We start from the raw sequence: 72089 nt of genomic DNA on the forward strand, positions 1-72089 counted from the left end.
ATCATCATCATTTCCATCGGGCTCTTCCTCTTCAAGTTCCACTATTGACTCGGCAGGTCCATCTGCAAGTTCTACTTCGTGTTCCTCCTCAAGTTCTTCCTTTGAGTCTCCTTCTGGGTCTTTCTATGGGTCGAGCCACCCTGCTATTCCCTGACTAGGGAGATAGGGGTTTCCTGGCTAATAATACTCGTCTGTAGTGTATTGCACGAAGGGGGTATAAGCACTAGAAACAAATAACATACCAATTACTCCTATAGTAATTTAATTTTGTTTAGGTTTGGTTATATAAGCTCTTTGGATAATTAAATGGTAGGTTTTTGATTCATTGTCCATCACGATTACTCCCAAACACATGTTGGTCGTATTTTGAATGAATGTAGTTGATCAGGCTACATTCACCCCCAATACAACTACATAACTGCCCGAGTTTAATAGCGATGTTCAAATCCTCCAAAGACTTATACTGTTCTTGTTGTGTTATTATTCTAAAATGCACACAAGTCTTTTAATTATTATGTTTGGAGTTATTTAGTCCCATTGTATTTATAGTTTCATATCCTGTATGATTAGATATGCTAGTTCACTATAAACAATGCTCTGATACCAATCTGTCACACCCACGAACCAGACAGCGGAAACGTCCGGGGCTTGTGTGTGACTTCATCTTGAAATATCATTACAGTGAATATAATTGAAACATAATATCATCATCATCACACATGTAATATAACAACATTCATTGTTTACATCAAGTATTATTGTATTTGAATATTACATGCCAAAATAGTAAGAGTATGATGAAACAAAATATAACACAATATCCATTAGTTTGTTTCGTTCATCCTGCTTCAATGGTTTCCTGAGAATACAAGTTATTTTGAAAAACGTCAACATATATAATGTCGGTGAGTTCATAAGCATGTTTGTGAAAATGATTTGTATAACTTTGAAAACCACCAGAAAATCCGATATTTTCTGCAAACTGTTTAGTATGTTTGTGTCAGATCTTGTATTAATGCATGTATGTTTTTGTTTATTTGACTAAAAGGGGTAAAGAGAATGTAGAGGGAATGTAATGAGCATGTAAAGAGAATGTTCCCAAACAACCCGATGTTGTCTGTAAAAGAAAAAGCTGCCATACCAACCCCCGAGGTTGAGTACCAGTACGAGAATGTTTCCGAGTAATCCAAGAGAAAAGAGAATGGTCTTCCGTAAACTTCATAACGTTAATTCCTCTAAGTGAGTCGTCATAACCATGATAAATAATGACAATTTCGTCTGTCTTGGCGTTGTTGGACGCCGGTTTTGATTTTTGATTATAAGGTTTTCATCACCCTTGACTGAGTTAATCTAACTATAGCGACCAGCTCGGGTGTGGGGTGTCATCCCCGTATAGATCTATACACAAATCCCCGCTCTCCCTCCCAGAGACTCTAGTTATAACTACAGGCTACAATCGTACACTTAATAGGTGCCAACCGACAAAACTCACTAGATCCTTAATCGAATTTACGTGAAGAAAGGTATAATCTCATTCCACGCCCAATGAACCATGTAAGTGAACCACTAAGGCATCGCTAAACATGTCAATCATTTAAAGGCCCAAATTGGAATGAAATTATATAACATGGGCCCGAAATATATATGAAATGACAACTAAGGCCCATTTCACATGTAAGGTATTTACAGGCCCAAATAGCACATAAATAGTATCCAAGGTCTGTCGCACATGTTAATGGGTCAATGAGGCCCAATAAACATATAAATAGAATACAGGACCTATCACACATAAAAATGGGCCACTAAGACTCATTAACTTAGAAAATGATCAAATGAATTCATTTGTTAGTTTATCGTTGGTTTTGGTTCAAGTATTCGCTAAAATCGCATAAAAGCCCACTTTTTTGTAAAAATGACGTTCTTGGCCCACTAAGCCAAATATTTAATTTTTGTTAGAATAACACTTTAGTCTCCATTTTGTTAAAAACTTGTGTTGATGACTATTTTGTGGTAAAAATAACATTTTAAACCCATTTTTATCAAAAATATCATTTTTGGCTTGATTTTTGTGGAAATACACATTTTTCTGGTTTTGGGCTTTTCCGACCTAGTTTTTGGAAAATTTGTAGAAAAATCATTGTAAGTCGAAATTTCGATCCGTAAATTCCAAAACTTTGGAAATGTTGTCTACTTTGTTCACAATTTTTATAATAATTTTTAATGGCTTCTAACAAGTGTGAAATTGCTCACCTTCACAGGCTGGTCCGAAATTATTTCAAACCTGATAGGCAGTTTTGTAAAATTCGCCAAAAATTGTAGGAAAATCGTATGAAAACGTGAGAGTAGTCATTTTAAAGGTATAAACCTGAACGTTTTTCTTGTAAAACAGTTTTGAAAAATATTATCATTAAGGGGGTTAAAATAGTCCGAGATTGGACCAAAACTTTTCTGTCAATGGCTGTTTTATTAGTTTAATTTATAGATCTTAGAACACAACATGAATTTTTGCTATTTAAAGTGTATAAATCCCAGATCTACTATTTTACATGTATTATATGTGATAACACATATTTTTCTCAAGGTTTTTATGAAGATCCAAGGGACAAACTTCATGTTCTTAGCATATTTTTAGTTTTATGAAGTAAACAACACAAAATCATCAAATGGTTCAAGAAAAACACACATAATCATGAATATACACATAAATCTACACATAAGACTTGTATTCTCCCCCAAAAACCAAGTAAAAATCTATTGGTTTGTTGGTCTTGGTTTGATGAAGAGTTTGAAGGAGATTTTCGGCCCTAGATGTTTCCTTGAGGAGGTCTTTGAAGTTTATGAAGTTCAAGAGCATAGATCATGAGATGACGTGGGTTAAGAAGAGATTTTGATGGGATTTTGAAGTTAAAACATAGATCCAAGTAAGTACTTACCAAAGATGATGATTTATATGAAGATCCTTTTGAGAGCACCCAAAATCTCGAAATTTTGGATAGGTGAAGGAAGAGTTTTTGAGATGATTTTTGAGAGGGTTTGAAAGTGGAGTGTGTGTGTGTGTGTTCCTTTTGGCCGAGAGAATAAGAGGGGGGAGAGGAAGATATAGAGGTTGATTAATGGTGGTGTGAGAGGTGCATGGATACATGCACTCTTGCATGGATATCCAACAAATAAAGATTAGGTGTCATGTGTTAGGCAAATCCTCCTTTTCCAAAAAAAAATTCTCTTGGGCCGAGAATGGGCCTAATGGAGTGAAGGAAATTGATGTTGGGCTCACTCTCTTGGCTTTATTCGAATTTCCTAATTCCAATAGTGTTTTTCGGCCCATTATGGTATAAATGAATGGTTTTATGGTCCATTAGGGCTAATTAATTTATTTATGGTCCAAAATGGCCCATTAGGGTTAGAATGAATCATTCTAGGCCCAAATAGCCGAAAATGCTATAGATTGATGAATTGGTGATTTATTGGTCCCTTAGGCCCAATAAGAGAATCCTAGTCCACAATGAACTTGAGCCGGGATTTCTAGGGTGTCCAACCCTTATTTGCACATATGAGATGTATTTGAATGAGCATAGAGTTCCAGTTATTATACTAGTTGCATGATTGTATGAGAGTAGAATCTCCTAGCAAAATGCTAGTTGTGACATGTAATACCAATATTATTGACAGATATCTAATCTTATGGAAATTAATATCCAAGTGCTTTCATATTTCTAGTACTAGATCTACATTCAATCATACTTTCAGTTGTGTTGTTGGACTATGGAGAGTTAGTCCATGAGTCACTCTCATCATTCTCTCCATTAAATTCTTATCAATATCTTCATATTCGTGATCTTGTAGCTACAAGATGCCTCCACGTCGATCAGCGACGCGCACTACTCCAATAACTCCAAATCAAACTCCACCTCCTCCTCCTCCTCAATACAACCCATCAGCTATCGAAGCTGCTGTGAATGCAACTATTACGGAAGCTCTAGCACAATTCACCACCACCGGTACTAGCAGGAGTGGGACTATTGTGCCTCCCACTATTGTTGAAGATTCAGTGCGCTCTAGAGAGTGCTCGTACAAGGACTTCACCAGCTGCAAACCTAGGGCCTGTAATGGAACGGGCGGAATCATTTCCCTTTCGCAATGGTTCGAGAAAACAGAGTTGATCTTTTAGATCTGCTCCTGTCCGAAAGGGAGCAAGGTAAAATTTGCCGCCTGCACCTTCGCGGACCGAGCCCTGACGTGGTGGAATAGCCATGTCAAGTCACTATCTCTTATAGTGTCAAATGTTATCAGCTGGGAAGCTCTAAAGAAGCTCATGATCGAAGAATACTGTCCGAGGGGCGAAGTTCAGAAGTTGGAGCAGGAGCTCTGGACCCTAACCATGAAGGGCTCCGACATAGTCTCCTACACTGCTAGATTCAGCGATCTGGTGGCACTATGTCCGAGAATGGTCCCTTCTGAAGCAAAGAAGGTGGAGAGGTATATCTGGGGGCTGGTGCCTCTATTCCAGGGGAATGTACTAACTTCAAACCCAGCTACCTTCGATAGTGCCAAGCGATTGGCACAACGGCTCATTGACCATAGGGTTCGTACCTCATCAACAACAACAACCCTAGCCATCTCAGAACCCTCCAAAACCGCTGATAATAAGCGGGAGTTCTGGGATGACAAGAAGAAGAACGTTGCACAGAAAGCTGGCAAAAAGTAGCAGGTCCTACTGGTTCATGCTGCGATAGCACCTGTCGCTGTTGCACCGGTAAAGCTGGTAAAGTTGTATGCTGGAAACTTGCCGAAGTGCAACAAATACAGCTTCCACCACAACGGACCCTGCCGGGAAATGTAGTGCTCTAACTACAACAGGAAGGGGTACTCTGCCCGTTTCTACAAGGCTCCGACGAGGCCAATCACCCAGGTCCCTAGCGCTGGTGTAGGCCAGGCTTGCTATGGTTGTGGCGAGGTGGGCCACTACAAAAGGAATTGCCCTAAGGCAGGGAATGCCGGTGGAGTGGGAAGGGTTTTGGCTATAGGCCACGAGGAAGCAGTTTCCGACCCTACAGTGGTCACTGGTACGTTTCTCCTCGATAACTCTTATGCATGCATTCTTTTTGATAGTGGAGCGGAGAGGAGTTTCGTGAACCAGAAATTTACTCACTTGCTTAAACAAAAATCACATGCACTTAAAGAACCATTCACTATAGAAATGGCTAACGGAAAGACAGAGAGCACTAGCTGCATATACATAGGATGTACACTAACTCTAGATAGCCATTTATTTCCAATCGACCTCATGCCAGTCTTGATTAAAAGTTTCAACGTCATAATCGACATGGATTGGTTGAGTTCTCATCATACCGACATCATGTGTTACGAAAAGGCTATTCGCCTTAATCCGCCGTCTAGAGAAAACCTAGTTATCTATAACAATAAACCCGACACGAACCTTCGCATCATTTCGAGTATTCAAGCCTAGAAGTACCTGCGAAAAGAATGTTGTGCATTCCTTTCTCATGTCGTCGATGTGAGCCAAGAGATGAAGGACATAAAGAACATCCCAGTGGTACACGATTTTCCTGATATTTTTCTAGAAGAACTCCCAGGATTACCTCTATAGCGTCAATTCGAGTTCAGAATCGACTTCGTTCCATGGGCTACCCTAGTAGCCAAATCACCCTATCGTCTAGCACCAGCTGAGATGCAGGAACTATCTGGTCAACTTAACGAATTGCTCAGCAAGGGCTTTATTAGACCAAGCTTCTCACTTTGGGGAGCACCGGTCTTGTTCGTCAAGAAGAAAGATGGATCGTTCCGTATGTACATCGACTATAGAGAGCTGAACAAACTTACCATCAAGAATCGTTACCCTCTACCTCGCATAGACGATTTATTTGACCAACTTCAAGGGGCGAAATACTTTTCAAAGATAGACCTGAGATCCGGGTATCACCAATTCCGAGTGCTAGGGGAGGATGTTCCGAAGACAGCCTTCCGAACTCGTTATGGACACTACGAGTTTGTAGTGATGCCATTCGGATTAACCAATGCACCCGTAGTATTCATGGATTTAATGAATAGGGTTTGCAGTCCTTACTTCGATCAGTTTGTCATTGCCTTTATCGATGACATACTTATCTACTCTCGTAGTATAGAGAAGCATAGTCAACATTTGCGTTAGGTCTTAGAAACACTGTGTTCAGAGAAGCTCTATGCGAAGTTCTCAAAATGCGAAGTTTGGATCCAAAGAGTCGAATTCTTGGGGCACGTGGTTAGTGAAGAGGGAATACACGTGGACCCTTCCAAAATCAAAGCCATTGAGAACTGGTCAGAACCAAAGACACCTATAGAAATTTGTCAATTTCTAGGCCTCGCTGGCTACTATCGCAGGTTCATTCAGAACTTCTCTCGGATTGCGAAACCGCTTACAACATTGACCCAGAAGGGCGTGGCCTTTGACTGGGAAGAGAAGCAAGAGAAAGCGTTCCAAACGCTGAAACGAGCCTTATGCACCGCACCGATACTATCCCTCCCAGAAGGGATAGAAGACTTCGTGGTTTATTGCGATGCATCCAACCAGGGGCTCGGCTGTGTTCTGATGAAACGAGGTAAGGTCATCGCCTATGCCTCAAGATCTTGAGTTAGGAGCAGTAGTGTTTGCTCTAAAGATCTGGAGACACTACTTGTACAGTATGAAAAGCACTATCTTCACAAACCACAAAAGCCTACAACACATATTCGACCAGAAGGAGCTCAACATAAGACAACGACGGTGGGTCGAGCTACTCAATGATTACGAATGTAAAATTCGTTATCATCCCGGCAAGGAAAACGTAGTAGTTGATGCCCTAAGTCAGAAAGAATACTCTGGTCGTAGAGTCAGATCATTGACTATGACTATCCATCCACACTTGTCCACACAAATTAAGGAGGCAAAACTTGAAGCCTTGAAACCTAAAAATGTGGAGGGTGAATCCCTGAGAGGGATGGATAAAAGCAGAGAAGTCAAGGGTGACGGAGCCTTTTATCTCATGGATCAGATCTGGACACCAAAACACGGTGGTCTCAGAGACTTGGTCATGACCGAAGCGCACAACACTCGGTATTCCGTCCACCGAGGTTCAAATAAGATGCATCTAGATCTTAAAAAGTTATACTGGTGGCCTAACATGAAAGAAGAGTTTGCTACATTTGTAAGTAAATGCCATACTTGCACCAAGGTTAAGGTCGAATACTAGAAACCAACCGGTTTACTTCAGCAGCCGGAATTACCGGAATGGAAGTGGGAGCGGATCACAATGGCTTTCATAACCAAGTTACCCAAGATAGCTAGTGGTCTTGATACTATATGGGTGATCGTAGACATGCTAACAATGTGACAACCCGAAATTTTCGGTTGCCTTGAAAGCTCAGCCATTTAACCCAAATAAATGCCAGACTTATTCTTGCTATCATTTAGCACAATTTAGAGTCTGTTCGAGCATTCTGAGCCTAGTACACTTAAGGAATAAGTGTTGGGGTTTATCTGCCAATGCAATAGTACGTCAAACAAGCCTGAACCACCTTAACCTGGAGTTCACGGCCAACACATGGGAGTTTACGGCCGTAAACTCCATGTGGTCCGTAAACTCCACCTTAAATGGTGAAAGGTTGGCCATTTGTTCATCCCATCCTCTTCCTTTGGCTGAAATCCTCTCAACTATCATCTCGTTCTTTGTCCCCGATCTTCAAAGCTCGTAAGCTTCTTGTCCCAACTAGTTGATATACTACTTAATCTAGTGATGTTACATGTTTTCATCCATGAAATTCATGTTTTCATAGATCTTCAAGTTTCCCCAAGAACACCAAGAACACATACTAGTGTTTTTGGCCAAAAACGACCATTCGAGCTCCCAGATCGTAAGTACTCTTATCCTAACTCAATGTGCACTTGGTTTAACATGTTTAGGGCTTAGAAATAACAAGAAATCAAGGATGAATGAGAGTTTACGGCCAAGGGATGTTCTTGGGCCGTAAACTCCCTTTGAGGGTGCAAAGTTGCCCTTTCTTCCTTCCTTATGCCCAGAACTCAACCTAGAACCAACCACCATTGAAGTAGGGACCTTAAACATCAAAGAAACCATGTCCTCATAGATTTTACAGCTGTAAACCCCTAAAGAAATGGTCCTTGGGCCGTAAACTCCATAAAATGATCATATGATGCCTCTAACACCCCCTATTGCTTGTAGAATTGACTAGAACCTTGCATGCTTAATCTAGGAACAACAAAACATGAAATGTATAGGCAAACATGAGTTTACGGCCATAAACTCATGTGTTTACAACCGTGAACTCCTCCAAAGGTCCATTTGGAACCCCAAATCACTTCCTATGCCCTAGATTCGAGTCTAGCTTAATCCCTTGAGTGGTATTAGACTTTTGAACACCCAATGGCACCACTTTCATGAGTTTATGGCCGTAAACTCATGGGGGCAGTGGTATTGAATCCGTAAACACCCCTAGGTACTACCATTTGAGGAGTAAACTCCAATGTGAGTCCATACTCTCCTTATATGCAACGCTTGGTACTCCTAGCACTTGTAGCAAAGTCTTTTCATGTGTTAGGATATCCTTACTTGCTTAATTAGTTATTAAATGACTAATTAGATACTTGAATGTATCATTACATGTTAAATAGGATTCACATGTGTGGTCAAGTCCTCACTTGACACTTAGCATCCTATACCGTCCATTCATCCGAATCACCCACATCAGGTGAGTTCATACCCTTGAATGAACCTTTTAAATGATTTTTAACTATTTTATGTGGGGGGGCGGGAGGGGGAATACAAGTTGAACTATGCAGTTATTAGATAAATCACATGTGATTAATAACGGTATCGCAAAATAGATTTTGCTTGTCAAACTGCTTTATCCAGCTGAAGGTTTTCAAATCTCGTTTTCAAATCTTGTTTTAAAGTATAAATTTCTCTTTTTAGATTATCAAAGATTTTCCATAGGTTTTCAAGGCTTGTTTTATAAAGTGACATCAAGTCATAAGCTCTTATTTATAAAGTTTTCCAAAGGTTTTTACCAAGGTTTCTTCCATGCTTTTATATCGTTAAATGCATGTTTGTATATGTATAGTTATATAAGTAATTCTTAAAGGAATTTGGAAGGTTGACCCGCCGACATTCATTTTCCTTGTTTGGATGTGATTTAAGGGTAACGGTTATCCGTCTGAAGGTCGTTTAACTATTAGTTATACATCATGTATACATATATAGTAATGAAGGTTTCCTTCATCCAGTTCATTTCCTTTGGGTAGCAAAGGCATCCTTCCATGATTCATATTCCTGAAAATATTAGTAACTATTATAGGAATAGTTAGGAGATTCTAGTTACTCTTTCTAGTATGAAGAATTCCACAAGAGTCAGTTCATTCGTGAGTCTATACTATATTACTTTAAATAGAATGTGACGTACTATCTCCCGATACGCCGCTTCCAAGCACCATCGCCGTGTAATCAGAGTCTCCTGGGGGGGAGAGCGGACATCATGTGTATAGATCTATACGGGACAGACACTCCCGCATCCTGACTACTAGCTACAGTCCGAGCCGGTACGGCCCATGGGTGACATATGTCATATAATACATTGTGTGACCTGGAGGGTCATCAAGGATTCGATCGTCAATCAGCATGGTTACATACGAGTTCGCATTCAACCCTTTTTATCCATTCCCTTGTTTTAGACTTTGCTAGATGTATTGTTCATTTGATACAATCTGGAGTCTGTATTCCTTTGTTTTAAACTTTGCTAGCTGTATTCATTCATTCGATACTGTCTGGAGTCTGTGCTTCCTTGTTTTAGACTGAGCCAGGTGTATTATCCATTCAATACCCTCCTGGAGTCTATGATTTACTTATTTTCGACTTTGCAAGGCGTCCCGCCTTGTCACACCCCAAAACCAAGAACGGCGGAAATGTTCTTGGGTGGAGGACGTCATGTACAGTATCACAACAATGAAAAGTAGTAAACAAGCAACAACATCATCCATTGCATTAATAATATAATTTTAATACAAGTGTGTTCTGACAAATTATGATAAACACTAAATTATAATCAAAATGAAAGATGAGTCTTGAATGAGCTCCATATTCTCTAAACCTTGCATCGGTACCTGTCTATCGTTGACCCGAGGATACAAGTTATTTTGAAAGCGAGTATCAGATTAAAGCTGGTGAGATCATAAGTATTTTAGGGTCTTAATTTGTATGTAAGTGTTTATACGAATGAAATGTAAGTATTTGTATGTAATTGAAATGTAAGTATTTGTATGACATGTAATGAAAGACTTGAAAATGTTTTGAAAAAAAGTTCGTGTAAGTATGAAAATGTTTGTAAAACAACTATAAACGTTTGAAAAACCCTAGAAATCCCTATGATTCCTACTAGTATAAAAGGCAGTCTTCTACCAAGACCTAACTGTTCTAAATGTAGTCTTCTACCAAGACTTAACTGTTCTAAATGTAGTCTTCTACCAAGACCCAACTGTGCTACTATTATTATTATTATAAGAATTTGTATCCTTTGGTACTAGGATACTCAAATAATTCACCTTATCGGTTATGTGAATCAGTCACAAGATAGAGGTAATAATAGAAATAACCTAAGTATTATCCTTTTGTACTAGGATAACTAACAGTGTCAACTGAAGACATCCGTAGATGTACATTTACCTTTGTTGCTAACAGTTGGGTGTAGGAATAGTTAGTCCCTTAAAGTATACTTGTAATGGTATCAACCGTTGACATCCGTGGATGTGCTTTTACCTCTGTAGCTAACAGAGATTCTAGGAATGGTTAATCCCGCAAAGTATCCTTTGGTACTAGGATATTAAAATCCCCCTATCTCGGCGATTATATGATTGTATCACAAAGTGAAGATAAGAATGAGGATTATATAATAGAATCTATACATCTGTAAACGTGTTCATGTAAGCTTATATATGTAAACATATTCATCTAAATGTACTCATGTAAGCGTATATATGTAAACGTATTCATGTAAGTGTACTCATGTAAATGTATCTATGTAAACGTATTCATGTAAGTGTACTCATGTAAATGTACTCATGTAAATGTACTCATGTAAATGTTGTTGGATAAGGTGTCTAAGTCCATAACTTATTTGGTATATACTTGACCCGACCCGGCATGGTCCATTTGGGTTGCATCTCATCCAAACTATTTATGGATAATTTTATGAGAGTTATACACATATGTTTATTAATATATTATAAGTTATAATATATTAATATGAAGTTATGTTATTTAATTAGTCTTAGTCTTAAATTAATTAAGAATTAATTTAGAGATTAAAAGGAAGACTAATTAGATTAGGGGCTATTGGTTTTATATAGTGTGGGCTAACACTCATTTGTTAATGGGCTAGGCTTGTATGGAAGTCCATGGATGATCCATGGAGCTTTTAACCAATGGATCCTTGGAAAAGGAAAGGTCATGGGTTATTAGGGTTTCACCCTAATCATGTACACTATATAAGCATGCTTATGGAGCATGAAATGGTGGCTAGTGGCAACTAGTGGCACTAGTGTGTGTGTTTGTGTGTGGCCGACTTTTTATGTGTGTATACACTCTCTCAAGTTTTCCAAGAGTTTTTGGTGATTTGTGATTCCATTTGAGGCATTCACACTATTGGTGCTTGGCCCTCAAACTCCTTAGGAATCAAACTCATCATCAAAAGGTATGTAATCTCATCTAATTCTTTTATGTTTAAAAGTACCCCATGCCATGTTAGATAGGTTATGAACCTTGGAAAATTATTATTTTGCATGTATTTAGACAAACATAGATCCAAGGTTTATTAGGGTTGCATGCACACTTAGGAAGTGTTAGATTGCTCAAAACCCAACAGTGGTATCAGAGCCTAGGCTTGCTTGTTTGATACTTGATGCAAAATAGTTGGAAAAGTCGAAAAACTTGCTGTCTGCCTGATGAACTCGCCGAGTCCATGGGGGGACTCGCCGAGTCCATGTATATCTTCAACCTACTCGCCGAGTAGGTTCATGCACTCGACGAGTAGGAGCCACAGAGTGCAGATTTTCGACTTTTGCTGCTGGAAATGGACTAGAAACATTACCCTAAACTGTTTTGATGTTTTAAAACTTATTTTAGTTGGTGTAATGGTTGTTCTAATCCATTTACAATAGCATATATCAAAATTCCATGATTTTATGTGTTCATATAATTCTTGAAATTTTGATGATCATGTTCATGTTCTTATGAATTTAGAAGATGATAGGAATTATTGGCTGAATTGTTTAGAATTAATTCTTGATCATTTATGTGTTTTAATGGAGTCCATAATTTGTCCTCAAGTTATGGATATCCAAAGGTCACTTTTCTTTAACACACACTTAAAACACATAAGTTACATGAAAATGAAGAGTCTTCATTTTTATGAACCTTTAATTCATAAGTTATGAAATGAAAAGTTTTGGATGGTTACAAAAGATGAAGAGTCTTGTCCTTAAGTTATGGAGGTTCAAGAGTCACTTCATTAATAAATATATAAATAAAGTGTAACCTTAATTAATTCCATAAGTTATAAAATAAAGAAAAGTAATTCTTTTATTAGTTTAAAGTCTTCCATAACTTGTCCTCAAGTTATGGAACTTGAAGAGTTTTTGGATTAAAACTACTTTAAACACATAAATCATGGAATTAATTAGTTTTGAATAGTTTCAAAACTTGCCCTCAAGTTTTGGAATTTGGAAAAGTTTCACACACTTTAATAAACTTTAATTCCAACACTTAGAATTTTAAAAGTTAAAATTCAACCCTTATACTATTTATAACATTAATGGTTAATTATATATATATATATATATATATATATATATATATATATATATATATATATGTATAAGAACAAGTCGTTTTACCGTTAGTAGGCCTCATTCACGAAGCCGGTCTATAAGGTGGGTATAAGGTTGTTGCCTATAAAATGGCAACTTAATGGGTGTCCACTCTCACCCACCACTTGCTTGATCGGTGGAGGGTCGTTAGCCGAACGGGTAGGACAATGACTTTAAATTCTCATTAAAAGTATAATGATTATTATAAAGTAACTAAATATTTTTTATTTAATTCCCAATCTTAGTTACTTTAGGAAAAATGTGAATTTGGTGCTAGCCCATGGAATTCACACTTTGTACCTTACCAAGTCGTTGGTGGAGCGTGTGTGGTTAACCGGCACACTAACTTGGACTAGTAAGGATCACGAAGGGTGACTTAATGTTTGTCATAGATCAATGGAGCGTGTGTGGTTAACCGGCACATTGATTAGGTGATAATATTAAGGGTACCAAGTGAATTGGTATGGTTATTCACACCTTGTTTTGTGATCCTCGGCATCCCAGTCACAAAATTTGAGAGGCCACACTCGAGATTGAAACATGCCATTGAAAAGTTCAATGAATCTCAAAAGATCTAGGAATTTCAAATCCAATTAAAACCTAATAAATTATTTTGTTTTTCATGGTGGAAATTGGTGAATCGTCATTCACCTACCTTCAAATATTTTATAGCTTGGATTACGGCATCCCTCTTCCAAATTATAAAATATTGTGTTGGGTCCTAGCCTTAATATTTCATATTGGGTGTTATATTAAGGATTTTGAATCAACTAACTTGATTTTCTCCCATTATAGATGTCTGGTTCAGACAACTATGATCTTCCCAAATCTCTTGAAGATGGTGTCCCTCAACATCATGCTTCACTTCCTCCACCTCCTCCAATTATTCTCCCTCACCCACAAGTTCTTGAAAAGTTTAAAGTCACTCAATCCCTATTGGCAAGCATAGTCTATGTGTGCTCACATCTTGGAGATAAAGTCACATATTGACAAGCCGGGAGAGTTGGGTGTCAAAGTCTCGTGAAAGTTGGATGTCCAATCACTTTCTTAGTAACATAGTGAGTCTCTTTGGGACTACTATAGGACAGACTATGACATGACGCTTAATGATGTTATCTTTTTGCTTGGTGTTGTGGAATCAGCAATGATTATTTGGAACACCAGTAAAGCAAATTTGATTAAAAGAACAACTTCCCAGGTCTTAAATGGACATTGACAATGGTAGCATTGGATATCTAGAAAAGCATTTCTCTTCCCAATGGAAAGGGATCGGCCATAGTCAACTCGGTTGACCAAATGGTAAAGAGAAAGGCTAAGTCTGAGATAGTCTCATGTGCCATTACCAAAGGGTCTATATGTTTTATTGCCAAAGGGAGGGACACTGATTGCGAAGCTGCCATATTTATCTGAAAGATCATAAGATTGATCAAGTCAAAAAGTTTGACTCTACTTCAGTTAAAGTCCACTTACTAACTCTATTAAGTTTCTATTTGGAGATTCTTATTACATAATGTGAGTGGGTCACATGCTGATGTTTTTAAGAATCAAAGAAAAGATAGGAAGCTTAAAGTAAGTATATGTTGATTCTGATTGCGAAGGTGGGTTTCGATCGCATGGTTCGGTAATCAGAATTTTGAGCTGTTGCTTAAGAGTTATAATATATTGCTTATGAATAGATAACAACACGGTTTTCATGTGGATTGTAAGGAAAGTTTTTTCCGCAAGTTTTAAAATAAAAGAAAAAAAAGGGTTTTAATTTTATTTATTTTAAAAATATCCTTACAATGGCATTTGTGGAAAATTGTTGCTTATATGTTTCCAGTAATAGCAATATTGGAAAGTGGATTTGATTCTTTCATTTGTGGTAGTGTCTGAATTTACCAAATGAAGAAAGTTTTTCATCACCCAAGTTTCAATTGGACAGAAAGTTGGAATCATACAAGTTGTATTGTATGATGAATGAGAATTTTCATCTTTGAAAATTAAGACTAATTCTTTGATCACATGTATATGTGAGTCAATTGAAGGACTAAGGAATTAGGTACACTGGGTGTGCGCTGGTCAAGGTCCACCATAAAGATTGATTTGTCATGATTTACTAAAGATTAGTAAATATGATTATACTTATAAGGTAAAGTATAATTCTGTAACATTGTGTCACACCCCCAAACCTGAACGGCGGAAACGTTCGGGGGCGGATGACTTCATGTGGTAACGTAACAAATGAATACATAGTAAAGAAAGCAATACAACCATCATATATATAATTGAAAGTTTACATTTTTCAAAAGTTACATGTTCAAATCCAATTACAATATGATGTCAAAATATGAGATTAAACTGGCGCCGCAGCATCCCTTCATCAAAAGCATAATGATACCTGAAATTACTGATTCCCTAGGACATACAAGTAATTTTGAAAGAGCAGATCAGCATTTAAGCTGGTGAGTTTCATAAGTATTTAAGTGACAATGTTTGTATAAAATGAAATGTTTTGTCTTTGTTTGTTTGTGTTTAGAAAATCCTATATTTTCTACTAGTATAAAAGTAGCCTTCACTCAAGACCAATGTTTGTTTCTAAAATGTATGTAGTGTAAAATAACCAATGTGTTTGAAAACCTTGTAATGCATTTTTAATACCCCATGTGAGTTTTATAACCATACTATTGACTCGGAATGCCTATACACAACATTCTTCAGGCGTTGGAATGTTATGATGTTTGTCACCCCAAACGGTGGACTGCAGCTAACAGTCAGGGTGCGGGTTGTCAAGCTCGTATAGATCTATACACAAACACCATGCTCCCCCTCCAAGGGATTCTGGTATATAATACAGGACTTGAAATGTGTACTCGAACGTACGTGAAGTTAGTGTCTCACATAAACCGGTGTATAAAAACAGATCTACTTGTTAAAATGTTTCGTTTGTTTTTGTATATGAAAGTGACTTCTTGAAATTCATGTTTCTAGTACATAAGAGTTAGGAATTTGTTCGTAAAACTATACCTATTATAGTTTTCTAAAAGTGTGTCTCGTTTGTTTAGAAATACCTAGAAAAGGAATCATTTGTTATGAAAGCATAGATTTTTGGTGTAGAGTCTAAGATAGGCAAGTATACATATAATCTAATAAAATGTTTAGTTTATACATGCATTACAACAATTTATATTTCAAAAGATGGAATATAACATATTTTATATATATGAAAGTTCCCTATATAGTTTATAAATCACATATGATTCTACTTAATGAAAGTGTATAAAAATCTTTATATATAACACCCGATAGTAGTCGTGTGTTTTACTTGTCTTCCCCCCCCCCCCCCCCCCCTTAGAAAGCATATAAAAGCATTTAGAATAATTAAAAAGGGTTAATTAAGGGGTATGAACTCACTTGAAAGTTTGAAGATAGCGAGAATAATTAAAAAGGGTTAATTAAAGGGTAGAGCATTAAAAATGAAGACTCTTAATTAATCCTTTTTAATTAATCCTTAATTAACCCTTTTTAATTAACACTTCAAGTGAGTTCATACCCCTTAATTAACCCTTTTGAATTATTCTAAATGCTTTTACATGCTTTCTAAGGGGGGGGGGGGGGGGGAAATACAAGTAAAACACACGACTACTATCGGGTGTTATATATAAAGATTTTTATACACTTTCATTAAGTAGAATCATATGTGATTTATAAACTATATAGGGAACTTTCATATATAGAAAATATGTTATATTCCATGTTTTGACATATAAATTGTTGTAATGCATGTATAAACTAAACATTTTATTAGATTATATGTATACTTGCCTATCTTAGACTCTACACCAAAAATCTATGCTTTCATAACAAATGATTCCTTTTCTAGGTATTTCTAAACGAACGAGACACACATTTAGAAAACTATAATAGGTATAGTTTTATGAACAAATTCCTAAGTCTTATGTACTAGAAACATGAATTTCAAGAAGTCACTTTCATATACAAAAACAAACGAAACATTTTAACAAGTAGATCTGTTTTTATACACCGGTTTATGTGAGACACTAACTTCACGTACGTTCGAGTACACATTTCAAGTCCTGTATTATATACCAGAATCCCTTGGAGGGGGAGCATGGTGTTTGTGTATAGATCTATACGGGCTTGACAACCTGCGCCCTGACTGTTAGCTGCAGTCTACCGTTTGGGGTGACAAACGTCATAACATTCCAACGCCTGAAGAACGTTGTGTATAGGCATTCCGAGTCAATAGTATGGTTATAAAACTCACATGGGGTATTAAAAATGCATTGATTTACAAGGTTTTCAAAACACATTGGTTATTTTACACTTACATACATTTTAGAAAACAAACATTGGTCTTGAGTAAAGGCTACTTTTATACTAGTAGAAAATATAGGATTTTCTAAACACAAACAAACAAAGACAAAACATTTCATTTCATACAAACATTGTCACTTAAATACTTATGAAACTCACCAGCTTAAATGCTGATCTACTCTTTCAAAATTACTTGTATGTCCCAGGGAATCAGTAATTTCAGGTATCATTATGCTTTTGATGAAGGGATGCTGCGGCGCCAGTTTAATCTCATATTTTGACATCATATTGTAATTGGATTTGAACATGTAACTTTTGACAAATGTAAACTTTCAATTATATATATGATGGTTGTATTGCTTTCTTTACTATGTATTCATTTGTTACGTTACCACATGAAGTCATCCGCCCCCGAACGTTTCCGCCGTTCAGGTTTGGGGGTGTGACAGATTGGTATCAGAGCAATGTTTATAGTGAACTAATTATATCGAACCACATAAGATATACAAACTATAAATGCTTAAGGGACAAATACTCTCTGACAAAACAATTCTTCTTTTTACGCTTATGCAGCGTTGCGTTTAACTTAAATTGATAGTTCATTTAAGTACAATTACATGCATACCACAAATTATTTTCGTGATATCCAACTATACAAGATACAAGACAATGCTCAACTCCAAACTGAGGCATTCCAAGCGCAAATGATTGCATCGCTCGCTGAACTGAGGGAACAACAAGCTGCTTTTGATAGGCGTCTAATGGAGTCGAAGCAATCAGATGCAAAGTCAAGCTCCAAGCGCAACCTGCGTCGCAAGTAGTGCTTGTCAAAGACTCAAATTTTGTTATAGCTTAGGACATCGGCTAAAAGTCTTTAAATTTCTTGAACTTTGTAATCGGAGACCCTTATAGGGGTCAAATTTTCATGATCGTTGTAACAACTTTTATATTAATATAAGTGACACTATTATTACTACGTTGAGTATTTCGTTCAAACCTTGAAAAGTCTTTGAGAAAACAAATACTGGTTTCATACTTTCAGCCTTACAAATAACTTTCATTCTTCTATTTTAAGACTCATACTATCATCTGTTGTTGAACTATAGCGATTTAGTTCATGAGACACATACATTTTCTATTCTATGGAATTCTTATCTTTACCTTTTCAACCTATAGTTGAAGGATGCCTCCGTGTAGGAATCCAAGGCGAAGCAACGGTGGGGAAGCACCTGTACCACCACCACCTCCACCACCTCAATTTGATGTTGTTATGTTCCAAGCAGCAGTCACCGCAGCGGTGGCAGCTGCCATGTCACAGATCAATAACTCGAGTACTATTGGTTCGGGATCTGGCACACACCCATCCAACCATGGCGAGAGTCATGGACCACCTCGAGAATGCACCTATAAGGACTTCACTAATGCCAAGCCCCGGATGTTTTATGGAATTGGTGGTGTGATGGCCCTGAGGCAGGGGATTGTAAGGACGGAGGCAGTCTTTGAAATCTGCTCCTGTCCCGAGCACAGCAAAGTCAAATTTGCAACTTTCACCCTTATTGATAAAGCTTTAACTTGGTGGAATGGCCACGTTAAAGTACTTACCCTAATAGTGGCAAACCCCATAAGCTGGGAGAGCCTAAAAGCCATGATGATGAGAGAATACTGCCCACGGGGAGAGATTCAAAAGCTCGAACACGAACTATGGACTCTCAGAATGGTTGGTACCGACATCGCTACTTATACCAACAGATTCTGCGAGCTGGCAATCCTTTGTCCAGATATGATTGCTCCCGAGAGCAAGAAAATAGAAAGGTACATCTGGGGACTGACACCCCAAATACGATCAAGCGTGTTAGCTTCCAAACCTGACACCTTTGAAAGTGCTAAGGAACTGGCACAATCTCTGATTGACTACGAAGGTCATCAGAACTCAACCACTTCTGCAACAGAACCACAGAAAGGGAACAACAAGAACAACAACAACAACAACAACAACAACAACAACAACAACAGGAAGAGAGTATGGAATAAAGGGAAGGGTGGGTCTTCCCAAGAATCCGCAAAGAAACAACTGGTTTCAGTGAATGCTGCCACTGTACCTACTACAGCTCCTACAAATACCTACCCAACAAAGCCTTATGTAGGTAACCTTCCAAAGTGCACCAAATGCACTTACCACCACCATGGACCTTGTCGGGAAATGCAATGCGTCAACTGCAACAGAAAGGGACACACAGCCCGTTTCTGCAAGGACCCCGCAAAGCCGATCACTCAACTTCCCAGTGCAGGTGTAGGGCAGACTTGCTACGGTTGTGGCGAGGTGGGCCACTACAAGAGGAACTGCCCTAAGGCAGTAGGCACTGACGGTGTGGGACGAGTTTTGGCTATAGGCCACGACGAAGCTGTAGCTGACCCAACCATAGTTGCCGGTACGTTCCTTCTCGATAATTCATATGCATGCATATTATTCGATAGTGGAGTGGAGAGAAGCTTCGTGAGTCAAAACTTTATTCATTTACTTAAACCTAAACCTAGCAAGTTAGAAAAATCATTCACTATAGAGATGGCCAATGGAAAAACCGAAAACACTAACTGCATATACATGGGCTGTACGTTAACTTTAGACGGCCATTCTTTTCCAATCAATCTCATGCCGGTCCAAATTAAAAGTTTCGACGTCATAGTCGGCATGGATTGGTTGAGTCTTCTTCGCGCCGACATCATGTGCTTTGAGAAAACAGTCCGTCTTAATCTCCCTAACAACGAAACATTAATTATCTACGGAGACAAATCAAGTACAAACCTTCGCATCATTTCGTGCATCCAAGCTCGAAAGTGCTTGCGGAAGGATTGTCGAGCATTCCTAGCGCACATCGTTGATACAAGTCAAAAACTGAAGGACATCAAGAACATCTCGGTAGTACGCGACTTTCCCGATATCTTTCCAGAAGAGCTACCAGGATTACCACCACAACGCCAAGTCGAATTCAAAATCGACTTAGTTCCAGGGGCTACTCCAGTAGCGAAGTCGCCTTATCATCTCGCACCAGCAAAGATGTAGGAACTTTCCAGTCAACTTAATGAACTCCTTCAAAAGGGATTCATAAGACCAAGTTTCTCACCTTGGGGAGCACCGGTCTTGTTTGTAAAGAAGAAGGACGGATCGTTCCGTATGTGCATCGACTACAGAGAGCTGAACAAACTTACTGTCAAGAACCGTTATCCTCTACCCCGTATTAGGCCACTAGTACAGTTTCTTTAGATCCAGATACATTTTATCTGAACCTGGGTGAACGGAATATCTTGAGTTGTGAGCTTCGGTCATGACTACGTTTCTGAAACCACCATGTTTCAGGGTCCAGATTCGGTCCATGAGATAGTAGGCTCCGCCACCCTTGACTTCTAGATTCTTTTCCATTCCTCGCAGGGATTCACCCGCCACATTTTCAGGTTGCAAAGCTTCCATTTGTGCCTCCTTAATTTGTGTGGATAAGTGGGAATGGATAGTCATAGTTAGAGATTTGACTCTCCGACCAGTGTATTCCTTTCGACTGAGGGCGTCAGTTACCACGTTGGCCTTGCCAGGATGATAACGAATTTCACATTCATAGTCATTTAGTAACTCAACCCATCGTCGTTGTCGCATGTTGAGTTCCTTCTGATCGAAAATGTGTTGAAGGCTCTTGTGATCGGTGAAAATAGTACTCTTTGTTTCGTATAAGTAGTGCCTCCAGATCTTCAGAGCAAATACCACTGCTCCTAACTCGAGATTGTGTGTCGTATAGTTCACTTCGTGTGTCTTAAGCTGTCGGGAGGCATAAGCAATAACCTTCCTTCTCTGCATAAGAACACAACCAAGTCCATGATTTGACGCATCGCAATACACTACGAAGTCTTCTATCCCTTCGGGGAGGGATAGTATCGGTGCGGCGCACAAGGCCTGTTTTAGTGTCTGGAATGCCTTCTCTTGTTTCGCTTCCCAGTCAAAGGCCACACCTTTCTGGGTTAATGTAGTAAGAGGTTTCGCAATGCTAGAGAAATTCTTTATGAATCTGCGATAGTAGCCAGCGAGACCTAGAAATTGACGAATTTCTGTAGGTGTCTTTGGTGCCGACCAGTTCTCAATGGCCTTAATTTTGGAGGGGTCCATGTGTATACCTTTCTCGCTAACAACGTGGCCTAAAAATTCGACTCTTCGAATCCAAAATTCGCATTTAGAGAACTTCGCATAGAGTTTCTCCGTTCGCAGTGTTTCTAGGACTTTTCGTAGGTGCTGACTATGCTCTTTCTCACTTCGGGAGTAGACAAGTATATCATCGATAAAGACGATCACGAACTGATCCAAGAAAGGATGGCATACCCTATTCATTAGGTCCATAAATACTGCTGGTGCATTGGTTAATCCGAACGGCATCACTACAAATTCGTAGTGTCCATAACGAGTTCGGAAAGCTGTCTTTGGAATATCCCCCTCTAGAACTCGTAATTGGTGATATCCGGATCGTAGATCTATCCTTGAGAAGTAGTTCGCTCCTTGAAGTTGATCGAATAGGTCGTCAATACGGGGTAGAGGATAACGGTTCTGGACAGTAAGTTTGTTCAGCTCTCTGTAGTCGATGCACATACGGAACGATCCGTCCTTCTTCTTTACAAACAGGACCGGTGCTCCCCAAGGTGAGAAACTTGGTCTTATAAATCCTTTTTGAAGGAGTTCATTAAATTGACTGGAAAGTTCCTGCATCTATGCTGGTGCGAGACGATAAGGCGACTTCGCTACTGGGTAGCCCCTGGAACTAAGTCGATTCTGAATTCGACTTGGCGTTGCAGTGGTAATCCTGGTAGTTCTTCCGGAAAGATATCGGGAAAGTCGCGTACTACTGAGATGTTCTTGATGTCCTTCAGTTCTTGACTTGTAGCAACGATGTGCGCTAGGAATGCTCGACAATCCTTCCGCAAGCACTTTCGAGCTTGGATGCACGAAATGATGCGAAGGTTTGTACTTGATTTGTCGCCGTAGATAACTAATGTTTCGTTGTTAGGGAGATTAAGACGAACTGCTTTCTCAAAGCACATGATGTCGGCGCGAAGAAGACTCAACCAATCCATGCCGACTATGACGTCAAAACTTTTAATTTGGACCGGCATGAGATTGATTGGAAAAGAATGGCCGTCTAAAGTTAACGTACAGCCCATGTATATGCAGTTAGTGTTTTCGGTTTTTCCATTGGCCATCTCTACAGTAAATGATTTTTCTAACTTGCTAGGTTTAGGTTTAAGTAAATGAATAAAGCTTTGACTCACGAAGCTTCTCTCCGCTCCACTATTGAATAATATGCATGCATATGAATTATCGAGAAGGAACGTACCAGCAACTATAGTTGGGTCAGCTACAGCTTCGTCGTGGCCTATTGCCAAAACTCGTCCCACACTGTCGGTGCCTGCTGCCTTAGGACAGTTCCTCTTGTAGTGGCCCACCTCGCCACAACCGTAGCAAGTCTGCCCTACACCCGTACTGGGAACTTGAGTGATCGGCTTTGCGAGGTCTTTGCAGAAACGGGCTATGTGTCCTTTTCTGTTGCAGTTGGCGCACTGCATTTCCCAACAAGGTCCATGGTGGTGGTAAGTGCGTTTGGTGCACTTTGGACGGTTACCTACATAAGGCTTTGTTGGGTAGGTATTTGTAGGAGCTGTAGTAGGTACAGTGGCAGCATTCACTGAAACCAGTTGTTTCTTTGCGGGCTCTTGGGAAGACCCACCCTTCCCTTTATTCCATACTCTCTTCCTGTTGTTGTTGTTGGTATTATTGTTGTTGTTGTTGTTGTTGCTGTTGTTGTTGTTGTTGTTCCCTTTCTGTGGTTCTGGTGCAGAAATGGTTGAGTTCTGATGACCTCCGTAGTCAATCAGAGATTGTGCCAGTTCCTTAGCACTTTCAAAGGTGTCAGGTTTGGAAGCTAACACGCTTGATCGTATTTGGGGCGTCAGTCCCTAGATGTACCTTTCTATTTTCTTACTCTCGGGAGCAATCATATCTGGACGAAGGATTGCCAGCTCGCAGAATCTGTTGGTATAAGTAACGATGTCGGTACCAACCATTCCGAGAGTCCATAGTTCGTGTGCAAGCTTTTGAATCTCTCCCCGTGGACAGTATTCTCTCATCATCATGGCTTTTAGGCTCTCCCAGCTTATGGAGTTTGCCACTATCAGGGTAAGTACTTTAACGTGGCCATTCCACCAAGTTAAAGCTTTATCAATAAGGGTGAAAGTTGCAAATTTGACTTTGCTGTGCTCGGGACAGGAGCATATTTCAAAGACTGCCTCCGTCCTTTCAATCCACTGCCTCAGGGCCATCACACCACCAGTTCCATAAAACATCCGGGGCTTGGCATTAGTGAAGTCCTTATAGGTGCATTCTCGAGGTGGTCCATTGATGGGTTTTGAGCATTCTAACACTTCCTAAGTGTACATGCAACCTTAATAACCTTGGATCTATGTTTGTCTAATTATCATGCAAAGTTGAATTTCCAAGGTTATATTCCTATCTAGCATACATGGGGAACAATTTTAACTTGAATGAAAGATAGAATAACTTACCTTGATGTTGCTTATGTTCCTTGAAACCTTGTGAGCCTAGCACCCCAAGTGTGATGCCTCAAATGCTTCACACAACACCAAATGCTCTTGGAAAGACCTTTGAGATAATACACACTTCTTCAAATCGGCCAAGCCCTCTAGTTTCTTATGTCTAACCGATTTTGGTGGAGAATGGGACTCTTATATAGTGTTGACACATCTAGGGTTACACCATGTAAACCCTAATGTGTCATGACTCTTCATTTCCATGACCCATGGGTTTGTAACTCCCATGGAGCATCCATGGAGCATCCTATGGGTAGAACCCAACTTGATAATCCATGGAGCCTCTTAGCGTACAAGATATGAATGATTTACATAATCAACCCATATATTTAATTAGTTATCCTTTGATCACTTAATTAATTCCAAATTAATTCTTTGATCAAACTAATCAAATAATATTATTAATATATTAGAACTTATAATATATTAATAATCTCCAAGTGTTATTTCTCTCATTTAGTCTATCCAATTGCATGGTGCCATGCAACCCAAATGGACCATGCCGGGTCGGGTCAAGTACACACCCGAAATAGTTATGGACTTAGACGCCTTATCCAACATCCATGACTCTCGCCATGGTTGGATGGGTGTGTGCTAGATCCCGAGCCATTAGTACTTGAGTTATTGATCTGTGACGTGGCAGCTGCCACCGCTGCGGTGACTACTGCTTGGAACATAACAGCATCAAATTGAGTTGGTGGAGGTGATGGTGGTACAGGTGCTTCCCCACCGTTGTTTCGCCTTGGATTCCTACGCGGAGGCATCCTTTAATTATAGGTTGAAAAGGTAAAGATAAGAATTCCATAGAATAGAAAATGTATATGTCTCATGAACTAAATCGCTATAGTTCAACAACAGATGATAGTATGAGTCTTGAAAGTTATTTGTAAGACTGAAAGTATGAAACAAATATCTGTTTTCTCAAAGACTTTTCAAGGTTTGAACGAACTACTCAACGTAGTAATAATAGTGTCACTTATATTAATATAAAAGTTGTTACAACGATCATGAAAATTTGACCCCTATAAGGGTCTCTGATTACAAAGTACGAGAAATTTAAAGACTTTTAGCCGAGGTCCTAAGCTATAACAAAATTTGAGTCTTTGACAAGCACTACATGCGACGCAGGTTGCGCTTGGAGCTTGACTCTGCATCTGATTACTTCGACTCCATTAGATGCCTATCAAAAGCGGCTTGTTGTGCCCTCAGTTCAGCGAGGGCTGCAATCATTTGCGCTTGAAATGCCTCGGTTTGGAGTTGAGCATTGTCTTGTATCTTGTCAAGCCTACGGATGTCAGAAGTGTGAACCTGTACTTCCACGTTGACATCCCCGAGTCGGCTAGCTTGAACTCCGGACTGATAGGACTGGTTGGCTAGCTTACCCACCATTACTGGGAGTGCCCGATCAGCCGAACCTCCACCACGGACATCATAGAAGTCCCGACACATGCCGTAGGGAGGGCGTATGCCTTGTTGTTGGCTCCAATGATGGAGGTGACTTCCCCAGATGGGAGTCGGCCCTTGAAAGTTCCTTACGAAGACGGGAGGTTGAATGGGTGGTGGATCGATCACTTCCGGCTCTGAGTCGGTACCGGAGTCATCACCCACTTCTATGGGTTCCTCGTCCTCTTTGGGATCATCTTCGATCCATCCTCCGTTGCCTTGGTTGGGAAAGTAGGGGTCGCCAGGGTGGTGAAATCCAGTCATTTGACTGTATGAGAAATAGGGTTATAAGAATTGAATAAAGTTGAAACATGCAAAACATGTAAGTTAAACTAGTTTAGATAGCAAATACTCCTATAGTATTTAAATTCTTGTGTTTGATTCTAGTAACGGTTTGGTAAGTTTTGACTTGTTTCTTACTACGATCATTCCTCGATATACGTTGGTCCAATCTCGGGCAAATATAGTTGATCACGCTATATTTGTCCAAAATCTGATTACATATATCGAGTCTCAATCGTAGTGTCAACTTGTCTAAATACTTGTATAGTTGGATATCACGAAAATAATTTGTGGTATGCATGTAATTGTACTTAAATGAACTATCAATTTAAGTTAAACGCAACGCTGCTTAAGCGTAAAAAGAAGAATTGTTTTGTCAGAGAGTATTAGTCCCTTAAGCATTTATAGTTTGTATATCTTATGTGGTTCGATATACTTAGTTCACTATAAACATTGCTCTGATACCAATCTGTCACACCCCCAAACCTGAATGCGGAAACGTTCGGGGGCGGATGACTTCATGTGGTAACGTAACAAATGAATACATAGTAAAGAAAGCAATATGATGTCAAAATATGAGATTAAACTGGCGCCGCAGCATCCCTTCATCAAAAGCATAATGATACCTGAAATTACTGATTCCCTGGGACATACAAGTAATTTTGAAAGAGTAGATTAGCATTTAAGCTGGTGAGTTTCATAAGTATTTAAGTGACAATGTTTGTATAAAATGAAATGTTTTGTCTTTGTTTGTTTGTGTTTAGAAAATCCTATATTTTCTACTAGTATAAAAGTAGCCTTCACTCAAGACCAATGTTTGTTTCTAAAATGTATGTAAGTGTAAAATAACCAATGTGTTTGAAAACCTTGTAAATCAATGCATTTTTAATACCCCATGTGAGTTTTATAACCATACTATTGACTCGGAATGCCTATATACAACGTTCTTCAGGCGTTGGAATGTTATGACATTTGTCATCCCAAACGGTGGACTGTAGCTAACAGTCAGGGCGCGGGTTGTCAAGCCCGTATAGATCTATACACAAACACCATGCTCCCCCTCCAAGGGATTCTGGTATATAATACAGGACTTGAAATGTGTACTCGAACGTACGTGAAGTTAGTGTCTCACATAAACCGGTGTATAAAAACAGATCTACTTGTTAAAATGTTTCGTTTGTTTTTGTATATGAAAGTGACTTCTTGAAATTCATGTTTCTAGTACATAAGAGTTAGGAATATGTTCGTAAAACTATACCTATTATAGTTTTCTAAAAGTGTGTCTCGTTTGTTTAGAAATACCTAAAAAAGGAATCATTTGTTATGAAAGCATAGATTTTTGGTGTAGAGTCTAAGATAGGCAAGTATACATATAATCTAATAAAATGTTTAGTTTATACATGCATTACAACAATTTATATTTCAAAAGATGGAATATAACATATTTTATATATATGAAAGTTCCCTATATAGTTTATAAATCACATATGATTCTACTTAATGAAAGTGTATAAAAATCTTTATATATAACACCCGATAGTAGTCGTGTGTTTTACTTGTATTTCCCCCCCTTAGAAAGCATATAAAAGCATTTAGAATAATTAAAAAGGGTTAATTAAGGGGTATGAACTCACTTGAAAGTTTGAAGATAGCGAGATGGAAAACCGGGCAAAGTTTCGTCTTGGGAAACGGATTTTTCTCGGGATTCTCGGGAATCTCGGGAGTAAAATCGACCCTCGGGACTTGAGCAAAAAGACCAGAGCTTCGGGGTAGTGCGGGCACGGAAAACGAGGCAAGATCGTGAGAGAAAGGAGAGAAATGGGGTGATTTTTCCGGAACCCTCGCATTTCTATTTATAGGGGGTCTGAGAAGCCTCGGTACGTGGGGCGTACGCTAGTACGCAGCGCATACTCGTACGTCATGCATGACCGAGTCCTCGACTGCCTCGGCTTCGGATGGGACGGATCGGATGGGACGGCGGGTCGGATAGCTTCGCATAGGGGCGACGTGGACGGACCGAGACCAAGGCCCTCGGGTACGCAGGGCGTACGGGGTTACGCGGCGCGTACCTCAGAGGAGGACGCTGACTCCTCCTTCGGATATTACCGGATTTTGAATTAAATTAATATAAAATTTATTTAATAAACTTCAAAAAATCATATCTTCTTCATACGAACTCCGTTTTCGATGGTCTTTATATCCACGCGTAGGTGAGACTACTCTCTACAACTTTCGTTTAGACTCCGTTGGAAAATTCCGAAATTATTTTTATTATTTATTTATTAAAATGACGTGATTAAGGAATTTCTTTAAAAAATCATAACTTCTTTATCTGACGTCGGTTTTTGCCAGACTTTTTACCGCTGAAATACCATTGTCGAGACCTTCGATTCTCGTTTAGGTCATTTCGGTCAAAAGTCGCTCGATCTCCGATTCGAGTTTTTAGCTGTCTGTTGCTAAGCTGAACTTGGAAAAATCATAACTTCAATATACGAAGTCGGATTTGGGCGTTCTTTTTACGTACGATCGTGGTTTAATGACATTTAAACATAGAAGGAATTTAAATAGAAACTTTTTGGACATTTTATTATCAAAGTTAATTTTATTAACTCAAAAGTGGTTACAATACTTGACCTTTTAGGTCATTACAAAGAGTTGAAATATCGGGTTGTCACACATTGGAAAGGTTACAATGTATGACAAAACAAATGAGAAGAATCAAATTAGGCAAAAAGATAAAAGTTTCTCAAATCTAAAAGGATGGGAGAGTACTTTAGTATCGAATTTCATGATCATCTTAATGATTATGAAACCATATAAGAAATTCATACTCTGAGGACGTCTTAGTGCATTGTTATGGCTAAGAAGAGAGATCATGAATTGTTGGATTGGTTAAAATCAAGAAGATGAGTCATATTCGTTCCAAAACAATTCTTAGAGTCATACTCCAAGATTGTAACTTTGAGTGACATAAAGGAAGATTTATTAACACTATTCAAATGTAAGAGTAAAATGTTTTCTACTCTTGTACATTTGAGATTGGTAAGTTGTGATGTCTTGGATGAGACAAAGACCAACTAAGACCAATTGTGTGAAGTGTTAGTCTTGATAAGAATCCGCATTGTCCCTTGAATATTTGTTTTGTCAAGGAATGGTTCTTGACTGGGGAAACTTATATGTCAAGGGGGCAGTGGGAGCCTTAAAGATCCTGAAAGAGTTTCAAGATTTAATCAAGAGTAAAACCTGTAATTTATCACTAGCACACGACTTAAGGTTTGCAACCTATCATATTGACATAATTCTTATTTCTGTACCTACTTCAAATAAGTTGAATTTGCATGTGAGTTATCAGAGTTCAACTTGGAAGCATTGGTGGGCCTTGTGCTACCAAGGTGACAAGAAACTAAGATTGAACAAGTTTAATCCATGTAAGGCTGAAATTGTCACTAACCTTATGTTGTGATTATAGTTTTGACAAATTCACATGGATAGGAAGTCATACACTATAAAATCTAAGTGTCATAAGGTTTCTCTCCGATTCATGAAAATGATGGTGAGGAAACGCTTTCACTAAGTAGATTTTACGTAGATATCAACTGTGTTATTTGCATTTTCAAAAGTCGTTAGTGGAGCGCGTGTGGTTAACCGGCACACTAACATGGACTTGTGAGCAATGGCAAATGTCTAAAACAATTAAGACTATGATTACGGTATCCCTTTTCATAGTTCTGAAAATTGTTTAGACACACATGTGAGCTATCTAAGAAAGGGTGTATGAATCTAAATTTCAGAAGTCCAGCAGATTTTTGGAAATATGTCAGAGCTAGTGGGAGCATAAGTGTTATGCTGATAATCATCATGTTAGTGGGAGCATGATTGTTACGTTTAGTGTTGTTGGATATAGTGTCTAAGTCCATAACTATATTTGGTATGTACTTGACCCGACCCGGCATGGTCCATTTGGGTTGCACTTCACCCGAACAATTTATGGATAATATTTGAGAATAGTACAAGTTATGATTTATTAATATATTATAAGTTCTAATATATTAATATAATATCATATTATTTAATTAGTAGTGATCTATAATTAATCTAGGATTAATTTAGTGATCAAAGATATTACTAATTAAATATGGGCTTCTATATTTATATAGTGTGGGCTTATGCTTATTTGGAATGGGCTAGGCTTGGATGGAGAAGTCCATGGATACTCCATGGAGCTTTAACCCATGGATCTCATGGAAATGAAGAGACATGGGTATTAGGGTTTACATGGATGTAACCCTAATCCACCACACTATATAAAGGAGGCTTTTGCTCTTGAAATCACACTAATTGACACATGTTGAGGTGAGGGCCGATTTCAAGAGAAGTGTGACTATTCTCTCAAAGTTCCAAGTTTGTGGTGATTTGTGACTTACATTTGAGGCATCCACATTATTGGTGCTAGGCTCTAAAACTCCAAGGAATCAACTACAACTACAAGGTAAGTGTTTCTACTAGCTTTATTTGATTCAAGTTCCCCATGCCATGCTAGTTAGGATATAAGCCTTGGAAAAATAATTATTTGCATGTATCTTAGACAAACATAGATCCAAGGTTTATTAGGGTTGCATGTACACTTAGGAAGTGTTAGAATGCTCAAAACCCATCAGTGGTATCAGAGCCTAGGCTTGTTTGTTTGATACATGTTGCAAAATGCTTGAAAAAGTCGAAATCTTGCTGTCTGACTGATGGACTCGTCGAGTCCATGGGGGGACTCGCCGAGTCAACTTGTATCTTCAACCTACTCGCCGAGTAGGTTCATGCACTCGACGAGTAGGGTCGACAGAGTGCGGTTTTTCGACTTTAGTTGCTGGAAATGGATTAGAAACATTACCCTAAACTGTTTTGGTACTTGAAAACTTGTTTTAGAAGGTGTAATGTCTTTTCTAACTCATTTACAACAACTAGTTATCAAAATTACAAAGATTAAAGTGTGATTTTGATATATGAAAGTGTTCATGTTCATGATCTTGTTCTTATGATGTTTAGATGATCATAGGAATTATTTGTAACCTATGTGGTAGATTAATTCTTGATCATAATGTTATTTAACGCAGTCCATAACTTGTCCTCAAGTTATGGAAAACCAAAAGTCTCTTGGATTGAAAACCATTAAAAGAACACAAGAGTTAGAAAAGTGAAGAGTCTTCATTTTATTACTTTATTAAACTCATAAGTTACAAGATATGAAAAGTTTTGAAAGTTTACAAAACTTGCCCTCAAGTTTTGGAACAAGTAAAGTCAAGTTAAAACTTTAGTTCCAACCCTTAGAATTTTAAAAGTTAAAATTCAACCCTTATACTTATATTATTATGATTTAATAATTATATATATATATATATATATATATATATATATATATATATATATATATATATATGTATGTATGTATAAGAACAAAGTCGTCTTACTGCTAGTACGCCTCATTCACGAAGCCGGTCTATAAGGTGGGTATAAGGTTGTTGCCTATAAAATGGTGACTTAATGGGTGTCCACTCTCACCCACCGCTTGCTTGACTGGTGGAGGGTCGTTAGCCGAACGGGTAAGACAAAGACTTATAAATTCTCATTCAAAGTATGATGAATATTATAAAGTAACTAAATGTTTTATTAAATTCCCAATCTAAGTTACTTTAGGAAAAATGTGAATAAGGTGCTAATCCATGAAATTACACTTTACACTTTGTTTAAGTCGTTGGTGGAGCGTGTGTGGTTAACCGGCACACTAACTTCGACTTAACAAGGTAGGTAAAGGGTGACTTAAAGGTTTATTATAGTATCGATGGCGTGTGTGGTTTACCGACACATCGATTGAGTGATAAACTTTAAAGGGTACCAAGTGATTTGCATGGTTACTTCACACCTCGTTTTGTGATCCTCGGCATCCCAGTCACAAAACTTGGAGGGCACACTCGAGATTGAAACATGCCTTTGAAAAGTTCATTGAATCTCAAAGAATCTAGGAATTTCTAAGAACCAATCAAAAACCTAATACTTAAATATTTCGGTTTTCGTGGTGGAAATTGGTGAATCGTCATTCACCTACCTTTCAAATATGGTATAGCTTAGATTACGGCATACCTCTTCTAAGTTATATTATATTGTGATTGGATCCTAGCCTTAATATTACATTTGGGTGTTTTATTAAGGACTCTCTTATATCTAAACTAATCTTGTCCTCTTCTTTTTAGATGTCTTCAAACAATGCTGCTTCTGGCTCTAATCCTAATGGCTCCTTTACCCTTATGAACTTGTGTGGGAAAGTCACCTTTGATGGATCCAACTTCAATGGGTGGATCAGAAACATCAGGATGATTACCCGCTACGAGGATAAAGAATATGTCCTTGACAAGGAGCTTAAGGAGATTGATGAGACCACTGCAACTCCTCAGGAGATCGCTGAATTTCGGGCACATGAAAGGGATGCTACGAAAGTGGCTTGCATCATGATGGCCACGATGACAGCGGAACTCCAAAAGTCTTATGAGGATTTCTACCCTCATGAAATGCACAAAGATTTGATGGAAAGATACCATCAAAGTGCAAGACAAGAGAGGTATGAAATCATCTGCTCCATGATAACAACCATGATGAAGGACGGGGAATCCGTCACGAGCCACATGCAGAAAATGCAAAGGTATGTGGATCATTTGCTGAAGCTTAATGTGAACTTCCCTGAGGATCTTGCAATATATATCATTTTGCACTCCTTACCATCGTGCTATGATCAATTCCGCATGACATATCACATGAATAAGGAAGAGGTCACACTCAGCAAACTTCAGGGACTTCTCAAGACCGCAGAATCAGGTCTTAAGGGGAAGTCGGTTGCTATCACTCCTACTCCAAACTCAACTCTGGTTTTGGCAATTGGGAAAAGTCGATGGAGGAAGAGAAAGAGGTCCTCGAAGGGTACCAAGGCTCGGACCCTTGATGGCTCTTCTTCAAGTGGAACCAAGAAAGGTTTCGTCACTCCTTCTTCTGACCCAAAAGAGGCTGAATGCTTCTATTGCCATGAAAAGTCTCATTGGAAGCGGAACTGCCCACAGTACCAGCAGGATGTGAAGGATGGGAAAGTCAAACCCAACCATGCAGGTACTTCCACTATCATTTCTAATAACTCACCCCATTCTAAATCTTGGGTCCTTGATACCGGTTGTGGTATTCATATTTGTTGTGACTTGCAGGGACTAAGAAGAAGTGAGAATGTGGAGCAAGGAAGAATAAACTTGATCATGGGGAATAGGAAAGCTTTACCTGTTACCAAGATTGGAGTTTATACTTTATCGCTAAGTAGTGGGTTTAATTTAGATTTGAATAAATGTTGTTATTCGCCAGGAATGGAAAGAAATATTATTTCCTTTCATGGTTTGTACAAACAAGGGTTTACCTTTTCATTTAATAATGAAGTTGGTTCTATAGATGTTTTCTATAATAATGTTTTTTTATTTTAAAGCATTACCTTGTGATGGTGTGTATGAAGCTGTATCTGTTGTAGATAACTTAGGAAATAATGTTTTGTGTATTGATTCTACTAATAATAATAACTTGGATAAAGCATCATTATGGCATTGTCGTCTTGGACATATAAGCAAGAAACGCATAGGCCAACTCCAAAAGGATGGAGTCTTGGATTCGTTTGACCTAAAGTCAAATGATAGTTGCGAATCATGCTTACTTGGAAAAATGACAAAGTCACCCTACACAGGCTCGTGTGAGAGGGGTGAAGGTTTGTTGGACCTTATACACACGGATGTGTGTGGACCATTCAAACATGCCACAAGGGATGCTAATCGTTATTATTTGACTTTTACTGATGATTACAGTAGATATGGATATGTCTACTTAATCAAGCATAAGTCAGAGACTTTCGAGAGGTTTGAGGAATTTAAACAGGAAGTCGAGAATCAATTGGGAAGGAACATTAAGATGCTTCAATCCGATTGAGGAGGTGAGTATCTTAGTTCAGAGTTCCTCGACTATCTTAGGGAATGTGGGCTTGTCTCACAATTGACACCTCCCAGGACACCACAGTTGAATGGTGTGGCTGAGAGGCGTAATCGAACCTTGTTGGATAAGGTTCGTTCAATGATGAGTCGAGCTACGCTACCAATCTCATTCTGGGGGTATGCCTTAGAGACTGCCGCCCATATTCTTAATCTTGTCCCTACAAAGAAAGTTGCCAAAACTCCTCACAAGATGTGGACTGGCAAAGTACCTAAGCTAGACCACATCAAGATTTGGGGTTGTGAGGCTTTTGTGAGACGCGAGACTCATGATAAGCTCGAACCTCGAAGCGAGAGGTGTATTTTCATCGGCTACCCACAGCAATCCTTTGGTTACCTCTTCTACAGACCTAGTGACAATGTGGTCTTTGTAGCAAGGAGAGGAGTCTTTCGAGAGAGAGAATTTAGAAGCCAAGGAGACAGTGGGAGGCAAATTGATCTTGAAGAAATTCAAGAATCAAGCGGTGAAGGAACTTCAAACACTAGCCCTCAACTTGAGGAGGAAACTCCTGTTGAGCCAGTTGATGAGCCTGTACCTCTGAGGCGTTCCACGAGAGTTAGGAATGCACCTGAGCATTACTATGGTTTCCATATTACTGCGGAAGGTGAGACACTTATTAGTGATGAGACACTAGTAGGTCTGGATGAACCTAACAGCTACATGGAAGCCATGGCAGGCCCTGAGGCTGCTAAATGGAAAGAGGCCATGGATAGCGAGATACAATCCATGTATGACAATCAAGTTTGGAACTTGGTTGAGAATGTACCAGGTCGTAAGACTGTAGGGTGCAAATGGGTCTTCAAGAAGAAGACCGACATGGATGGTAAAGTACACACTTATAAGGCTAGACTAGTTGCAAAGGGCTTCTCTCAAATTCCTGGAGTGGACTATGATGAGACCTTTTCTCCAGTAGCCAAGATTAAGTCTATTCGGGTTCTGTTAGCCATAGCTGCATTTCATGACTATGAAATATGGCAAATGGATGTCAAAACCGCTTTCCTTAATGGAAAGTTGGCTGAAGATGTTTACATGAGTCAGCCAGAGGGTTTTGTCAGCAACGAGTACCCTAATAGAGTGTGTAAGCTCGAGAAATCCATTTATGGATTGAAACAGGCACCTCGCAGGTGGAATCTTTGCTTTGATGAGAAAGTCAAGGAATTTGGCTTTTCGAGGAGTGAAGATGAATCTTGCGTCTATATCAAGGCTAGTGGGAGCATAGTCAGTTTTTTGGTACTGTATGTGGATGACATACTACTCATAGGAAATGACATCCCAACCCTGCAGGAAGTAAAGTCCTGGCTTAGGAAGTGTTTTGCTATGAAGGACCTTGGTGAAGCTGCCTATATCCTAGGGATAAAGATTTTGAGAAACAGGAGTAAAAGGCTAATTGGACTTAGCCAAAGTACCTACTTGGACAAAGTGTTGAAAAGATTCAACATGCATAACTCCAAGAAATGTGCGTTACCCATTCAGTGTAACGCCAGATTGAGTAAGACACAAAGCCCTAGTAGTGAGGCTGAGATGGCAGAAATGAGTCGATTTCCTTATGCTTCAGCTGTAGGATCGATCATGTATGCCATGACGTGTACTCGACCTGATGTAGCTTTTGCTTTGAGCATGGTTAGCAGGTATCAGGCGAACCCTGGCAAGGAACACTGGACTGCGGTAAAGAATATCCTCAAGTACCTGCGAAGGACTAAGGACTGGGTCCTTACTTTCGGTGGGAGTGATGACTTGAGAGTTGTAGGGTATAGTGATGCTAGCTTCCAGACTGATAGGGATAATTTCCGCTCTCAGTTAGGCTGGGTCTTTACCCTAAACGGAGGAACAATTTCTTGGAAGAGTTCCAAGCAGGAGACAGTGGCTGATTCCACTTGTGAATCAGAGTATATAGCAGCAAGCGAGGCAGCAAAGGAGGCGATATGGCTAAAGAACTTCATCGGAGACCTTGGAGTTGTACCAGCTATAAAAGAGCCAATGGAGATTTTCTGTGACAGCAATAGTGCGGTTGCCTTAGCCAAGGAACCAAGGGATCATGGGAGATCCAGACACATCGACAGAAAATACCATTTTATCAGACATCGAATTGAAGAAGGACTCATCATGGCAAAGAGGGTATCATCGGATGAGAACCCGGCAGATCCCCTCACAAAGGGACTGAGTAGGGTTAAGCATCTCCAGCATGCTCGGAGCATAGGGCTGAAGGATGATATAAGTTTTAGTAGTTAGATAACCCAGAAATTTGTAAAGTGTAATTGACATTTGATGATGAATAAAAGGTGTTTTATTTATGAGTAAAGTGTTGTTATCTCTTGTCGATCTTTTACTATATTTCTTTTGCATATTTTGACTTCCAGAATAATTATGTTTGGTATATCATATTATTCAAACCTCCACAGTCGGTCATATGTCGGAAGTAGGTATGAATCAAGACTGTCATGATTGGTTGCAGAGGTCTAAGGTGTTGGACATGGCTACAACAATCACGAGTGCTCATAAGTTCTGAGCATTGGACTCAACCCACGCTCACTGGAATCACTTCATGAAATTTTATCTCGAGTGATCGTGAGACGGTAATATCATATAAGTCTTCAAACCTAGAGATATGATTTGTTACTTACGAGTTGGTTATGCATTGATTGTACGTAAACGCATTGGTAACTCGATGTTATAAAACGTGCTTTTGTGTGTAATTCAATGAGTGGTAGAACAAACATATGAGTCGAAGTTTATCTGTTCCTTCTTGGATTAGAAGCTGATATCTGGGCCCCTCGATGATTTTGTTTTGACCTATGTACCGGGCCCGGTCAAAACTAAATTGATGTGTTCAGTTGAGTTCTATGTCAAACAAATCGGAAATCGGGAAACAAATGCTGGACAATAAGCAAGACAAGGTTCCATGTATTTGTCCGGCTGATATCTAGAACAGAGGATTATATGATCACTTATCTAAATGGCGCGTTCTAGTTCAACAAGAGTTTAAAGAGCTACGATTGCTGATCGGTTCCTGAAGTTATACTTGCAAATATAGTTACTAGACTTATTCAAGTGGGAGACTGTTGGATATAGTGTCTAAGTCCATAACTATATTTGGTATGTACTTGACCCGATCCGGCATGGTCCATTTGGGTTGCACTTCACCCGAACAATTTATGGATAATATTTGAGAATAGTACAAGTTATGATTTATTAATATATTATAAGTTCTAATATATTAATATAAGATCATATTATTTAATTAGTAGTGATCTATAATTAATCTAGGATTAATTTTGTGATCAAAGATATTACTAATTAAATATGGGCTTCTATATTTATATAGTGTGGGCTTATGCTTATTTGGAATGGGCTAGGCTTGGATGGAGAAGTCCATGGATACTCCATGGAGCTTTAACCCATGGATCTCATGGAAATGAAGAGACATGGGTATTAGGGTTTACATGGATGTAACCCTAATCCACCACACTATATAAAGGAGGCTTTGGCTCTTGAAATCACACTAGTTGACACATGTTGAGGTGAGGGCCGATTTCAAGAGAAGTGTGACTATTCTCTCAAAGTTCCAAGTTTGTGGTGATTTGTGACTTACATTTGAGGCATCCACATTATTGGTGCTAGGCTCTAAAACTCCAAGGAATCAACTACAACTACAAGGTAAGTGTTTCTACTAGCTTTATTTGATTCAAGTTCCCCATGCCATGCTAGTTAGGATATAAGCCTTGGAAAAATAATTATTTGCATGTATCTTAGACAAACATAGATCCAAGGTTTATTAGGGTTGCATGTACACTTAGGAAGTGTTAGAATGCTCAAAACCCATCAAGTGTTGCAAGTTAGCAATGTTAATTATAGAAAACAAAGTTTCAATTCGTGAAGTTGCAGGGGTTGAAAAGTTGTTTTGCTATAACTAAGGGAGAGGAGATTATACTTCAATTCAATTCTAAAAGCTTAGATTGAGATTTTAATCATCTTTAGTCAAGGATATATGTATGAATTTTACGTTGGAATGGTTCAACTTGAAGAAATTCTATATATATTGCGTTTTCAAAATTTGATTATGATTACGGCATCCCTCTTCATAGTTAAATTTTGAAAACATGGCAAATAAAAAATAAAAAATATTGTAGCAAAAGACTTGTCTAGTATCATGTCTTTATGTCAAACATCATGAATCGTGTCCCATATGCTTCGGATATAGGATCGATTGCATGTTCTATAATATTCGTCTTTTCTAAATTTTCCAAATGCTTAAGGCATTGAGAAGGGAAAAGTCTAGAACTGGATATGACTAAAGTGATTAAGCAATTGTCGAGGACAATCTGAGGTTCGCCAAAGATTGGTTGCTCAGGGAAAGTTGGAAGTATGATGTAAGTTGTCGGAAAGTTCCATATTGACATATTCCGAAAAGAAGTAACTCTTGTTCGGAAGTGATAGTCAAAATGGGACTATGGAAATGTCTCCATAGGTGGAAGTTATTCAATCTATGTAAGATTAGAAAACCTTAATGCAAGAAGGATGTTCAAAGCAATGTACTTTGAATATGAGACTTCCGTTCCATAGAAGTTGACCTTCTTTGGAATACTCTGTAATGACTGGTGACAAGGTTTTTGTGACTTTGTGCATAATCATTACAAGAGGAACATTGCATAAAAGTTTAAAATATAATAGTTTTTTTGGTAAATGATAGGAATCGGGGATTCTCACATTTACAATAAGGATTTGGGATTGTGAAATGAGTATCAATGGAATCATGTTCAATTGATCTACATCACAATGTAAGGATCATAGACAAACATAGTGTGCATACTTGGAATATGGCATAACTATTGTTTAGAAAACAAAGTGTACATGCTAGGAGCATGGGACGGCTGTTGTTTTTATTCAAGTCTTAAGTTGATTGTTTGAAACATTATACAATGAATAATGTCTAATCAATATGGTGATAAATAAAAGGTGGTTCTATTTATATTCAAAAGGGTTCTGAGACCATATTGGATTCGATTATTATTGTGTTTCACTTTGCATGTTTTGACTTCCAAAATAGCTAGGTTATTCTTTCCGAATGACTAAGTTATTTAAACACTCCACAGTCGTTCATATGTTGGAAGTAGGTATGAATCAAGACTGTCATGAATCGAGTTTGTAGATGGCTAAATGGGTTTAGTCATAGCAATGGTTGCTACAACATTCATGAGTGCTCATAAGTTATGAGTATTGGATTAAACCCACACTCACTTGTATCACTTCATGGAATTTATCTCGAGTGATCTTGAGACGGTAATATCATATAAATCTTCAAACCTAGAGATATGAGTTGTTACCTATGAGTTGGTTGTGCATTGATTGCACGTAAACGCATCAGTAACTTGATGTTATAAAACGTGCCTTTGTGTACAATTCAACAAGTAGTAGAACAAGCATATGAGTCGAAGTTTATCTGTTCCTTCTAGAAATAGAAGCGATATTTGGGCCCCTCGATGATTTTGTTGTGACCTATGTACCGGCCGGTCAGAACTAAATTGATGTGTTCGATTAAGTTCTTTGTCAAACAAATCGGAAATCGGGAAACAAACTGCTAGACAATAAGTACGACGTTGTTCCATGTATTTGTCCGGCTGATATCATGAGAACAGAGGATTATTTGATCACTTATCTAAAATGGCACTTCATAGTTCAACAGAGTTTTCGAGAGCTACGATTGCTGGTTGGTTCCTGAAGTAACATACGCAAATATAGTTATTAGACTTATCCAAGTGGGAGTCTGTTGGATAAGGTGTCTAAGTCCATAACTTATTTGGTATATACTTGACCCGACCCGTCATGGTCCATTTGGGTTGCATCTCATCCAAACTATTTATGGATAATTTTATGAGAGCTATACACATATGTTTATTAATATATTATAAGTTATAATATATTAATATGAAGTTATGTTATTTAATTAGTCTTAGTCTTAAATTAATTAGGAATTAATTTAGAGATTAAAAGGAAGACTAATTAGATTTGGGGCTATTGGTTTTATATAGTGTGGGCTAACACTCATTTGTTAATGGGCTAGGCTTGTATGGAAGTCCATGGATGATCCATGGAGCTTTTAACCCATGGATCCTTGGAAAAGGAAAGGTCATGGGTTATTAGGGTTTCACCCTAATCATGTACACTATATAAGCATGCTTATGGAGCATGAAATGGTGGCTAGTGGCAACTAGTGGCACTAGTGTGTGTGTTTGTGTGTGGCCGACTTTTTATGTGTGTATACACTCTCTCATGTTTTCCAAGAGTTTGTGGTGATTTGTGATTCCATTTGAGGCATTCACACTATTGGTGCTTGGCCCTCAAACTCCTTAGGAATCAAACTCATCATCAAAAGGTATGTAATCTCATCTAATTCTTTTATGTTTAAAAGTACCCCATGCCATGTTAGATAGGTTATGAACCTTGGAAAATTATTATTTTGCGTGTACTTAGACAAACATAGATCCAAGGTTTATTAGGGTTGCATGCACACTTAGGAAGTGTTAGATTGCTCAAAACCCAACAAATGTATCTATGTAAATGTACTCATGTAAATGTATCTATGTAAACGTATTCATGTAAGTGTACTCATGTAAATGTACTCATGTAGATGTATCTATGTAAACGTATAGTAATGTTCTGTAATGTTCTGCGTGTGCTAGCTGTAACGTGTGTTCTCTCTTTATCTAGCATGTATAGACTCATGAATGAACTGACTCATTGTATGATATCACGTTCTAATAATAGTTCTAGTATCTTCCTAAACTACCCCTATGGTAGCTTACTAGTAATGTAACTGGTACGTATGAACATGGAAGTATACCCTGGCTACCCAAGGGTATCGAATGAACTGGAAGAACTTTTATGACTATGTATGTACACATGATATATAACTAATATTTATACAACCTTCGGACGGATACCCGATGTCCCACCAGACCACATCTCAAGCGCGAAAAGGAAATAGAGCGGGCAGTCCTTCCTAAGCCTTTTAAACATTGATTATATAACTATACATATGTAGGCATGCAATTGATAATATAAAAGCATAAAATAAGTTTTGTAAAACCTTTGAACATAATTATTATCTAAGAAAAAATTGACTTGACGTCAATCTATAAAACGGGTTGAAAGCATGGGTTTGATAAAACAGTTTAAGTATAAAGAAATGTTTGGTGGTAACACAATTGTAAATGAGTTTGAAATGAAACATACAGTGTAAAATAAGGAGTTTTAAACATATAAAACGTTTATGAAAATCATTTGAAGAAATCCGTATGGTAAAACGGCTAATGAGTAGTAAATCATTTGAATGCTGCTTATTAATCACATTTGATTGATATAATAACTAGCATGATTCTACTTGTATCCCGCCCATAAAACATTTAAAAACAGTTAAAACATTGATTAGGGGTATGAACTCACCTGTAGTGAGTGGTACGGATGAACTGAAGATGTAGGATTGCTAGGTGTCAAGTGAAGTCCTGAACACACTCTATGATCCTAGTTAACATATAATATCACATATATGTATCAAATTAGTCTGTAAACAACTAAACAAAGCCAAGACACCCTAGGACATGCTAAACACTTATACAAGTGTTATAAGTCTCATGGGTTGCATCTAAGTGTTGTAGGGCAAAGCTATTGGGTTTTAGGGTTCAAGGGAACCCCTAACATGAGTTTACTCCCTAAAGACCAACACCCCTTGAGTTTACGGTCGTAAACTCTTGAGTTTACGGCCGTAAGCTCCTAACCTTTTGACCATTTGTTGTTTTGAGGTCTTTTAAGCTATTACAAGCATTCCTACTTCATGTTTAAACCTTAGGAAGTGTTGTGTGGCATCAAAACACTCCTAAATGGAGTTTACGGTTTAAGGGCCATTTCTCCATGAGTTTACTACCGTAAACTCTTATGGACTAAGGTATTTTGGTGTTTTCAAGTCCTAAACACTTCAAGGTAATAGCCTAGGTTAGATTCTAGGCATAAGGAATAAATATGGGACATTTATACAACTTTTAAGGTGTTTACGGTTTTAGGAGATCCCCAAACTGTAAACACATATAAATGTGAGGTTTTTGTGCTTTTTGTGTGATAAACTCATCAAGGATGGATCTAGACAAGTCCCTAAGGCATTATGAAGCATCTAGACACCCTAAAGCACATTTTGGCACTAAACTTGGTGTTTACGGTTTTGGGAGCCTCCCAAAACTGTGAACACCTTGTTCTTAGTGTTCTTGGGACTTTTCGTTGATATAAATATGTATATCAAGCTTTAAGTGACTCTAGGATAGAATTACTTACTTTGTGGAAGCTTGAAATGAACTTAAAGTCCAAGAACACTAGTGTGTGTTCTTGGTGTTCTTGGTGTTTTGGAAATCTAGTCAAAACACATAAATGGATGGATGAAAAGATGTACAATCACTAGATTAAGTGTTATATTAACTTGAAAGGGCTAGAAACACTTACTAGATTGAAGATATTGAGCAAAAACTTGGATGATACTTGAGAGAGAGTTTTTGGAGTTTACTCTTTTGGGTAAAAATGAAAAGTGATATACTTTGGGGAGTAAACTCATGCTTAAGGCATGAGTTTACAGTTTTTAGGGTAGTTTACGGCCCACACATAAAAGTTTGGCTGTGAACTTCTAAGCTACGTGGTATTCGCGGTTTAGAAATTTCAAGACCCGAGACGACCCATCCGTTCACCCGTTCGTTTAAAGATTAATTCTTAAAATAATCAAACGACCTTTAATTTCCTAAAAACAAGTAAAAGTGAACTTGACTTATAATATGAAGTGATTATCTTTTAGGGTTTGACCGAATGAAAATTTCGGGTTGTCACACGCCTGAAGTCTATGATTTATTTACCTTTAAGCTTTGCAAGGCGTCCCACCCTGAGTCTAGGTTTTATGTACTTTTAGCCAACAGTGTTTCTGCTGAGGATAGATATGATTTTCCCTTATTATTTTTACTTGAGGCTTTTCTCACAACTCCTTTAAAGTAAAAACTATATTTTGATACTGATAGTACTTTTGGGGAAATTACTCCTTAAACATAAAACAATTGGGTCTTGGTAGAAGACTGCTTTTATTTAGAAAATATAGGATTTTTTTGGAAAGAATTCTAATACACTGTAGACTCTAAACCACCATCTTTCATCAGGTTATTTTGAATAAAAATATATATTTATACTAATGTCATTAAATACTGATGAATTCACCAGCATTATAAATACTCGCTTTCAAAATAACTTGTATTCCCAGGTCATCGATAGACAGGTACATCCCTGGAACTTTTGCGAAGTCAGCCTAGTACCAAGCTGCATCTAAGTCATTCTCTGTATTTACTTAGATGTTACTATGAAATATAATCTATGTAAAATTGTTACTATTAGTGCAATGGTTGTTGTACTTTGATTACTATACTGCATATGTTGTGATACTTGACATGACGTCCTCCACCCTAGAACGTATTCTGTCGTTCTCGGTTTTGGGGTGTGACAGATTGGTATCAGAGCATAGTTTATACTGAGCTCAATATATCTAATCATAAAAGATATACAACCTATAAATACATTTGGGATAAAACGCTCTGACCAAGAATTATACTTTAAAATATAACCATATTTTACAAAAGTATAAGAACATCCAGAATCTAAATACCCGAACAAAATATCACAAGAAGAACAAGAATAAAAGTCTTTGGATGTTGACCATTACCGCCAAACCTGGACAGTTATGTAATCGTAAGCTAGAATAAATGTAACCTGATCAACTACATTTATTCGAGATATGACTAACGTGTGCTTGGAAGTGATGGTGGTGTTGCAACGAATCTAAAACTTACCTAATAGGAATGCTAGAGCCAAACATAAAGTTTAAAATACTATGGGAGTATTTTTAGGATACTAAAAGACTCACATTAATCCCAGAATCATATTCAGAAGTTAAGATTCAAATAAGTAATTAAAAATACCATAGGGGTATTTTAGGAACCATAAATAACCTTATGTGAAGAACTAAAAAGATCCTTATTGATATACCTATGGTTACAAAGTGTGTACTCCCAAGGTTATATATAGTGAGGATCTCATAGGCTAAGAATGTGTGGTTTCGCTCTACTTCCTTTTCCTTGTTTAGATGTGGATATAGAGTAGTATCACATATTCGAAGGCCTATCAGATCTAAGTTATATATGATTTGTATACACTATGGAATTGTAGCAGGACTCGATATGGATCACCCAGTGAAATGTTTTAATAATCTCTTAGGATTATTTAGACATTTCCATTCTCGCACGAAGCCCTTTAGAGAACCTTGTCCACTTCGGTGATCGAAAGAAGAGTTGATTCAAACCTAGAAGAGGTTCATTGAGAAGATTTCCAGTTCGGAAATAAATGAACTAGGACGAGACTATTGAAACCACCAAGTGCCTATACCTTTTAGGGACATCGGTGGGAAATTCGCTTGAACTTCCTAGATTTCCAGTCATCCATCATGAAGCGATGACACTCAGAGTCAGAATCGGAAGTAAGACGGAGTAGAAATCCAATATGTCTACACGAGAAGAGAACCCTAGGTAACTACCCGAAGAAAACCAACGCCGGTCCTAGTCAAGGATAAGAGGTAGACAGAGGGAGCCAATACATGGAACCCGAGAAGTGTCTTTTCCTCGTTATCGTCATGCTAATACACCAATAAAATAATACAATTTAGTGAGAGTTAGTGATTACACTACTCACACTATGTGCTAGGCAAATTACCTTTCCCCGTCGCAAGTAATACGATTAGATCGGATCCCAAAACCTCGATTGAGAGTGTTTAGCCATAAGTCTTCATGAGCCTTTTCTTTTGTGATCTTCATTCCGAACCGTCCTCAAAATCTTTCCAAGGCCGGAGAGCGAATCTCTCCAGTATAAAGATAACTTAGTAGGAACAACTCCCATCTTATGGCTTTCCGATACTCTTACTCCTACCCAATTTCCCAGACTGCATCATAGGGATGTAGGTCGACACTCAGATAACCAATATTCGAGGCACGGGAAAAAATATTGCCTATTATAGTAAGGATAGATACGTCTACAGTTAACCATTGTCTCTCATCAGTTGGTGTTCCTTTTCGTGTAGGAGAAACCATGCCTCCAAAGAAACGTAAGCAACCCGTTGTCAAGACACCGACTCTCCTATTTGAAGAAGCTACGTTTCAAGCTGCAGTCTTAGTAGCCGTAGCAGTTGTCATGGCTCAACTGAATGCTAACAACGCTAAAGTTAGCAGGAGCCCTATCGGGAATCCCGATCAAAGCAATAGACAACAACAACCAACACCTGCGTACCTAGCCACCCAAGAACCTCAATTAAATCCACTAAAGAGAAAGATCAAGATCGAGGAGGGAAGTACCTCGAGTCAAAGGCCTGTTGAAGGGAAACAAGTTGAAGTGCGCAATACCTCCGTCAACACTTCCGCCTCGACTCCAAGAAGACCATACCTAGGAAACCTTCCCCGTTGCAGCAAGTGTAGCTACCATCATCATGGTATCTGTCGAGAACTCTTTTGCATTAGGTGCAACAGGAAGGGGCATACCTCTCGTACCTGCAGAGCTCCGGTTGAGTTCATTACATCAACCACCAATGTGGGGACCAGTCCAGTATGCCACCTATGTGGTGAAATTGGGCACTTCAAGAGGGACTGCCCAACTGAAAGAAATGACAAAGGCGCAGGAGAAGGTTGATCCTAATGCCTAGGGGAAAGCATCAATGAACCCAGTCGAATTTTGGCACGTCTCTCAATACCAAGTAATTAACCAAAAACAATAAATGATTAATTCTAAATCTAATTATAATTACTCTCTCTCGTTAAGGCGAAAGTCACAGCACTATTGTAAAATTTAAAAAAAAATCCATCAGGTAAAGCTATAGTGGCTCGATATATGCGTTAAGGTCATGTATAATTAAGATAGATAGACCTCAAGTGAGTAATGCTTCCTTATTTCCTGTTCCTCGTTGGGTTGTGGATTTAGGGAGGAGTCGCTCAGCCAACAGTCCTTTTAACCTCAATTATCCATGACTAGTGTATACCAAGTATCCGCGATAGTGATACCATGGACGAAACCGAGATGCTAAGAACTTGTGTGCCCTGTTCAGCACATGGTTCTATCGATCTTCATCCCATATCATGTCGATGCCTGTTAAATTCAACACTACCGTCAATCATGGTTCGACTTTGTGCGACCATGTGAAAATTCCTAGTGCTGTGTAAAGAGAACTTTCACCATAGCCTATGCGTCAAATAAAGATTCTTCCGAACCTAATAAGAAAACCTAATGCGAACCGTCAATCGTCTCTCTTATCCAAACCTTCCGGTGTACCCAGGAGAAGGGCACCACACGTTGTTGACCAAGCCCCCCCCCCCCCCCCCCCCCCCCCGTAGACAAATAGAACCCAAAGCGAAAGGCACTGTAGGTATCTCAGAAGACAATAACCGCCCGGAGCCTACTCGGTAGATCCCTCCGAAAGATCCTTAGCACCTCTCAACCAGATTCGTGAATCAAGAGAAAAAAAACTCGTGGGATTAACTTGTTACTACTGAGTATATGCATTAGAGCGGTATATAATTTAGATCAATAAGATTTAAGATGTGTATTTCCTCCCTACCCCCTGTTCCCTGTTTGGTTGTGGGTCTAGGGTGGGGCCACACGTCTGAACTCTCCGTAAGTCTTAATAATATATGACTTGTATACACCGAGTATTAGTGATTAAACCGAGTATGAGGATTACCACGAACCTTATAATAAGACCCTTCATTGTACCCCATAGAAAAGGAGCTTGAGTCAAGAGAACCACTGCGGGTTGAGCAACTAAAATGACCACAAATGGGAAATTTGTTGTCATCTCGGTCAGGCCAACATAGTAGCTAACACCCTCGGTTAGGAAAGTAAATCAAGTCATAAGAGTCAAGGACATTGACTACGACCATCCATTCGCGCTTAATCCCACGAATTAAGCATCTCAGCAGAGATCCCGGAAACCTGGAAGCTATGATAGGTTAAACTCTGAGAAGAGTGGATGAGGAAATTAGAAGTTCCGAGTGACGGAACGCTATACTCTCTAGATGTAATCTAGATCGAGGAAACTCTGAAACACCAGAAGAGTAGTTGTAGAAGATATTCGCACTGCTCAGGCACTTCGTTCATCCTGTTACAGACGAGTAGTGCCTAGGACACACCACCTCCTCATGCGAGAGAAGTCACCAGCACCCTTTAGACGATTGACCACATTCATCGAAGTGAATACTAGATTGCCAAGAACCACATGATAACCATCGCGACCAAGAGTAGTTGAGAAAAGTAAGCGATAAGTTGTGTCAAACTATATAACCCAGGTCGTAAGAGATTTTAGACTCGACACCGGTCTAGGGGTAGACGATGGGGTATACGAGAGCATGCGCTTCCTACGAGCTGGAGAGAGAACCGACACCTTATTGGTGCATGTCTTAGAGATTTTTTGGGCTACTAGGTGTTCCATAGAATACTGTCTTTAAAGGGATAGTAGAACCACCTCCTGAAATAGCCCAGCACTTCAGAGAATCTCTAAGGGCTAAGTTAGCCCTGAACAGAGACTACTATCCATGAAACAGTGAAGTGGGTAAGAGCATGGTTCCTTCCGTTTAGAGATCATGTTGTGAAAGCATCTATTAGATTATTATGAAAATTTAAATTTTCTAAGCATCGTTTGATAAAAACCCCCTATCTCACCGACCTCGAGAGTTTCCGTTAGAGACACCTCAAAGGTTAGAAGTGCAGGTCCATTTTTGCACTAGGTTGAGATAGATGCCCTACAACCAATAGATGTCAGTAGTAGCCAATACATCCGATGATCCAGAAAACCTCCGAGAGCCATGGATATACGAATCCGAAAATGACCTGAGTCTTCTAAAGAGCCAACCCAGAGAACTACACCTTAGTAAGAGAGAACTTTTGAAACTACAAAATGGTGATCACGCCAGTGATGATCTCACCATAGAAGTATTTTATGTTCTAAGTAATGAAAAGCTATATCTTTCCGAGAGCTTAGGACCATCCGAAATTCTTTATAAGAATTGGTCCAACCCTCGTCAGACCTCGACTACTTTAGGAATTCCATAAATTCCGCCGTAGTCTATTCACGTCTCCAGCATGGACAAGGTGCTTCTCCAACGTGACACTCGAAATTCCACTCGTTGAGATAGAAAGCATTAAGAACCCCAACTTCGTAGAAGAACCCGTAGGGATCATGAACCGAGAGATTAAGCGAGCGAAACGAATCCGCATCCCATTAGTGAAGGTTCGCTGGAACGCCAAGCGAAGACCAGAGTTCACTCGGGAGCGCGAGGACCAATCGATTAGGAAGTACCCTCATCTCTGTGACAACCCGAAATTTCCATTCTGTGCGAACATTATCAAGTCAATAGAAGCTAGATCAGTTACAGTGAATTTCAGAGTTTTCCGAATAAGTTTGAGTATTTCAGGGTTTACACTTAAGGAGATATCAGGAGAGTGGATGCACATGGGTTTGTGCAACTCGAGTATTTCAAAACCTTATGATATTAGAGTTCATTTCTAGAAAAACAATATTTTCGGCCAAAAATCCCAGGACTATATTGTAACAACCCAAAATTTGATATCACTTCTTGTACCTCAACTTGTAATCCAATTCGATCAACCAAACGTCATTTTCAAATTCGTTTCCGATTTTGCCATTTTATTAAGTCATTAGTTATATCAATCTAAAATGACTTAATGGGTGTCTTATTACATTTAGAAATCATTTTAACATCCCACTTTAGTAATCGGAATAATTATAGAATCGACTGTATCGAGTCACGACAAATTGGTCGGGTATGACCAAAAGCCTCACTTAACGTCGGTATCAGGTAAAATTCCGTTGTGTCCAATTCTCGAACACTATATAAAGTGTTCTAAGACTTCATTTGAAGCCTTTGGCCAATTTTTCACTAAACTCTCACAACCTCTCTCCTCAAGCTAGAATTAAGGTCCAAATCTCAAATTAAAGGCTTCAAATCTCTAAGGTACTTTCTTTAGCTTGTATTGTAACCTTCTTAGCCTTCAAATTAGAGTTCAAAGCATGGATTAAGACCACATTCATGAGTTTACGGCCATGGAACCTTCATGGGCCGTAAACTCATATATCATGGGTTTTTAAGCCCTAAATTCACTCCTAAGCAATTTTGGACTTTAGTTATGGCTTAATGGCTTCATGGACAAGACTTTTATCATTTAAAACATAGATTTTGAGCCATTTGAAGGAGTTTATGGCCAAGGCATAAGCTTGGGCCGTAAACTCATGTAAATGAGGTTTTCATGAACTTAAACCCTTCCAAATCATAGTTGGCACTTAGATATGACATTAGGGCTTGCTAATCTAGACTTGGAACACTTTAAACATGATTTTTGGGTGATAAAAGTGAGTTTATGGCCAAGACATATTCTTGGGCCGTAAACTCCTCTTAAATGGTGATTTAGTGCCTTAAAACATGTCAAAATGCTTTCAAACTCAACCAATGACTTTGTAGTAAAATCTAGATGCATCTAAAAATAGTTGAAGGGTTTGTAACACATCAAAAATGTCATTTATAGGAGTTTACGGCCTAGGAACATACCCTTGGCCGTAAACTCATAAAACTTGCTTAAGGATGCATCAAATTCACTTATATGGCTTGTATAAAATTCTAGAATCACATGTGATTGTTTTTAAGCATCAAAAACTAACTTTTCATGAGTATAAGAGATTTTACGGTCATAGAACATGCCTCTAGGCCATAAACTCCCAAAAATAAGTTCAATGGTGTTCTAAATTCATTTCAAGGCTTGGAAAATTAACTAGAATCACATGTGATTGTCCTTTGTAGCTTAAAACTAATCATTCTTGGCCATGGGTGGGTTTACGGCTGTAAACTCCTAGAGTATGGCCGTAAACTCCCTTTTAAATGGTGTTAATTCATTCCAAGTGTTCCAAGGCATTTTTAGATATCCATTCTAGCAACCCTTATGTAACAGCCCGAAATCTCAGGTATTATTAAATTATGTTTTTGGGTGGTTTAAGAGGGGACTCGGCGAGTTGGAGCCTAGACTCGCCGAGTAGGATCGCAGACTTGGTCGCGGGATCGCGACTGGACTCGACGAGTCCAGGTATGGACTCGGCGAGTCGACGCTGTTTAGCGGAAACCCTAACCGTTCAGGTTTGGGACGTATAAAAGGGACCCATTGGCCGTCATTGTTCGTTTTAGCCTTCTGAGAAGAACCCTAAATCGATTTAGTGCAGCTGGAGCAAGGATCTTAGGCCATTGTTGGTTATAGAAGAGTGGTTGTGCAAGGAAGAGGAAGGATTGGCTAAAAGAGCAGCAAGGGGTCACATTCTGAGAATTGGGAATACAGAGAATACATCATCCAGGTAAGAATTCGTGTATGCTCTGCTATATTGATGTATTTATGAAATTAGGGTTTATAGAACCCATTTAGTGATTTGATGAAGTAGTGTCTTGTTACCCCACGACTATAATCTTGTAGTAGGACCTTTAGAGGTCCAGAAGGTCCCATGCATGTGTATTTCGGGACGAGACCTATCTCAGGAAGCAGTTACTCGTCTGCATGGCATGGACTCGCCGAGTTGTTCTTCAGACTCGGCGAGTAGCTTGAAGATTTACTGGGACTCGCCGAGTTGTTCATCAGACTCGGCGAGTGGAGTCGGGGTGGCCCCGCGATTCTTCCAGGAGTAACTCGTCGGGTCGAGGAGGGTACTCGACGAGTAGATAAGGAATCTCAGTAAGTTGGAGGACGTCTAGACTCGCCGAGTCGCCATGGTACTCGCCGAGTCCGGTCGAGTTGACAATTGACCGTTGACCAGAGTTGACCTAAGTCTGACTTCTTAAGGATAGTCACACTTAGAAGATATAAGTATTAATGAGATATGTAATGTTATAGGGAGGTTGTAGCTCGTCAGTTGTGCACGAGTCATTTCGGGATTTGCTAGCGTTCAGCTTCTACGAGGTGAGTCTTCTCACTATACTGTACCCGGAAGGGTTTGATTGTGTGACCGGAAGGTCGGATATGATATGTGATATGTATGCTATATGTGGTAAGTTATCTGTTATATGTGTTATGTATGTTACGAGCCGGAAGGCGATTATATTATGGGCCGGAAGGCATTATGTTATGGGCCGGAAGGCGATATGATGTGTGGTGGACCGGAAGGTCGGCGTGGGTAAGGCCGGAAGGTTTACCCAGCAGGGACGGAAGTCCCCTGAGACACATGGACCGGAAGGTCAGGCCTGGAAAGGCGTATGTGCGTAAGTTGTATATTGGGGAACTCACTAAGCATTTATGCTTACAGTTGTTGTGCATGTATTTCAGGTACTAGCGAGGACCGTGGGAAGGCGCCGGCGTGATCAATACACACTGAAGATTGTTTTTATGATCTTGGGATTTTGAATATATGTATTTGACAGAATACTTAACTACTTATGCCTTGTTTTAAATGGAATTAATTATGTTTTAAAAATGAAAAATTTGGTTGAAAAATTTGAGTTGTTACACCTTATGTCCATTTAAGCCCTTAAACCTTTAAAACCACACCAACATGAGTTTACGGCCGTAAACTCATGTGTGGGTGTGTTTTGTGGTTGCAAACTCTTTAAAATGTTTACTCTTGGGGAGTAAACTCAAGTCCCAAGTCCCTAGTGCCATTACAAGTCCGAAGATGTCACCCGGGTCACTCCAAACGCTCGTTATGAGGTGTTTAACCTCGTTGGAATGTAATGTTCCATATAATTAGTGAATGTATCCCTAATTGTATATATATGGACATTATTTCATTTTACATAGGGACATCGCGAGTAAACAATCCCCGAACCAACGTCTAGTATCCAAAACTGACGCATTTCCGAGTCCGGTGAGTTCATACCCCTACCCTTTTTCACTGTTTTTCACTGTTTTCAGGGGGAACACAAGCAAAGTACAAGGGTTTTCTTGTACTCAAAAATTATTTTCATGTGTGTGTGTTTCACATTTCATATGCTTTTAATATTGATTACACAACTGATAACTAGTAGAATATACAGATCACTTAAACATTTATTTGTGAAATGGGTTTTATAAACTGTTATGTTTTATATATTTCACAAATGGTTTCCACACTTTATCAGTTAAAAGCATGACATGTCCCAGCTAAATACCGGTGGTTCAGGAGGTAGTAATCAAAATCAAGATGTTAATCAGGAACGCCGTAAGGAGGGTTCCTATAAGGACTTCATGAATGTGAAGCCTTCTTTCTTCAATGGCATTGGTGGTGTCATTTCCTTATCCCGATGGTTCGAGAGAATCGAATCCATCTTCGAAATCTGTACCTGTGATGAGTCTGATAAGGTCAAGTTCGCAGCTTGTACCTTCCTTGATAAAGCATTGACTTGGTGGAATGGCCGAGTCAAATCCTTAACTCTCCCTGTAGCCAATGCCATGGGCTGGGAGGCTATGAAAGAACTTCTCCTTGCTGAATATTGTCCCCGAGGCGAAATGCAGAAGCTAGAGCACGAGCTTTGGAACCTGAAGATGAAAGGTTCCGATATTGCTGCCTACACTTCCCGATTTGATGATCTTGCCCTTCTCTGCCCTGGACTAGTCACCCCTGAAAGCAAAAAGATCGAGAGGTTTATTTGGGGGTTAACCAATCCGACAAAAGGTCATGTCTTAGCTGCTCGCCCAGATACTTATGATAGTGCTAAGACTTTAGCCCAAGCTATAATTCACCACAGTGATGATGTTGAGGAAGCCACCACTGCTACCCCTGAGTCGATCAAAAGCAATGGTGAGAAAAGAAAATTCTGGAAGAAGAAGAAGGGTCAATCTTCCCAAGGCTCCTCCAAAAGACAACAAACAGTAGCAGTTCATGCTGCTACTATCCCCGTAGCTGTTGCTTCCGTTGTGGGATCCACAACACCAACTCCTACCAGCCGATGTGTTGGTAACCTCCCTCTTTGCGAAAAATGCAAGTATCACCACAACCCTGGTCCCTATCGAGAATTATCCTGTACCAATTATGGTAAGAAGGGGCACACTGTTCGATACTGTAAAGCTCCGACTCAATCAGCAAATCAATCCTCTGGAACAGGCGTTGGTCAAGCCTGTTATAACTGTGGTGAGGCCGGGCACTTTAAAAGGAACTGCCCCAAGAAGACTACTGCTGGCAACACCGGAAGGGTCCTTGCTATGGGACGGGAAGAAGCAGTCGCCGATCCCAATGTTGTCTCGGGTATGTTTCTTCTCGACAACTCGTATGCTAATATTCTTTTCGATTCGGGCGCTGAAAGAAGTTTTATTAGTCATGCATTCAAACATAACCTAAAACATGATTCCCAACCTCTAACTGAAATATTTACCGTCGAAATGGCAAACGGAGAGAAAGAAAGTGCAAGTGAGGTATTCGTAGATTGCACTCTTACCTTAAACGACCATTCATTTCCTATCGATCTTATGCCCGTATCCATAAAGAGCTTTGATGTCATCATTGGCATGGATTGGTTGAGTCCCAATCATGCAGATATCCTTTGCTTCGAAAAAGCCATCCGTCTTAACCTTCCTTCGGGTCAAACTCTAGTGATCTATGGCGATAAACTCGGTTCCAACCTTCGTATCATTTCCTGCATCAAAGCTCAGAAACTCCTGCGAAAGGAGTGTGTTGCATTCTTGGCCCATGTAATCAACGAGAATCAAGAAGTTAAAAACCTCGCGAGCATCCCCGAGGTCTGCAATTTTCCTGATGTGTTTCCCGAAGAGCTTCCAGGAATCCCTCCCGAGCGACAGGTCGAGTTCCGTATTGACCTAATTCCTAGGGCTACTCCTGTAGCGAAGTCTCCATATCGCTTAGCTCCAGTAGTAATGCAGGAGTTATCCAGTCAACTTAACGAGTTGCTTAGCAAAGGATTCATTAGACCGAGTTCTTCACCCTGGGGAGCCCTGGTTTTGTTTGTCAAGAAGAAGGATGGATCCTTTCGTATGTGTATTGATTATCGTGAGCTAAACAAGTTGACTGTCAAAAACCGATATCCTCTTCCACAAATAGATGACCTTTTCGATCAACTCCAGGGAGCCAGTTACTTCTCTAAGATAGACCTTCAGTCAGGGTACCATCAGTTGCGAGTTCATGAAAGTGATGTGCCCAAAACAGCTTTCAGGACTCGATATGGACACTATGAGTTCGTAGTGATGCCCTTTGGTTTAAACAACGCACCGGCAGTGTTCATGGATCTGATGAACCGGGTGTGTCGTCCTTATTTGGATAAGTTTGTCATAGTATTCATCGATGACATACTCGTCTATTCCCGAAGTGAAGAAGACCACAAACAACACTTGAGGCTAGTGTTGGAGACCCTGCGATCCGAGAAGTTATACGCGAAGTTTTCAAAATGTGAGTTCTGGATATGGAAGGTAACTTTCCTTGGTCACGTGGTAAGTGAGGAGGGTATTCATGTCGATCCTTCCAAGATTAAGGCAATAGAGAATTGGTCAGCACCGAAGACACCCACAGAAATCCGACAATTCTTGGGTCTCGCTGGCTATTATCGAAGGTTCATCCAAAACTTTTCCAGAATCGCCAAACCTCTAACCACTCTAACACAGAAAGGTGTACCCTTTTGTTGCGGTGATAAACAAGAAACCGCATTTCAGACGTTGAAGAAAGCTTTGTGCAGCGCACCTGTCCTGTCCCTACCCAAAGGGACAGAGGACTTTGATGTCTACTGCGATGCGTCTACTCAAGGTTTAGGTTGTGTGCTTATGCAGAGAGGAAAAGTAATTGCTTATGCCTCTAGATAGTTGAAAACACATGAGGTCAATTATACCACACACGATTTGGATCTAGGAGCCGTAGTTTTTGCATTGAAAATTTGGAGGCATTACCTTTACGGAACCAAGTGCACGATCTTCACCGACCATAAGAGCATGCAACATATCTTCGACCAAAAAGACTTGAACATGAGACAAAGGCGATGGGTAGAATTACTCAGTGATTATGAGTGTGAAATCCGTTACCATCCCGGCAAGGCCAATGTGGTAGCAGATGCCCTTAGCCGAAAGGAGAGTACCAGCAACAAGGTGAAGAGCCAGTCGATAACCATCCATTCCAACCTACCCATGCAAATCCGAGAAGCTCAGTTAGAAGCCCTGAAACTCGAGAACATGACAACTGAAGCTTTGAGAGGGATGGAAAAGAAACTTGAGATTAGAAGTGACGGAATCCATTGTTTTATGGATCGGATCTGGATTCCCAAGTCCGGAGGATTTAGAGAGTTAGTCATGGAGGAAGCACACAGAACCAGATACTCTGTTCACCCGGGCTCTGACAAGATGTACTTAGATCTCAAGAAACAATATTGGTGGCCAAATATGAAGGCTGAGATAGCTTCATTTGTGGGCAAGTGTCTGACTTGCGCCAAGGTAAAAGTTGAACACCAGAAACCCTCAGGTCTGCTTCAGCAACCTGAGATACCTGAATGGAAATGGGAGATGATCACCATGGATTTCATCACCAAACTACCCAAGTGCTCAAATGGGTATGATACAATTTGGGTGATTGTTGATCGTTTGACAAAGTCAGCTCACTTCGTTCCAATCAAAGAATCATACAAGATGGAAAGACTTGCACGGATATATATTCATGAGGTAGTCCGACTGCACGGCGTACCTACATCCATTATCTCTGATCAAGATAGCAGGTTTACTTCCCGATTTTGGCAGTCTCTCCAGAAAGCCCTTGGAACCCAACTAGACATGAGCACGGCATACCATCCTCAGACCGACGGTCAAAGCGAAAGAACAATCCAAACCCTGGAGGACATGCTTAGGGCATGTGTCATTGACTTTGGAAAGTCGTGGGACGCACATCTACCATTGATCGAATTCTCGTACAACAACAGTTACCACACCAGCATTAGGGCTGCCCCGTTCGAAGCCCTATACGGTTGCAAGTGCAGATCCCCTCTGTGCTGGGCCGAGGTAGGAGATACACAGTTAGCCAAGAGTCGAGTCCCCGACAGTGCACTTACCGGTCCTGAAATCATCCGTGAAACCACTGAGAAGATTATCCAAATCCGTGAACGACTAAAGGCCTCGCGCGATCGCCAGAAGAGTTACGCTGATAATCGTCGGAAACCACTAGAATTCCAGGTTGGAGACCATGTTCTGTTGAAGGTCTCGCCCTGGAAAGGCACTGTACGCTTCGGTAAACGAGGGAAACTTAATCCGAGGTACATTGGACCTTTTGAAATCATCGCCAGAGTTGGTCCGGTAGCCTATAAGCTTCATCTACCTCACAAACTTAGTAGCATCCATCCCGTCTTTCATGTTTCAAACCTCAAGAAGTGCCTATCTGATGAAACCCTAGTGATTCCATTAGACGAGATTGAGATCGATGAAAACCTCAACTTCGTGGAGGAACCGATCGAAATTATGGATCGAGAAGTTAAACGTACGAAACAGAGTCGCATCCCGTTGGTGAAGGTTCGCTGGAATGCCAAGCAGGGACCGGAGTTCACTTGGGAGCGAGAAGACTCGATGAAACAGAAGTATCCACAACTCTTTCTAGATCCATGATTTGTATTTTCTCTTATCTCTTGTCTTGAATTTCGAAACAAAATTCCCTCTAACGGGGGGATAATGTAACAACCCGAAATTTGATATCACTTCTTGTACCTCAACTTGTAATCCAATTCGATCATCCAAATGTCATTTTCAAATTCGTTTCCGATTTCGCCATTTTATTAAGTCATTAGTTATATCAATCTAAAATGACTTAATGGGTGTCTTATTACATTTAGAAATCATTTTAACATCCCACTTTAGTAATCGGAATAATTATAGAATCGACTGTATCGAGTCACGACAAATTGGTCGGGTATGACCAAAAGCCTCACTTAACGTCGGTATCGGGTAAAATTCCGTCGTGTCCAATTCTCGAACACTATATAAAGTGTTCTAAGACTTCATTTGAAGCCTTTGGCCAATTTTTCACTAAACTCTCACAACCTCTCTCCTCAAGCTAGAATTAAGGTCCAAATCTCAAATTTAAGGCTTCAAATCTCTAAGGTACTTTCTTTAGCTTGTATTGTAACCTTCTTAGCCTTCAAATTAGAGTTCAAAGCATGGATTAAGACCACATTCATGAGTTTACGGCCATGGAGCCTTCATGGGCCGTAAACTCATATATCATGGGTTTTTAAGCCCTAAATTCACTCCTAAGCAATTTTGGACTTTAGTTATGGCTTAATGGCTTCATGGATAAGACTTTTATCATTTAAAACATAGATTTTGAGCCATTTGAAGGAGTTTATGGCCAAGGCATAAGCTTGGGCCGTAAACTCATGTAAATGAGGTTTTCATGAACTTAAACCCTTCTAAATCATAGTTGGGACTTAGATATGACATTAGGGCTTGCTAATCTAGACTTGGAACACTTTAACCATGATTTTTGGGTTATAAAAGTGTGTTTACGGCCAAGACATATTCTTGGGCCGTAAACTCCTCTTAAATGGTGATTTAGTGCCTTAAAACATGTCAAAATGCTTTCAAACTCAACCAATGACTTTATAGTAAAATCTAGATGCATCTAAAAATAGTTGAAGGGTTTGTAACACATCAAAAATGTCATTTATAGGAGTTTACGGCCTAGGAACATACCCATGGCCGTAAACTCATAAAACTTGCTTAAGGATGCATCAAATTCACTTATATGGCTTGTATAAAATTCTAGAATCACATGTGATTGTTTTTAAGCATCAAAAAACTAACTTTTCATGAGTATAAGAGATTTTACGACCATAGAACATGCCTCTAGGCCGTAAACTCCCAAAAATAAGTTCAATGGTGTTCTAAATTCATTTCAAGGCTTGGAAAATTAACTAGAATCACATGTGATTGTCCTTTGTAGCTTAAAACTAATCATTCTTAACCATGGGTGGGTTTACGGCCGTAAACTCCCTTTTAAATGGTGTTAATTCATTCCAAGTGTTCCAAGGCATTTTTAGATATCCATTCTAGCAACCCTTATGTCCATTTAAGCCCTTAAACCTTTAAAATCACACCAACATGAGTTTACGGCCGTAAACTCATGTGTGGGTGTGTTTTGTGGTTGCAAATTCTTTAAAATGTTTACTCTTGGGGAGTAAACTCAAGTCCCAAGTCCCTAGTACCGTTACAAGTCCGAAGATGTCACCCGGGTCACTCCAAACGCTCGTTATGAGGTGTTTAACCTCGTTCATATAATTAGTGAATGTATCCCTAATTGCATATATATGGACATTATTTCATTTTACATAGGGACATCGCGAGTAAACAATCCCCGAACCAACGTCTAGTATCCAAAACTGACGCATTTCCGAGTCCGGTGAGTTCATACCCCTACCCTTTTTCACTGTTTTTCACTATTTTCAGGGGGGAACACAAGCAAAGTACAAGGGTTTTCTTGTACTCAAAACTTATTTTCATGTGTGTGTGTGTTTCACATTTCATATGCTTTTAATATTGATTACACAACTGATAACTAGTAGAATATACAGATCACTTAAACATTTATTTGTGAAATGGGTTTTATAAACTGTTATGTTTTATATATTTCACAAATGGTTTCCACACTTTATCAGTTAAAAGCATGACATTATAACATATGAACAATATAATTCTTACACTGTCTTGTCCTCGGTAACATTCCACAGAGATACGCGAATGGAGGATTGCCCTATTATTACTAGTAAATTTGTTATTCCATATGATTGGAGACAAGTCCTCGGCGAACACTCCACAGAGATACGCGAGTGGAGGACTACACCCGTAACCAGAATCTCTGGAATTTAGAGAGCGTGACTTGAGTGTATAGATCTATACGGGGCTGACTACCCCACACCTGGCTGCTAGCTACAGCCGAACCGAAATGGTTCAAGGGTGACGAAAGTCATAAGGATTGTGGACTACTTATTGCCACAGGTTCAGTCTTTAGTATGGTTATGGAACTCGCAACTAGGATAACAGAGATTTACTTATAGTAATAATGAACCACTTACTACATTTTTCAGATAACCAGGATTCAGTTTACATCTTTCACATCTTTTACATCTTTTACATCTTTACATAAGGTAACTAACATTCAGGAAGGTATGGGACCTTCCTGGGAAACTTGTACATAACCAGGTTTAGCAGAATACATCTTTCACATTAAAAACCAACATACAGGAAAGCATGGGGCATTCCTGGGTAACATATACATAACCAGAAAAGGGTAACCAACTGAATAACATTACATCTTTTACAATAACTAACAATTTAGGAAAGTATGGGACTTTCCTGGGAATACACTGGTACATAAAAAGAATAGAACAATGAAGTGGATAATCAAACTATATTTTACTTTTATGATACAACAATCAACTTTTAAGAAAATATGGTATTTTCTTGGTGTGTGTTATATTTTCAAAAACAGAAAGGAAACATAAACATTTTCACAAAACAAAACTACTTATGAACTCACCAGCATCATGCTGATTTTTAAACTGCTTGTGTTCTCAGGTCAAAGATAGTACAGGTACCCGAAGACTTACTTAATTCAGGATCGTGTGCGTGCAAGGCTCGTTCGTTTTGTTTATATCTAAAATTATGTATCACAACTGTATAAACTGTGTCTTTTGAAACAAATTATAAAACTTTTAATATGTAATGTAATGTTTGTTTCACTTTACTTACTATGTACATTGGATTTGATACTCAACGTGGAGTCAACCCCGGAAATGTTTCCGCCTTCGGTTTTCGGGGTGTGACATATATGTATGATTCTTAACCAAATTATTTCATTAGTTACATTTCCAACAAGAGAAAAGCCATTTTCTCTCTCTCGGATCTTCGGGTTTTCATCCCAAATCGTGAGTACACTTCTCTAGTTGTTTTATAATGCTTATAATGTGCTTAATAACATAGATTTAATAGCAAAACAATTATGTTGGGTAGCAGTTTCGTTTATGTGTTGCGTCTTTGGGCTCGGTTAATAGTCCAATAATTTTGTACTCCGGTTTGGGTCTGTCCAACTGTTGAGCTGTTAGGTTTACTATATAATAATATGCTTGCATGCATATTAGGTTAACGATCTAGAATACGATAGAGAGAATTACGATAGCTTTTGCAGATTTCTTTATCGTTCCTATAAACCTTTTAACCCTCTACAGTTGATGTTATTTATCGAGCTCTTCTGAGGGTTGTTTATAAATCATTCGACACGTTTGATTCACTTTTGAGTTGTTTACTGTTTTCGTGTTCTTGCTGTTTGTTCTTTATATTACCTGTTTAAGATCTAATCGATCTTCAAGTTTAAGTTTTAAACTTATCAATTGGTATCAGAGCAGGAGGCTGTGTAATCGATACACTTCTTTTCTGTGAAATAGGTTTCAATTAGGGTTTTCCGCAATTACTGATATTTATTGAGCCGTCATCTCGTTATTGACGTATCTTGATATTTATTGTTTTGCCCTAATTTGATTTATTACAAGTCTGATCTTTGAAAAGGTTATTCGATCATAATGGACGAGTCGCAATCGAATCCCATCAATATTTCCAACAGCATTGGATCAACCACAAAGATTCCCATCCTATACACCCATGATTATGAAGTCTGGGCGCATCACTTTGAAGATTATGTTATAGGATCTGAGGATAATGGATACCTCATTTGGGAAGCAATTGTTAATGGACCGTTTTCTCACTCTGCAACTTCAAGGATTATTAAAACTCAAAAGGAGTATAATGATCTCCTGAAGGATGTTAAAGATATTGCGCAAGAAGAAAAAGATAAATTTCAGTGCAATATCAAGGCGTTAAGATTGATCAGATTCGCCCTTCAGTCCGACACTTTTAGGCTGGTGAGTTCATGCACGACGGCAAAGGAGATTTGGGACAGGCTACGAGAATTGTACTCTACAGACGAGGATCTTGAACACTCAATTCAAACCTTACTCTTGTCTGAGTTTGGTGAATTCAGGCAAGGAGCCGAAGAATCTGTGACCCAAACGTTTGACCGCTTCAATCATCTTCTTAGCAAGATGATCAAACATGACATTGAAAGGAAGCTTATTGAGCAGAAGGTTACGTTCTTAAATGGTCTCAGATCAGAGTGGAGAGCAGTTGTGTCCACAGTGAAAGCCCACGAGCAGTTTAAATCATATTCTTTGGCGAAACTGGTGGACATTCTCAAATCTCAGGAGAAGATTGTGTTGCAGGAGAAGAATGTGGTCTCAAGCCTAGGTTCGTTGGCCCTCTTGTCAAAAAGTAAAGTTGTGATGGAGGACGAAGACCTCAACTTGGAGGATTATGACCTCACGTCTGAGGATTATGCTATGATGGTGTCTAACCCCAAGAGGTTCATCAAGAAGAGATTCCCCACCAACAAAAACCGAAACTGGCAGGGGAGTTATAGCTCAGAAAAGGTTAAAGATGAACCGAAAGCTGAAGAGTCAAAGAAGGAACCGAAGGCAGATGGTAATTCCGGAGGTAGCTGCTACTATTGTGGGGGGAAAAAACCACTATGCAAAGGATTGTGTCCTCAAAAAGATGGCTGAAAAGGATGAGGAAAAGGATGAAGAAGCTTTGCTGCAGAAAAAGCTTGATGAGATCAGGAAGAAGAAATCTACCGCTAATCCTTCTATGAATGCTCTAATTGTGCAGGGTTCGGTTGCTGATGACGAGTTCGGTGGCGTGGAGGTTTGGTCAACCGACTCTGAAGATGATGAAGTGAGGAAGCCTTCTCATGGAAAGGCTTGTGTGGCAAAAGAGGAAAGCAGTGGAGGAAGGTGCTTGATGGTGTCTGACGTGTCTCAGATGAGGGGATACAACACCGATGGTGGGAGTAATGAACCGAAGGAGCAACAGGATATGTGCTTTACAGCCAAACCGCTCACCGTGCAGTTCAACGAGCTCGATGAACTGATTAAGAAGGTACAATCGGTTTTTGTTTCTTTTAAAGTCCCACAATGCTCATATGAAAAAGAACTAAAAAGTGTTAATTCAAGAATCTCTCATCTAGATAGTAGTTTAACTCAAACTCGAGTCACAAATTCTAACCTAACTGATCAATTAAGCAGGGTGTCTTCGAAGAGTGAGGAACGGCGCATGTGGATCGAACTGAAGGAGTCGGAATTAGTCAAAATAAAAGATGAAAACATTTATTTACAAAGAGACAATTTAAAGCTTTTGAAACAACAAAATGTTTTTTGTTTGATTGCTAAACGTCTTTACACTAATATTACTCAGCTTCATCTGGATTGTTAAATAGGACAAAAGATTCATCGCATGATTTTGCCCTTCCTTGAGTTTAAAAAGGATGAAATTGATGCTGAAGCATATAATTATGAGAGTGTGATATCATCTGAGGACGTTAATCCGACCTATATGTATGGACCGGACAAAATAGAATCTTTCATTAAATCCAAAGACCATAAGGACATGCTTAAAAACCTTCTGGATGAAAATGATAGACTGAAACTGAGAACCGAAACCATACAAAAATTTGACTCTTTAAACTCCAACTTGAGCTCAGAAAACAAAATTGATGTTGAAAATGCATCTGAGCTTAATGAGGATGATAATATGAGTGAAATTTCTGTAGAGGACACAGTTGACTGCTCAGAATTTGTGAAAAGCGAACCTGAAAACCACAAGAATCTAATCTCAGAAAATTCAGTGGAGTTCGCTCGATTGTCCCAACACAAGTCCCCGATCCTAGCAGAGAAGGCCGTTGTATATCAAAAGGTTAGGACCACTCCAAATCAAGTGTACAAGGTCACATGAGTAACCGAACATCAGACTGCTGAACTCACAGCAATTGTAAACGAAGACAATGCTGATGGCTGCGATGAGTTCTTCTGGTCAGCTCCAATCGATAATGCTGATGAAACGGTAGGCTTATCTGAAAGGACCTCATGGAAAAGTAAAGGTAGATACGTGCCAGAACCCTTGAACAAGCCTGATAACTTTGATGTGCCAAGTACTAGTGGTACGAAAGATATTCCTCAAGAAAATGGAAGTCCGACAAAAGAAGACACTCCCTCTACTGAAACTTCCTCAGTTCAGAGTGAACCAGCCAAAGAAAAACCGAAACTGAAAGCCAACATCCATCATCAACCGAAGCAGATGAGAAATCAGAAACGTCAAAGGAATCGGAGATACAGGAAGAATCTCTCTGAAAGAAAACAGTTCTGGCAATCCTAGAATGCTTATTTCTCACATCAAGACAAGAACCTAAAGTATGAGAATAATCCTGTTGAAACGCACGAGAGCCACAACAACCGAAAGCAAAGGTTCGGTTCAGAAAAGAATACCAACCGAAAGTAAAGGTTCGGTTCTGAGAATGACTCCAACCGAAAGCAAAGGTACGGTTCAGAGAACTACTCCAACCGAAAGCAAAGGTTCGATTCAGAGAACGACTCCAACCGAAAGCAAAGGTTCGGTTTAGAGAACGAAACCAACCGAAAGCAAAGGTTCGGTTCTGAAATCAAAAGAGATCAAAACTCTAAGGTCAGTCCCACCAATGATCAAAAGCAAAAGGGTCACCTAGAGTCTCCAGCCAAGAAGTCATCTCAATCTAAGCTCTCTCATTCTCACTCATCTAATTCTTCTAATTCTTCCAATTCATCTCCACCTCGCTCTAAATTCCATTCTGTTCCTTCTCAAAAATCTCAATCATCAGCTGAACAAAAAGGTAAACAGAAGGTTTCAGCATCCAAACCAAAGTCTAAACCGAACGCAGCTAATCCTAATAAAATCAAAGTTTTTACCATCAAAAAGAAAGATGAAACAACACTAATAAAACGAACATATCTTGTTGACATCTCTCTTACTATTCCTGTACCTGTGAAAGGCTCACGTGTGATGGGTTTTGAGCATTCTAACACTTCCTAAGTGTACATGCAACCCTAATAAACCTTGGATCTATGTTTGTCTAAGATACATGCAAATAATTATTTTTCCAAGGCTTATATCCTAACTAGCATGGCATGGGGAACTTGAATCAAATAAAGCTAGTAGAAACACTTACCTTGTAGTTGTAGTTGATTCCTTGGAGTTTTAGAGCCTAGCACCAATAATGTGGATGCCTCAAATGTAAGTCACAAATCACCACAAACTTGGAACTTTGAGAGAATAGTCACACTTCTCTTGAAATCGGCCCTCACCTCAACATGTGTCAACTAGTGTGATTTCAAGAGCCAAAGCTTCCTTTATATAGTGTGGTGGATTAGGGTTACATCCATGTAAACCCTAATACCCATGTCTCTTCATTTCCATGAGATCCATGGGTTAAAGCTCCATGGAGTATCCATGCACTTCTCCATCCAAGCCTAGCCCATTCCAAATAAGCATAAGCCCACACTATATAAATATAGAAGCCCATATTTAATTAGTAATATCTTTGATCACTAAATTAATCCGAGATTAATTATAGATCACTACTAATTAAATAATATGATCTTATATTAATATATTAGAACTTATAATATATTAATAAATCATAACTTGTACTATTCTCAAATATTATCCATAAATTGTTCGGGTGAAGTGCAACCCAAATGGACCATGCCGGGTCGGGTCAAGTACATACCAAATATAGTTATGGACTTAGACACTATATCCAACAGTCTCCCACTTGGATAAGTCTAGTAACTATATTTGCAAGTATAACTTCAGGAACCGATCAGCAATCGTAGCTCTTTAAACTCTTGTTGAACTAGAACGCGCCATTTAGATAAGTGATCATATAATCCTCTGTTCTAGATATCAGCCGGACAAATACATGGAACATTGTCTTGCTTATTGTCCAACATTTGTTTCCCGATTTCCGATTTGTTTGACATAGAACTCAACTGAACACATCAATTTAGTTCTGACCGGGCCCGGTACATAAGTCAAAACAAAATCATCGAGGGGCCCAGATATCAGCTTCTAATCCAAGAAGGAACAGATAAACTTCGACTCATATGTTTGTTCTACCACTCATTGAATTACACACAAAAGCACGTTTTATAACATCGAGTTACCAATGCGTTTACGTACAATCAATGCATAACCAACTCGTAAGTCACAAATCATATCTCTAGGTTTGAAGACTTATATGATATTACCGTCTCACGATCACTCGAGATAAAATTCCATGAAGTGATTCCAGTGAGCGTGGGTTGAGTCCAATGCTCAGAACTTATGAGCACTCATGATTGTTGTAGCCATGTTCAACACCTTAGACCTCTGCAACCAATCATGACAGTCTTGATTCATACCTACTTCCGACATATGACCGACTGTGGAGGTTTGAATAATATGATATACCAAACATAATTATTCTGGAAGTCAAAACATGCAAAAGAAATATAGTAAAAGATCGACAAGAGATAGCAACACTTTACTCATAAATAAAACACCTTTTATTCATCATCAAATGTCAATTACACTTTACAAATTTCTGGGTTATCTAACTACTAAAACTTATATCATCCTTCAGCCCTATGCTCCGAGCATGCTGGAGATGCTTAACCCTACTCAGTCCCTTCATGAGGGGATCTGTCGGGTTCTCATCCGATGATACCCTCTTCGCCATGAGGAGTCCTTCTTCAATTCGATGTCTGATAAAATGGTATTTTCTGTCGATGTGTCTGGATCTCCCGTGATCCCTTGGTTCCTTGGCTAAGGCAACCGCACTATTGCTGTCACAGAAAATCTCCATTGGCTCTTTTATAGCTGGTACAACTCTAAGGTCTCCGATGAAGTTCTTTAGCCATATAGCCTCTTTTGCTGCTTCGCTTGCCGCTATATACTCTGATTCATAAGTAGAATCAGCCAGTGTCTCCTGCTTGGAACTCTTCCAAGAGATTGCTCCTCCGTTTAGGGTAAAGACCCAGCCTGACTGAGAGCGGAAATTATCCCTATCAGTCTGGAAGCTAGCATCACTATACCCTACAACTCTCAAGTCATCACTCCCACCGAAGGTAAGGACCCAGTCCTTAGTCCTTCGCAGGTACTTGAGGATATTCTTTACCGCAGTCCAGTGTTCCTTGCCAGGGTTCGCCTGATACCTGCTAACCATGCTCAAAGCAAAGGCTACATCAGGCTGAGTACACGTCATGGGATACATGATCGATCCTACAGCTGAAGCATAAGGAAATCGACTCATTTCTGCTATCTCAGCCTCAGTACTAGGGCTTTGTGTCTTACTCAATCTGGTGTTACACTGAATGGGTAACTCTCCTTTCTTGGAGTTATGCATGTTGAATCTTTTCAACACTTTGTCCAAGTAGGTACTTTGACTAAGTCCAATTAGTCTTTTACTCCTGTTTCTCAAAATCTTTATCCCTAGGATATAGGTAGCTTCACCAAGGTCCTTCATAGCGAAACACTTCCCAAGCCAGGACTTAACTTCCTGCAGGGTTGGGATGTCATTTCCTATGAGCAGTATGTCATCCACATACAGTACCAAAAAGCTGACTATGCTCCCACTAGCCTTGATATAAACACAAGATTCATCTTCACTCCTTGAAAAGCCAAATTCCTTGACTTTCTCATCAAAGCAAAGATTCCACCTGCGAGGTGCCTGTTTCAATCCATAAATGGATTTCTCAAGTTTACACACTCTATTAGGGTACTCTGTACTGACAAAACCCTCTGGCTGAACCATGTAAACATCCTCAGCCAACTTTCCATTAAGGAAAGCGGTTTTGACATCCATTTGCCATATTTCATAGTCATGAAATGCAGCTATGGCCAACAAAACCCGAATAGACTTAATCTTGGCTACTGGAGAAAAGGTCTCATCATAGTCCACTCCAGGAATTTGAGAGAAGCCCTTTGCAACCAGTCTAGCCTTATAAGTGTGTACATTACCATCCATGTCGGTCTTCTTCTTGAAGATCCATTTGCACCCTACAGTCTTACGACCGGGTACATTCTCAACCAAGTTCCAAACTTGATTGTCATACATGGATTGTATCTCGCTATCCATGGCCTCTTTCCATTTAGCAGCCTCAGGGCCTGCCATGGCTTCCGTGTAGCTGTTAGGTTCATCCAGACCTACTAGTGTCTCATCACTAATAAGTGTCTCACCTTCCGCAGTAATATGGAAACCATAGTAATGCTCAGGTGCATTCCTAATTCTCGTGGAACGCCTCAGAGGTACAGGCTCATCAACTGGCTCAACAGGAGTTTCCTCCTCAAGTTGAGGGCTAGGGTTTGAAGTTCCTTCACCACTTGACTCTTGAATTTCTTCAAGATCAATTTGCCTCCCACTGTCTCCTTGGCTTATAAATTCTCTCTCTCGAAAGACTCCTCTTCTTGCTACAAAGACCACATTATCACTAGGTCTGTAGAAGAGGTAACCAAAGGATTGTTGTGGGTAGCCGATGAAAATACACCTCTCGCTTCGAGGTTCGAGCTTATCATGAGTCTCGCGTCTCACGAAAGCCTCACAACCCCAAATCTTGATGTGGTCTAGCTTAGGTACTTTGCCAGTCCACATCTCGTGAGGAGTTTTGGCAACTTTCTTTGTAGGGACAAGATTAAGAATATGGACGGCAGTCTCTGAGGCATACCCCTAGAATGAGATTGGTAGCGTAGCTCGACTCATCATGGAACGAACCATATCCAACAAGGTTCGATTACGCCTCTCAGCCACACCATTCAACTGTGGTGTCCTGGGAGGTGTCAATTGTGAGACAATCCCACATTCCCTAAGATAGTCGAGGAACTCTGAACTAAGATACTCACCTCCTCGATCGGATCGAAGCATCTTAATGTTCCTGCCCAATTGATTCTCGACTTCCTGTTTAAATTACTTAAACCTCTCGAAAGTCTCTGACTTATGCTTGATTAAGTAGACATATCCATATCTACTGTAATCATCAGTAAAAGTCAAATAATAACGATTAGCATCCCTTGTGGCATGTTTGAATGGTCCACACACATCCGTGTGTACAAGGTCCAACAAACCTTCACCCCTCTCACACGAGCCTGTGAAGGGTGACTTTGTCATTTTTCCAAGTAAGCATGATTCACAACTATCATCTGACTTTAGGTCAAACGACTCCAAGACTCCATCCTTTTGGAGTTGGCCTATGCGTTTCTTGCTTATATGTCCAAGACGACAATGCCATAATGATGCTTTATCCAAGTTATTATTATTAGTAGAATCAATACACAAAACATTATTTCCTAAGTTATCTACAACAGATACAGCTTCATACACACCATCACAAGGTAATGCTTTAAAATAAAAAACATTATTATAGAAAACATCTATAGAACCAACTTCATTATTAAATGAAAAGGTAAACCCTTGTTTGTACAAAGCATGAAAGGAAATAATATTTCTTGCCATTCCTGGCGAGTAACAACACTTATTCAAATCTAAATTAAACCCACTACTTAGCGATAAAGTATAAACTCCAATCTTGGTAACAGGTGAAGCTTTCCTATTCCCCATGATCAAGTTTATTCTTCCTTGCTCCACATTCTCACTTCTTCTTAGTCCCTGCAAGTCACAACAAATATGAATACCACAACCGGTATCAAGGACCCAAGACTTAGAATGGGGTGAGTTATTAGAAATGATAGTGTAAGTACCCGCATGGTTGCGTTTGACTTTCCCATCCTTCACATCCTGCTGGTACTTTGGGCAGTTCCGCTTCCAATGAGACTTTTCATGGCAATAGAAGCATTCAGCCTCTTTTGGGTCAGAAGAAGGAGTGACGAAACCTTTCTTGGTTCCACTTGAAGAAGAGCCATCAAGAGTCCGAGCCTTGGTACCCTTCGAGGACCTCTTTCTCTTCCTCCATCGACTTTTCCCAATTGCCAAAACCGGAGTTGAGTTTGGAGTAGGAGTGATAGCAACCGACTTCCCCTTAAGACCTGATTATGCGGTCTTGAGAAGTCCCTGAAGTTTGCTGAGTGTGACCTCTTCCTTATTCATGTGATATGTCATGCGGAATTGATCATAGCACGATGGTAAGGAGTGCAAAATGATATCTATTGCAAGATCCTCAGGGAAGTTCATATTAAGCTTTAGCAAACGATCCACATACCTTTGCATTTTCTGCATGTGGCTCGTGACGGATTCCCCGTCCTTCATCATGGTTGTTATCATGGAGCAGATGATTTCATACCTCTCTTGTCTTGCACTTTGATGGTATCTTTCCATCAAATCTTGGTGCATTTCATAAGGGTAGAAATCCTCATAAGACTTTTGGAGTTCCGCTGTCATCATGGCCATCATGATGCAAGCCACTTTCGTAGCATCCCTTTCATGTGCCCGAAATTCAGCGATCTCCTGAGGAGTTGCAGTGGTCTCATCAATCTCCTTAAGCTCCTTGTCAAGGACATATTCTTTGTCCTCGTAGCGGGTAATCATCCTGATGTTTCTGATCCACTCATTGAAGTTGGATCCATCAAAGGTGACTTTCCCACACAAGTTCATAAGGGTAAAGGAGCCATTAGGATTAGAGCCAGAAGCAGCATTGTTTGAAGACATCTAAAAAGAAGAGGACAAGATTAGTTTAGATATAAGAGAGTCCTTAATAAAACACCCAAATGTAATATTAAGGCTAGGATCCAATCACAATATAATATAACTTAGAAGAGGTATGCCGTAATCTAAGCTATACCATATTTGAAAGGTAGGTGAATGACAATTCACCAATTTCCACCACGAAAACCGAAATATTTAAGTATTAGGTTTTTGATTGGTTCTTAGAAATTCCTAGATTCTTTGAGATTCAATGAACTTTTCAAAGGCATGTTTCAATCTCGAGTGTGCCCTCCAAGTTTTGTGACTGGGATGCTGAGGATCACAAAACGAGGTGTGAAGTAACCATGCAAATCACTTGATACCCTCTAAAGTTTATCACTCAATCGATGTGCCGGTAAACCACACACGCTCCATCGATACTATAATAAACCTTTAAGTCACCATTTACCTACCTTGTTAAGTCCAAGTTAGTGTGTCGGTTAACCACACACGCTCCACCAACGACTTAAACAAAGTGTAAAGTGTAATTTCATGGATTAGCACCTTATTCACATTTTTCCTAAAGTAACTAAGATTGGGAATTTAATAAAACATTTAGTTACTTTATAATATTCATCATACTTTGAATGAGAATTTATAAGTCCTTTTCTTACCCGTTCGGCTAACGACCCTCCACCAGTCAAGCAAGCGGTGGGTGAGAGTGGACACCCATTAAGTCACCATTTTATAGGCAACAACCTTATACCCACCTTATAGACCGGCTTCGTGAATGAGGCGTACTAGCGGTAAGACGACTTTGTTCTTATACATACATATATATATATATATATATATATATATATAATTATTAAATCATAATAATATAAGTATAAGGGTTGAATTTTAACTTTTAAAATTCTAAGGGTTGGAACTAAAGTTTTAACTTGACTTTACTTGTTCCAAAACTTGAGGGAAAGTTTTGTAAACTTTCAAAACTTTTCATATCTTGTAACTTATGAGTTTAATAGAGTAATAAAATGAAGATGCTTCACTTTTCTGACTCTTGTGTTCTTTTAATGGTTTTCAATCCAAGAGACTTTTGGTTTTCCATAACTTGAGGACAAGTTATGGATTCCATTAAATAACATTATGATCAAGAATTAATCTACCACATAGGTTACAAATAATTCTATGATCATCTAAACATCATAAGAACAAGATCATGAACATGAACACTTTCATATATCAAAATCACACTTTAATCTTTGTAATTTTGATGACTAGTTGTTGTAAATGAGTTAGAAAAGACATTACACCTTCTAAAACAAGTTTTCAAGTACCAAAACAGTTTAGGGTAATGTTTCTAATCCATTTCCAGCAACTAAAGTCGAAAAACTGCACTCTGTCGACCCTACTCGTCGAGTGCATGAACCTACTCGGCGAGTAGGTTGAAGATACAAGTGGACTCGGCGAGTCCCCCCATGGACTCGGCGAGTCCATCAGTCAGACAGCAAGATTTCGACTTTTTCAAGCATATTGCAACAAGTATCAAACAAACAAGCCTAGGCTCTGATACCACTGATGGGTTTTGAGCATTCTAACACTTCCTAAGTGTACATGCAACCCTAATAAACCTTGGATCTATGTTTGTCTAAGATACATGCAAATAATTATTTTTCCAAGGCTTATATCCTAACTAGCATGGCATGGGGAACTTGAATCAAATAAAGCTAGTAGAAACACTTACCTTGTAGTTGTAGTTGATTCCTTGGAGTTTTAGAGCCTAGCACCAATAATGTGGATGCCTCAAATGTAAGTCACAAATCACCACAAACTTGGAACTTTGAGAGAATAGTCACACTTCTCTTGAAATCGGCCCTCACCTCAACATGTGTCAACTAGTGTGATTTCAAGAGCCAAAGCTTCCTTTATATAGTGTGGTGGATTAGGGTTACATCCATGTAAACCCTAATACCCATGTCTCTTCATTTCCATGAGATCCATGGGTTAAAGCTCCATGGAGTATCCATGGACTTCTCCATCCAAGCCTAGCCCATTCCAACTAAGCATAAGCCCACACTATATAAATATAGAAGCCCATATTTAATTAGTAATATCTTTGATCACTAAATTAATCCTAGATTAATTATAGATCACTACTAATTAAATAATATGATCTTATATTAATATATTAGAACTTATAATATATTAATAAATCATAACTTGTACTATTCTCAAATATTATCCATAAATTGTTCGGGTGAAGTGCAACCCAAATGGACCATGCCGGGTCGGGTCAAGTACATACCAAATATAGTTATGGACTTAGACACTAAATTCAACAACGTGGACCCAAGAAACTTTGGGTTCCTAAATCTGCTTAATTTTTGCAGGTAATCAGTGACGAGCAGTTTGACGAAGAATGGTACATCGATAGTGGCTGCTCGCGTCACATGACAGGGAGGAAAAAAGAGCTGAGGGAATACAGGTTTCTTTCAAATGGTGGAAACATCAAGTTTGGAAAAAACTCCTTCGGCACTATAATGGGATACGGAATGATTACCAATGGTGATTTCACGATAAGGAAGGTTGCATACGTAGAAGGGCTACAACACAACCTCATCAGTGTATCTCAGCTCGTTGGAGGTACCGGTCTCAAAGTCTCATTCGACGATGAGGGTTCTGAAATTATTGAGAAGAAGACGAAGAAAGTTATTCTCAAATCGGAGCGTAAGGGTGAAATGTTTCCTCTGAACCTCAAACCCATCAAAGGAAACCCAGCTATATGCCTATTATCAAAAGCACAATCTGACGAAAGCTGGTTGTGGCACCGAAGGCTCTCTCATCTCAACTTTAAAGATATTAACAAACTTG

Source organism: Lactuca sativa, chromosome 9 (genome assembly GCF_002870075.4).
Source record: "Lactuca sativa cultivar Salinas chromosome 9, Lsat_Salinas_v11, whole genome shotgun sequence".
Taxonomy (NCBI): Eukaryota; Viridiplantae; Streptophyta; class Magnoliopsida; order Asterales; family Asteraceae; genus Lactuca; species Lactuca sativa.